This window comes from Pogoniulus pusillus, chromosome 9 (genome assembly GCF_015220805.1).
Source record: "Pogoniulus pusillus isolate bPogPus1 chromosome 9, bPogPus1.pri, whole genome shotgun sequence".
Taxonomy (NCBI): domain Eukaryota; kingdom Metazoa; phylum Chordata; class Aves; order Piciformes; family Lybiidae; genus Pogoniulus; species Pogoniulus pusillus.
Genome location: NC_087272.1, coordinates 16,728,758 through 16,800,846, shown reverse-complemented (window position 1 = coordinate 16,800,846; position 72,089 = coordinate 16,728,758). Strand labels below are relative to the sequence as shown.

Sequence of the window (72,089 nt, the reverse complement as noted above, 5' to 3'; positions counted from 1 at the left end):
ACCTGAAACTGAATTGCTTCTGGGAAAGTGCATTGTGCTAACTGCGAGAGACTCCTGGGACGATCCACTTTAAATAGCATTTATTTCTAAGTGCGATAGTTCATGTGAAAATGCATGCAGCACTAGTTCCTACAAACCTTCCACCTCAGCTTGTGCTCTGCACAAAGAACCGACTGAAGCAGTTGCTGCATTTGCAGAATGTGGGCAGGAAGAACACAGAAGGAGCAAAAGTTCAGCTGTTCTGATACATAGGTATAGAAGCTTGATTTTCATTGTCTTTCAATACTCATTCAGGGCTGTATAGGAGATGCATGGGAGAAAGCAAGGCTATAGCTTCCCAGAACACCACAGCTGAAGCTTGCCAGACACATGGTGACCATCAGAAGTTTGCAGTGATTAGCTATACAAATAAACATGGCTCAATTCCGTCTCGACAAAAAATTGTTTGCTCTGTGTGGCTCTGCAGCACACAGCATGCTTGGGTCAGTGCTACATAGAAGAGAAAGGGGACGAGCTTGGGTTGAAAACTCTCACACATTGCAAAAGTCAGGAACAGACTGTTTTTAGCTAGCTTCTATTTGACTATAGGAGGCAGAAAGAGTACAATGGACACATTCCCCGAGGGTCTGAGTTGAGGGTTTAATCCTTTTTGTGCTATATTGGGCTTTCGGATGCAGTGCTCACCGAATTACAGAATGGTAATGGTAGGGGTTGGAAGGGATCTCTGGAGATCACCTACTTGAATGTCTCCTGCTAATGCATGTATGCCTAGAGCAGGTTGTACAGGAATACTTTCAATCAGGTTTTTTAAACCTCCAGAGAAAGACTCCACAACCTCTCTGGGTAGCCTGTTCCAGTGCTCCAACACCCTGGAGATAACAGAGTAAACACTACAGTCAGTCCTTGTGGAGCAATGTGAGAGACCTGTCCTCTGAGTTGTTTTCAGCAGTGAGTAGGAGAAGAGTAGTAGTGAGTAGGAGAATCTCTGGGAACTGAATAAATATGTTGATTGAGTACTTCTGAGCCCCTCAATTTAAGAAAGATATTGAGGTGCTTGGACATGTCCAGAACAGGGCAACAAAGCACAACCCTATGAGGAGCGGCTAAGGGAGCTGGGGTTGTTCAGCCTGGAAAAGAGGAGGCTCAGGGGAGACCTTATGGCTCTCTTCAACTACCTGAAGGGAGGTTATAACCAGGTGGGTGTTGGTCTCTTCTCCCAGGCAATCAGACAAAATGAGGTGACACAGTCTCAAGCTGTGCCAGGACAGATTTAGGCTGGACATTAGAACAAAGTTCTTCAGACAAAGAGTGATTTGCCATGGGAATGGGCTGCCTGGGATGGTGGTGGAGTCACCCTCCCTGGAGCTGTTTAAAAGGAGACTGTATGAGGCACTTAGTGTCATGGTTTAGTTAATTAGATGGTGTTAAGTGATGGCTGGACACAATGATCTCAGAAGTATTTTCAAGTCTGGTTAATTCTGTGATTCTTGCAGATGTGGAACACAGGGAAGAAGCAATTTTGTACCTCAGTGGGAAAGACGCTGAAAAGTAAATCCTCAACCTTGACTGATGTTTTGTTCTCTACAACTCTTTTACATTAAATGACAGTCCAGTGCAGTCTGTTTTGCTATTGTGTGTTCAATACTGCTCTAAGGAATACTGTGAGACTGCCCAAGTGCCTGTATATACTGTTTTGTTTGCTAAAAGCAATAAAGCAATAGTGGCATCAAGCTGAGATTACTGCTGCTGGTGGTGCAGTCATACTTACACAGTTCTGCTCATTTCAGGACAGAAACCAGTATCTCAGAATGCATTAAAGCACTGAGCTCTACTTTGAATTATGACAAAGAGATTGGCCAACTAGAACAGCAGACAATATTTCTGAAAGCTGTGCAGATTTTATTACAGAAGTGCAGTTTTTGCACTATAAAAATGATCAGGCTTGTTCAGAACTAAGCTTATGTGCTTATGAGACATTCTGGTGCAAAACTGCAATGTCCTAAATCACATTTTCAGGCTGCCTGGTAATGTATTTGAGAAGTAGTCTACATCAGCAAATCCTAGGCTCTTCCATTCTGGAAGATGAATGTGCACCTCCTTTCACTTTGCTATCATATGAGGGAGCTTCAGCAATAGTGAATGGGCAGATAAATGTGTTCCAGCACAGGCGCCATGGCAACAATTGCTACAGTAAGGCTGGAAATATTTCTCTAATACAAGATATGAAATTTTATTCTAAAGCTATTGCAAGTTGCTGAATGGCAGGTTCAAAACAGCTCCAGGATGGCTGATTGCTTTTTATAGCAAATATTGGAAATGTTGGTGCTCTATTTAAATTCTGCCTCCTGGTAGAATCACTGAATGTCAGGGGCTGGAAGGGACCTCAAAAGCTCATCCAGTCCAACCCCACTGTCAGAGAGCAGGATCACCTATACAAAACACAGCAACATGTCCCGGCAGGTTTTGAGTATCTCCAAAGAGGGAGACTCCACCACTCCCCAGGGCAGCCTGGTCCAGTGTTCTGTCACCCCCACAATGAAAAAAAAATCCTCCTCATGTTTAAATGAAACTTCCTATGCCTCAGCCTCCACCCATTACCCCTTGTCCTGTCATCAGCCTCTCTTGACCTAATAGCCACATCTCTTCTAATACACCCCAGAATGACATTGCTCTTCCTGGCCACAAGAGCACATTGCTAGCTCACGGTCAACCTCCCATCCACTAGGACTCCCAAATCCTTTTCCCTTTCACCACCTTCCAACAGGTCAGTCCCCAACCTATATCTTGTAAGGTTGCCTCTAGACAGACATATTAGATGTTATTTTGAATACAGACTTCACTATGAAGACCTAGTTTATAATTATCTAGGGGTTCTCCTTGCTAGGCCTACAGTATCATTTTCTGTGTAGATCTTCATGAGTATAAGGTAGAGTCTAGAAAGAAGCCTAGAAAGGGTAGGGAACAGACAAAACACAAGTTCTGCTAGCACAGAAAGAATAGTATGTCAGATCGGTTCTGCTGCTTCCTGTGACCATGCTTCCCATGGCTCATTTAATAAGATCACTTACAAACTATGCCATATACTGACACTTATATATCTCTTCTGCAGCAGCACAAAGCAACCATACAGTTGGTTCAGGTTGTCAGAAGCTTCCTCTCCTCTGTGACAGAGAGCTTCTCTTCCCTTCCTCACACACATCCACAAAGGTCATACAATGCATCTAATGCAACTGCAGAATATCAGCTATGGTTGTGAAAATGCAAGGGTATTGAGGTGATGCCTTGACACTGGAATGTCCTCAGGCTGGTGCTTTTTACCTTGAGACTCCCAAGACTGTGCAATTGAAAAGTATGCCATGACCTCTGCTAGCTAATTTCAGTGGTCTCAACATCATTCTGAATGAATGATTCACATGGCACAGATTTTTAGCCTGACAATGTTACATCGCATGCAGTGTTGCTCATTATGTGTGAGGGCTTATCCTAAACCAAACACATTCTCAACAGAAACATCTCTGATGAAGTTAAATATTAATTTTATTTAAAAATTCCCTTTTCAATCTTGTACTGTGGTGCTTATTTTTTTTTACCATCATGCACACACATAGCTGCTACTGTGATCAATAAGTTACAAGTCTATTCATTGTTCATTAACTAGCCCTTTCCGGTACCCAGATAAACTGAAACAAAGAGGTTGTTTTACTCACAGCACCTTTTTCTCACGTTCTTACAGTAAATGAATAGATTGATAGAGGCTGAAAATCTCATATAAACCAACTCATCAGCTACTGCTCTGAATTGCACCCTCACAAGAGGAACTATACCTTCAACTTCCCACTACTTCTACTGTCAAGGTTAACACAGTCTTTGTTTTTTTGCCACCACATCATTTCCAATTTGCTGCAGTCACCAGAAGCTAGTGCTACCTTCATAATCTATCATTGTCCCAGGCTATTATTTATTATTTCTGTGCTTTAATAGGCTAAGCAGGTTTTTGTTCTCTTCAGAAGCTAACATAAATGAATTATTATCCAACACAGACAGCAGCAAAAGTGTTTATATCCTCAGAAATAAACCACTGCAAGCTTGTTGATTTATTTATGTTTCCACATAGTACCTCTGTTATTCAAATCACTTGTGTAAGGATTTAGAACTGTAAAAAATAAGGAGCTTAAAACCAAAATGTTTGCCTGGAGAAGTCTGCCTTATTAAACATTAATTAACGGGGATGCTAATCATTCACTTAACTCTGTTCATCTCCCTAAATGAAGAAAACAGAAAATGCAGTGAGAAGTAGCTGCTTATAGTTAGAAAAGCAGCACAGTAGCTGCTTATAGTTAGAAAATTCACATGTAAGTTTTAAACCCCTCTGCATCACTGAAATGCCAGTGAACTCTGATCCTCGAGATAGATGTAACAGTGACATTTAAGAGACTGTAAGCATGCAAAAGGTTTTATATAATCTGCAAATTTAAAATGATTGACAGGTTTTGTAAAGAGACACACTGTTCCTGAAGTCTAAACTTCTTCCACTCATTACTACCAGGAAGGGATGACTAATTACAGTAGTTTCTATGTGATATGATATACATAGCACATAAATACACTGAGGAGTTTTGATTTAGGTATCCTCCATTTGCTAGAAGGAGTTAACCTATTTTTGGAAAGTGACCTATTCGCCTGAAGGCTGTAGGCTGATGAAAGTCTTCACACTGTGCTTTGTAGAATCAAAACATTTTCTGATGCTGCTGCAAATCAAAGTCAAAGCTTTTGAATTCCATACAATGTGCACAATTACTCAAACTGCAATTCCATTATTGTGATTAAAATTGCCATGCCTTTAGTTCAGCACTGCGAATGCTTGACATGCAAAACAGCAGTCAAAGGTTCTCATAACCCAATAGATACTTAACTTTCAGCAAAAGGGAACATGGCAAGAGTGAGATTTCTGCTGCCTTTATACTTTCATTCTTGTAAACCAACATCTCTTTCCCAAGAATATTGACAATCTGGGAAAAAAATATGGAAGCATATTTCAAGGTCATAATTTTTGTGCTTACCTAAAACTGGGACAGAAATCTATTCATATCAATGTGGAAAGTGCTTTATTGACTCAGCTTTCCTTGGGAAATATTTTATGAATTAGTATCAGATTTTGTAAAGTAATGGAGTGACAAACAAGAGTGTAAACGTTGGTTTTTTTTAAAGGGGGCTGAAGAAGTTCAGACTCTTATCTGAAGAAAATCAACCTCCACTAAGCTGGGGAGGGACTACTTACAAGGCTGGGAAGGGACTATTTACAAGGTCTTGTAATGACAGGACAAGGAGTAATGAGTTTAAACTGGAAGGGGGAAGATTTAAACTAGATGTTAGGAAGTTGTTCTTTCCAGTGAGGATGGTGAAACACTGGAACAGGTTGCCCAGGGAGGCTGTGGCTGCTCCCTCCCTGAAGGTGTTCAAGGCCAGGCTGGGTGAGGCCTTGAGGAGCCTGTTCTAATGGGAGGTGTCCCTGCCTATGGTGGGGAATTTGAACTAGATGAGCTTTGAGGCCCCTTCCAAGGTAAACCATTCTATGATTCTATTCTATTTGGAAAGAATTGGCTAGAGTCTTTTCAGTGCAATAGAGTTTCCTGGGCTTCTAACAGATTTTTGTCCCAGAAAACAGACCTGACTGGTGCCACACATCAGAATAAGTGAGCTTGAAACCTCTCATCATCACATTTTGCCAATATAGAACTTAGGTTCCATATCAGAGCTCTGCAACAGACTCACCAGCAGACACAGCAGAGTCCATCAGTCAAACTGTTGGCACCTCTGTAAAAACATACTTAAGACTGGAAAACACAGGTGAGAGAAGGAACAGAGGAGAGAATGAGGAAGCAACAAAAAGAGTGTGGGGAAAAAAAGAATGAGAAACTGCAGAGGGGACAGCATATCTAAAGGAGAAGTTGTGGAGCAGGCACATCACCAAAGGGACTGCAGTCTGCTGAGGACCCATACTAGAGCACAGGAACAGCATGCAAAGGAAAAAGATGCAGAGAAAACAACTACATCTTTGACCACAATGCCCTGTGTTGCTTGGTTTTATAAGTGCTTACCCTTTTTTTTGTTGTTGTTGTAGCACTCCATTACAAAATAAATTACTTGGTGAGTTGCCTGTTGCTGCTTTGACCCATGAGTTTTTTCACCCCTGTTACACCTGTTCTATCACTCCTTCTGTTGCACAGCAGAGAGTGAGAAAACAGCTGATGCTTGGCCAGGGCCAGCCCACTGCATTGACATGGAGAGCTTTTAATGCAGCTTTGGGTTTAAAAAATACAGTTTCTTTGTAGTAGAAAACTCTACGAAAGCTCTAAAAGCCAGACTGAAAGGCCAATATATTTGAGTTGTCTTGGAGTAAATAAGGTGAGATAAGCTGATATTATTGGAAGAAACAGGATGAGAAAGGAGAGGAAAAGAGTCTGAAATGTCATTATGAATTCTTCATCTGCAATTGAGAAGAGCTTACAATAGTTACAACAACGTTAAGTAATTTATAGATTACAATAATGGCTTTAGAAGAAATTTTATACTGACAGCAAATTATATTTAACCTGCAAGCCTGTAAAGAATCACCAACATTCTGTCTTCTTTTGTAAAGACTGGTTTTCTTCTTGTATTCCTGCAGCTGAACAGGTTGTGCTTTGTGTTTTATTGCCCATTTGCTCTCCTACACTACTTACCTGCAAGTACCATTTGTTTCCCAGTGCTGAGAATGTTGTGTAATTGACAGTGGTTTAACCTATTGTTTCACAGAACTCCAACTGTAACAAATGCCCTCCTTTAGTCTCTACTGATGTCCTAGCAATGTTTCTGGCTTTCACAATATATTAAAGTTTCCTCTTTGCTTCATCAAGGATAAGAGAAGTACACTGACAATGAAGCTAGAATTCAAGTGTGCCCTTGTAATAGCGGCTTACTGAATTCTGCCTGTTACAATCCAGACAGGGTACAAAATTAGATTCCACTCTAGTGTATAAATCATTCTTCTCACTGATTCCTTGACATTTTCAACAACTGCTGCAGTCAAGTGATGAGTGATGGGTGCCCTATGCATTGTTGATACCTTCATAATATTTTTAATAGTAATTTCCTGTAGTAGGGAAACATGCCTGTCTTTAGTGGTGGTATCTGCAGGCAGTTCTGTTGGTAAGCCTGGCAAAGGTTTAGATACATTTTATATATCTCCATGTTTCTCCATTATTTTACTTTTTACTTTTTGTTGTTTTTGCTTGGAGGGCATTTTCAATATCTGTGTCTGTGACAGTTTGGGTGTGGCCTCCTCCCCCGCCCCCTATGAAATCACCCAGTCTAGACTCAGCCATCTGGAAACTAAGAAATGAAGCTTTATATTTACATCTTAGCACAATATACAAGGAGATATTTACAATATATACAGATATACACAGAAATATACAAGTTAAAAGTGATACAGAAACACAACTCCCCTGCCAGAAACCACAGTCCCCAGGAGGGGCTCCCAACCACCCTTCCACCTTCTTTTCACCCCTCTACTTTAGCCCAGACTTTGCCTTATGTGCAAGGTGAGTTTGGAGGATCGGACAGGGGGTTGGAAAGCAGAAGGATTAGTTACACAGAAAGCAGGGTAGGGAGAAACTTACAGACACCAGCTGCAACAGAGAGCCACTGCATGACTCTGTTAGCTATGTTTTGTGTTCTTGTTTTTATACATCTCAGCAAGCCTATGAGTGAAGTAGACATCATCACTGTTTCCTTTTCACAGCCTATAATCTAATTCTTCTCATCAAAATATTACAGCTAGTCTCAAACCAGCACAGTGCCTCTACAAGAAAAGGAGTAAGGAGGACTACTTTTTTTTCCTCATATCATAGATAATGCAGTGGTTTATCCTTTAAATTACTTACCATCCATATTTCTTGAGCACAGCCTGCACATTTCATAAGGACAATTTTGTTATTAAACATAACTTTCATAACTTTGTATTACACATGCACTCTTAATCCACTTTTATGTGACTATTGCACATATCAGATTTGTTCCTTCTGTCAGTTTTTTCTTTGGCACAGCTGCCCTATTATGGCAAACAATCAGCATTTTAACTATAACTTAAAGTTTAGATTGACCTAGGTCCTTTAGATAATGCTGTCCTTTATTCATAAGCTCATGTTTTCCCACACACTACTATTGGTTTTTCAGTTTCAGTGTAGTTTAGTGAGTGTTTGCACTGGCCACATTTAAATCACTCTAAATTGAAAACCTTCAGGAGGGTTTGGCTTCTGGCATGCCTGTGTGGACCAGTATGTCAGTGACATATTCAAACTACCTTACATATCTGGGTCAGCTGTTCTCAAGGATTTGCTTGCATTAGGAAAAAGTATTGCAGTACATTTCCAAAGGTTTTTGTCACCTGTAAACAGGTCTTTGGGACTTGCCTACTGATTAACCAATGCTGCTAACATGGAAAATTAATGTTTTTGCTAAACACAATAAATTAGACTATGACATATGCATATCTGTGGCTTGGCACCAGGTATCTCTGCTTCACATGCTTCTCCCTCATTTTAGTGGACATTGGGTTCTACCACTAGCTGTAACCACGTAAAATGGCTCTAGTACTTCAGAAACAGTTTGCACTTACCTCGTCTATTTGTGCCCTTGAGATGTAATCCTCCACAATAACTCAAAAGAGAAAAGCATTCCATGCATGTCTTGAGTGGCAGTTCATATGCCTCTGTGTATGACACCTCAGATTCTGCAAAGTATTTGGTAATATACAGACATTGAAACTACTGAATGCTTTATGAAGTCATTCTGATGAGACAAAACACACACAGTGTGAATATCCAAACTCTTATCTGTCCCTCTTCCAAATATTGACTATTTCAGTGGTACAGGAGAAGTAAAGACAGCAGAAAACTGGTGGAATAAATTAACCTATGTTATTAGATGAAGAACTTCTCCCCAGCTTTGCCATCAGCTGTCTCTAGCAAACAGCAGTGGGAGTTTCTGAGATTTTGCTTTTCTTTCACTCTGTCACTCTTTCACTCTGTTATTTTGGAGATATTTTAGACTGATGCAGTTGCCCTTCTGTCAAGCCTGAGAAACTGCACTGACTGCACTAAATTTCCTCAGGTGGGTGTTACCACAGCAGGAGAATTTGGCAGCACAGCCATGAAAAGGAACTAGCAAATGGGATTGCATACAACTTGGCTAACAGAATAAGGAGAGATGTGCGAGCCCCCTTGAGTTTGCTCCCCTCAACTACAGTTTTAATACTATATGTAAACCCATCATCCATTAGCACCTGGATGCCATGATTTCTGTTCATCTGGAGTCCTGTCCCTACCTACCTGGAAAGCTGCAGTAACTACTGTGGTTGCCACCCCTAGCCATAGCAAACACTTGAGTGTCGGAATTTGCTGCTGGGAGAGATCCTAAGGATAATTGCCAGGTTCTTTTTCCTAATTAGTTTCTCAACTCCAAAGAATTGGTGACATTCAACTTCCCTCCTTCTACATTCTTCCCACTAAATGTCCACCCACTGCTGTCACATTACTGGTCACCATATCAAAATCTCTGTTTACCTCTGGGTTCTGAGGTATTTTTAGTATGAACTTTAATCTGTTACCATTTAACTAGTGCAACTGTTCCCAGTGATACAGGTAAAGAACATGCTATTATTTGTACTATATAATTGATTTCCAGAGAATGAATCAGATCCTTTTATAAGTATCTATAAATAAAATGTTGCTTTTCTACAGATCCAAGAAATTAAAAACATTACACTTTGCCATTCTTTTGTAGCTATAGAGAAAACATTCCCTAAAAATTAAGACACTCATCCTAAAGCAAAAAACCTAAATAACACTTTAGAAATCTCCTTGCAAAATCACTTTAAATTGAATGCATTATTCATACTGTTGGCTTTACCATTCTTTTTGTGGCTACAGAGCGTGCAAGAGAAAGGACCAAATATGAGGCACAGTGTGTCTGGAAAAAGAAGCTTTAAAATAGCACTTGGCATTTTCCAGTTTATTGCACTGAATGTTAATGCACACTGGGAATTCATAAACACAGAGAAATGATTTAGTCTTCCCTTCCTGTATAACAAACACAGCAGGGCAGAGAAGTGCGAAACCTGATATTACATTGTTTACAGCTGGGATCCAATTATGTGAATACTATTTTAATCTCAGATATTTTTTTGGTCATACTCTAGGCTTGTACCTATGAGAAAAGATTGGGTGAAGCATATATGGGGCAGCTATCATGTAGCTCATTCTGGTACTAGAATGCATGGCCACCTGTATAGATATAACTTAGTGGAGATGAGTCCATGGGCCATGTCAGGAAGATGAAGCCAGTCTCTTTTCTGTGATATCCAGTGATAGGATGAAGGCCAGTGGACACAAACTCAATCACAGGAAATTCTGTTTTGACATGAGAAAAAAATTCTTTACTGTGAGGGTAAGGGAGCACTGAGACAGGCTACCCAGAGCGGTTGTGGAATCTCCTTCTCTACAGATCTCCAAAACCCACCTGGAGACGTTCCTGTGTGACCTGTCCTAAGTCGTGTTAGTTTTGCAGGGAGGGTTGGACTTGCTGATCTCTGGAGGGCTCTTCCAACCCATAGCATTTTGTGGTTCTGTCAGTCTGTGACCAGAACACTGGCATGTGGTTGCTTAGTATGGTCTCATCATGGTCATGTTCCCTCACCCAGTTTTAGCCAATGCCAGTTAGCACTTTCCTAGGGAATAGGCTCGGGATAGCAAAGGCCAGTGATGGCTCACAGTTGGTACTGCAGTCCAGACCTCTCTATTTTGGGAAACAATAGAGAATGTGGCTGTGCAGATGTGAGCTATGCTGTGACACTTGCCTTTGGGACCAGCATACAGGCACAGTTAGTTTACTCTTATTCCTAGCATAGGTGTAGTCCACACAACCTTGGTTTAGCCTCAAGCAAATTCACAGAGTCTCTGGTGGGCTTCCTTCACATCCTGTGCTCCCTGCTTTGGTAGCTGAAATACAGCTAGCTCGATTCAGGCAAGGTTGTGTGCTGTGGCCTGTCCAGTTAGTGCACAGCCTGCAGTAGTAGAATGAGAGACAATGACCTTGTTAATGAGGCTGCTGGCTGTTAGGAGCTCTATTCTGAGGTAAAGAGGGAAGGTGCTAAAACATACTTTGCTTTTCATCTGAACTGGCATCTTCATTTTCAAAAGATAAGAAGTGTGACTGATGTAGTACTCTACATATATTTGACAGTGCTAATCCCCAAGTTGTCTCTGCCAAAGCTACCTTGGATCATCTTGGTGGCACTTGTCAGCAAAATGCAAATACTCTTTGAAGAAAATAAATTCAATATGTCCACATGCATATATACATACACAAAAAGGCACTGATTACTCCTCAGCCCTTTTTGTTCTCTTTCTGTTACAAAGTCAGGCAACACTCCCTCTTGCTGCTTTTATCCACGTTTTTAAAGAAATGTCACCTCAAAACATTGTTGGAGCAGTTTATTTGTTAGGAGGGTAGTTGCTTTCCAGCTTCCTTCCCTTTTTGCTTGACTGAGAGTTTTTATGGGGGAAAAAAAACCCAAAACATATTTGACATACTAAAAAACTGTGGGTTTGCATAAGAAAAAATCTGTGTCTGTACACAGTTAATTGATTTAACATCTTTCTAGCTAACAAATGAATGATACCCAGGGAGGTGGTGGAGTCACTGGAGGTGTTCAAGAAAAGCCTGGATGAGGCACTTAGTGCCATGGTCTAGTTGACTGGCTAGGGCTGGATGATAGGTTGGCCTAGATGATCTTGGAGGTCTCTTCCAACCTGGTTGATTCTATGATTGTATGATATCTCTGGCAGTTAATGTTTAAGGAAAGGCAACCCTCATTCAAGTAAAAAAAATATCCTCTCTGCTATTCCTCTGGCAGGTTACATTAGTCCGGACCAGTGGGTGAAATTCCTAAGTGAAAGAATTATTCCACAAGTTTTGTTTCACTGAGCAGTGCAAAAATAACATTCTAGCACAGCTTAAGTTTTGTATCTTTGATCAAGTCTTCCCAGGTAATGCAAAGGACTTGCACAAGTTTTGTTACACAGATCTAACATTTCTTCCTGACCACGGCAGAACACTAGGAAGATATTGATTGTGAGTGTATGGGACATCTTGCAGTGCCACTGAAAGAGACTCAGCCTTGGGAGGTAAGGGTCTAAACTAACCAGCTCTGCCCAAAACCAAGATGTTAGCTGGTGCAAAAAGCCCCATTAAGATGACTATATGACTGTGCTGCTTCCCAATCTAAGCAGTTCTGCTTAGCACAATGAAGACATGTCCCGAGGATAAATATTCATCTTTGTATAAATTAACAAAGGATGGACTTATTCCAGTTGACATAATCTGAGGATCTGAATCATGTCTTGTAATTAGGAGACATGCCAGGATTTGAGAAAGGAACATAAGCACCCAATGAATTCTCTGCATTCCTGAACTGCTAACTTTACAAGGTCCATCTTGTTTGGATTTGTACCTGCACTGCCAAATTTTTTGTGGAAGAAAAGGAGATTTTATTTTCCTATAGCATTTACAGAGAGGCCTGGAGCACAGCCCTATGAGGAGAGGCTGAGGGAGCTGGGGTTGTGTAGCCTGGAGAAGAGGAGGCTCAGGGGGACCTCATGGCTGTCTACAACTACCTGAAGGGAGGCTGTAGCCAGGTGGAGGTCAGTCTCTTCTCCCAGGCAATCTGCAAGAGAAGAAGGGCTCAAAGTCTGAAGTTGTCCTGAGGGAAGTATAGGCTGGATGTTAGGAAGAATTTTTTCACAGAGAGAGTGATTTGTCATTGGAATGGGCTGCCCAGGGAGGTGGTGGAGTTGCTGTTCCTGGAAGTGTTCAAAAAAAGACTGGATGAGGCACTTAGTGCCATGGTCTAGTTGATTGGATAGGGCTGGGTGCTAGGTTGGGACTGGATGATCTTGGAGGTCTCTTCCAACCTGGTTGATTCTGATTTTATGACTCAGCATGGCTTTTTGTCATTCAGAAGGGTGAATGGATTAAAAGCATGAGACTGAAGATGAGTTTTCTGTTTAATCTTATTCTTCCATATAAAGTTTTAATGTATTTTTAAAGCATAAAATTTAGAGTCAAGTCATCCAGAAACATTGGTGCTATACTCAAACAATATCTAGAATTACATGTTTGAACTATTTTTTATACATGCTTTCTCTCATTTTAATTAAGCATCTAGTAGCAGTTATGAAAATGTCCACACTGTTTACTGGAGCAAAGCTTAGAAAGTAATAAAGAAGCTTTTGAAAACATATTTGAACTTCGAGACCTGTGAGAATTCAAATCCTTTCACTGATCTACATAAACACGAACCTAAGAACTGCAAACAGAGTTATGAAACGTGAAAATCCAAAAATGCCAATGCCACCTAAGCAACAGGGGTAGAAATGACAGATGATGCAGTGGACCCTGAAATTCCGTAGTGATTAAGTTAGGGTTAGGTATTACTATGAGTAGAAAATTAATCTGTATGCTTCCAGTGGGGGGGGGGGGGGGGGCAGAGTTCTTGACAAATTCACCAGTTAAGTAAAAATGCATTTTCTAAACAGTTTCCACCTGTGACATCCAGCACATTTTTGTTATTTCAGCATTAATAAATCCCAGAATCAGAAATATGAGAAATTCTCTCTCTTCTCAGTCTGTCACTGGTCAATTGAATATTTTTTTTCCTATTCTGTATGGTGGGATATGACATTTGAAGGGGTCATTAGAGCATACCTTGCTAGCTGTGTTATGTGCTCTTAGCACATGGAACTGTGCTTCCTACTAAGGTAGAGCTGTGAGAAATACAGTGTGCCGTCAGATGACCTTTTTGTTGTGGTTGTATCATCTTTCTTCTCTTTTCTCTACAGACGACTCTATTTGGGGTTTGGTGTAGCTTCTACTGCAATCTTACTATTTTCAACAAAAGAAGGGGATAATATTCTCAAAATGTAAAGTGTGATTCACGCCAATCACCACATATCTTATTCTCATGATCCTTCCCTCTCCCACCATGTTAGTAAAGGGATGACTTTTACTTCTTGCTGACTACCTACAGCATCCAATTTGTACCTTCATCTCAGATGAAGTTTTTAGTATTCATGATTAACATTACTCCTGGGAAAACAAACAAACCCAAACAACTTGCTGGTAATAATGATAATAGTAGCAATAATAGTAGCCACAGAAGCACATGTAGATAAAGGACTACATGTAGTCCAAGTGTCTTTATTTTTACTGTTATATATTCTGTTAGTTTTCCCTTTAGTTGGCGAAGTAGCAAACATATTCATAGAATCACAGAATCACCTGGGTTGGAAGGGACCTCTAAAGATCACCTAGTCCAACCGACCTGCAGTGAGCAGGGACATCCTCAACTAGATCAGGTTGCCCATTTCTGAGAGAGCAAAATTTTTTTATAGTCTGTATCTTTGTTCTGCAAGTTTGCTTCAGTACAGATCTCAAGCCTTTTTGCAACAGAGAGGCTTCTTGAAACCCAGGGAGCAGACCATCTGCTGTTACACGAACTCATACACATAAGAGAATATAAAGCCCTGTATCTCAAAAGGCATCACTAAACAGTAGTATTTCAATACTGGAGACTGTTGCAGCAAGTAGGAGGTCTCTGGCTGCAAAGAACCTCATCTCCAAATGTGCTTCTTTATCAACTTTACAGAGGCTGCTTCTGTAATATTCTTATGACAGCTACATTCATTGTGCTTATTTATGTATTCAAAGATCAAATAGCTTCTTAAGCTCCTAAATCTATAAAAAATATTGCTGTAGTTAATCTTGTCCATATGTTTGAGATGTCTGCCAAAAAGAAGCACATCAGAAGCACCACATAAATAGATTTGTTTGGAGCCAGCTGTTAAGCTTAACCAGCATCATCCTTTAAAACAATAGCACAGCAGGCAGTAGTTGATTGTTCAGCTGAATCTATAGATGGATTTTAGGTACCATAAGGGTAGCCAAAGGGAAGAATGCCATCCAGCAAGAGTGCTGTTGGAGAAAAGGAGAGGTAAAGAGATGCTTCATCTGTCTCTGGTAGGTTGCCCAGAAAGGCCCAGCCACGGGGATGGATGAGGCTCTGGCACCTGTTTGAGGCTTACATCTCACAGACCTTTCTTTGATCATAATCCCACTTCTGACCAGGAATGGCTAGGAATGATTTCTCAGCTTCACACTCTGTTCCTGTCTTTTGTCTGGAAACCTTAGCTGGGGACCAAGTCTGAACTCCATGATATGGTCACAATATTTTCAAACTCAGAGTACATCTGATGGCACTAAATTTATACTATATTACTCAATATTTTAAAGGTATTGTTATTATTATATAAAATTGTTATTATTGTTATCCATTCACGAGGAATTTTTAAATGAACTAAATACTGCTCTAGCAACTGTGAAAATATTATCTGTGTGAAACAAGATACAGATGAAGGCAATCCCACATCATGCCATACACTTACAAGGATTAGGAAAGATTTCACAACAGTCACATCCTTCTCTTGGTCCTGAAACTGATTTCTTGTGTAAACTGCCAGGGTTAGTATTGTATAACTGCCCACGTGGAGCAAATAAAAATGTGACAAGTTCATCATACTGTTCAATTTACTTTAAATATGAATTTTTGACTATACTACAAGAAGCAGTTTAACCACAAGGAAACTTACCTGCATTGATTCTTGCAAGTAGGTTGTTTTTCTTCTGATTTTACTTATTGCAAGAGGAAAGAAAATATGAATATTTTTTTAAACCAGCAAACCATATTTGTAGGGAATTCTTCAGGGGATTAAAGCTTTAGGTGAAGTCTCACTCTTTTTTTTATATATGACACCAAACTGCACAGAAAAGATTTCTGTCTAAACAGACTTAACTGTGTAAAACCCCAGTAACAGAATTTTCTGAGTATTCCATATTCACATATTCCTGATTTTATTTGCCATTTTAGTTTCCATTTGAATTTTCTTTTACCAAGCACTTCAAGAGATCTTAGGAGAGTATTTCAGCAAACCAAAAGTGAAAAATAAATCGGTCTGCTGGGGTATAGCAAGCCATAAACTTTGGAATTCCAAACTCAGTTTCCTTTTCAATTTTCTGAAGTAGAAGTTCCCAATTTTTAACAAGATGTGAGGTTTATGCTGTTTAGATACTTTGCACTCTAACTCAGAAAGGCTTTCAAAATTAAATTCAGTGATGACTTTCAATCATCTCTATTAAAAATAGTCTTAAGCTTTTCAGGAAAATAGAAAAGATGAGAAGGGTTGGAATTTTTTTACCACCTTTTGCCAATACTTATTAGTCTATGTCACTAGTATCCTACAGATTATATATAGAACTTTATTTAAGGAAAGAAGAACTCCAAATTGTTAAGTCACAGACATTTCTTTTCAAGTTTTGCACACTTTTCTGACGTGTGACTATTCTGTGATCTATTAAAGTGTAAGTCACTCCTCTTTTGCCTTTCTATAATTTAAATAATCACTTGAATAAAGCATGTGAATTATGGCTTTCATGTTTCCAATTCAATCATGCTAATTTATCTTCTGGCAGAGAATTTCAAACAGAATTACTGTCTTGTTATGAGCTGCAATGTTAATAAAAGATATTAATTACTTCTTAGAAGGCATATCTCATTATCCAGACCACAAATTCAAAAAGAGATTTGCTAGAACTGCTTTAGTTCTCCCTCCTCTGAGAAGCACAGCATTTCTCTCGCTAAGAATTACACACACACACAAATATAACGGCTCTTTTTCTGCTTCTCTTTGAAATCCTTTCTGTCTGTTTCTTCTCTTTCCTCACTGACCACTGGTGCCATCACTTTTATGCCATTTAGGATACCTTTACTTTGAAAACTCATCTTGCTAGCTTTGAAAACGTACATCAGACTCTCTGGTGTCTAATCAAAGCAAATGGAGAACACAGACTATAAACTACATTAGTTTGCTTTCTACACAAAAGGAAATCCTTTCTTGTTCGGTTTCATATACTACACCCAGCTGATAATTAAATTTAATTAAATTAAATTTAATTAAAACTGTAGTAGAAAAAAAGGCATGCAATAAAAAAATGAATAGAAGTGATAAATGCATGTCAAAGGTTGTACACAGTTTGAATCTCTCCAGACTTAGCTTTCTGTTTGTCATTACATCTGGGAAGGCATAGCTTGGATCAGTTTTAAAAAGCCAAATATAGACACAAAATACTTGATGAAGTCTTCAAATTGTTCCTACTTTTCTGTTGGGAGGTGTGGAAGAGAGCTGTGATTTTTTTAGGATTATTTAGCTTCACATGACAAAATGTTCTGCATGTTAACTTGGAATCTTAATCCAAAAATGTCCTCTCGTATGCTTTCTGAAGAGTGTTCCCTGCAGGCACAGAAAAGAATTTTGAAACTTGCAGATAGGAGAAGTGTCTACTTATGCATACCATGTGTAGCACCGTTCTAGCCAGAACTTTTAAGTCCCTAATTTCCATCTAAGCATCAAAGATCATTTTTCTGTTCTATTCTACCCCATGGGGAAAAAAACCACGGAATAAAAAGTGCAAGCTTTCAATGCAATACAGATTCACACATTCACAGGAGGCATCGGGCTGGAAGAGACCTCAAGGTCATTTTGTCCAACCCCCCTGCAGTCAGCAAGGACACCTCCAACTAGACCAGGTTGCCCAGGGTCACAACAAGCCTGATCTTGAATGTCTCCAGAGATGGGCTCTCAACCATATCCCGGGGCAATCTGTTCCAGTACTCCACCAATCTTATTGTAAAGAACTTCTTCCTCATGTCCAACCTAAAACTACCCTGCTCCAGTTTAAAACCATTACCCTTCATCATAGCTCTACATACCAGTATTCTTCACTAAAATAATATTTCATAATGGTGACAAAGGACCTATTTTAAATTGATATCGAGATAATAGTTGGCAGTGGAAAAGGAGGGCTAAAATATCTTGATACCTCTTCATTCAGTGCAACACAGACACCCACGTCTATTCTAGCCGCAGACAGTGCATCGATGCAAGAGGATTTATCATTGACTGCTTCTCTCACTATAAACCACAATTACAGAAGAAACCTAACTTACCTTTTCAGACAGTGTGGCCAGAGATGCAAAGAAACAAATACATTGTGTTTTCAAATGATGCTGGGGCAAGCTATATTAGAAAAGAAATATGCAAATAAAACCTAGAAGGACCAGATACAAACATAGCAATCTCTCATTTTCTCTCAACTGTTACCCAACATTGAAGCATGTTGTGTTGCACTCTTGTTTTCTTGTGTACCATTTATTCTCTTCTTTTTGCTTATTATATTCCATCCAAGAAAAGCAGGCACTGGACTGTACAGAAGCTGCCATTTATGTTTTCTATCTTTCTGTCAGTTTTGACCTTTCTTCATAGTCTACTGCCGTACTTCTATCCAAAAGTAGCAAAAGTTGATGTGTATCCTCCATTACCTTTGCTCTTTTAGAAGTTTTACCTAGTATTCTGCACGTAGGCTGAGTATGAATTCAGTTGTTCAGTCTAGGGAAGAGGCGGCTGAGGGGAGACCTTATTGGTCTCTACAACTACCTGAAGGAAAGTTGGAGTGAGGAGGGGGCAGCCCCTTCTCCTTGATAGCAAGCAACAGGACTAGATGAAATGATTACAAGCTGTATCAAGGGAGGTACAGATTAGATCCATCGTGACAGATTTGCTCCACGGATTTGCTCCATTAGCATTAAGTGTGGCAGCATACGTACAGGAACTTTATTTTCATACGTTCGTTTCCATTGCTGGTCAGCAAGACAAAATGTTATAACTCTGAAATCAGCCTGTCACTTAGATCATTTGAAAATCTACATACTATGAGCTTACAAGCATACTACTCCTACACACATGCACTCCTAGCCAAATTAACCTGCAAATGAAGGAGCATTTAATTTTTACATTACTTTCAGCATCTCATCTCTCTACAGAAAGTGTGTACTTGATAATAACATATGGTGCTACATTCTTTGAGGGCTGAAGTTATAAAGGCCACAGGCTAGCTAACTACTGTCTTGGATACAGAAAGCCCAAATTCAAAGATAAAAAGACTTTGACAAGTGGTGAAATGCAGGGAGGAGTTAAGGACAAAGAAATTGAGGGAAGATGTAAAGCATTATTTCCCACCTTGACAGCAGCATTAAAAGTAGGCTAGTAAGGAAATTAAAGTGCTGGAGGCCACTACAATATATTATAAGCAGATCAATAACATCAAATGTCACATGTCTCTTCTTTCCAGCATTTTCAATAACTAAACACTGACCTTTATAAAGAGATACAGAGCTGTGAGAAATAATCTGATTCATTTTGGCTAATGCTGTAAACCTAAAAGCTTCAAAGAGAAAAGTCAAGCCAGAAGACACTTCCTACCTTTTAAATAAGCTAAGGGCTTTCCTTTATTAAAAATGTTATTTTCAGAACAGTAGAGAAGACTCCTACAATCTACATCAAGCAGTTAAAATTTTCAACAGAATCATTATTTTGTGAAAAGAAAACAACTACCACCAAACAAACTCAAAACAAGCAAAGAAAAGCCCCAAACAAGCAAACAAAGCAAACCCAGGACAGATCTGTGTCACCAATATGAAAGGAGTTTATGAAACTCTATTCGAATGAGGGAAATTTCACTTGTACATTTGCTCACATACAGACTCAAATTTTGATGAGAGCACGTGCCAATCCCTAGAAGTAACCAGGTATGCTCCTATGAAGCTCAAATCATGTCTTTGTGTCAGGCAGAGGAGTGGTTTCAGACTGTCTCATTTCTCATCTGACTGGCCTACCCACCTCTTGCTTACATTGAACTGGGGCTCTCCCCTCTTCCTCCACGACCTCCAAATGAAGTGCCCCCCAAAATTTCAAAACCTCAGAACTTTCCCTTGATTAAACTGCTAATATCTAAGTAAGTCCATGGCTACTGTAAGGCATAGGCTTGAGTACCACAAGTAAACTGCTAGATTATATGTACACCAGTGTTTGATGTAAAAATCTGTTGGACGGACTTTAAACGCCAATAACTGTAGCAGAGAACAACAGAGCAACCCTGCATTGTCAGGATTAGCAGGATCTAATGTTAATTTCCCTACCAACAGTATTTGCTGTGTTTCTCTAAAAGATTATGACCCACAGTAGGCAAATGAGAAGAAAATAACAAAGAAATCTCTCTTAGCTTCCATCTGAGTGCAATGGCTGACTTACAAACCCATGCGGTTCTTTCCGAGAAGCATGTCTGGCAAATAACTTGGGTATTTAAAGGATTTCTGAAAGGATTTAGAAAACTAATTTTAATCAGCAGCATTCCAAATAGTTTTTGCATTTGTTTTTATGTCTGCTTGGGTAGGGAGGTTATTTATACTATTATTTTGAATATATTATTCATGTATTAGCTGTCCTTGTCATGAATAGCATCTCGGGGAAGAGCTGATCCTGGGTCTAAAGAAGATATACAAAGCTAGATATCCATCTGTGCAGAAATTGAATTGCTGGGATTTATGGTTATAGCATCTTTCTTTACTAAATGCTTTCTGTGAGACTGTAATTCCATGTCTTATTGCACAAGACAGCAAAAGAAAACCTTTAAAGTACAGAAATCAACATAGAGCAGCTGCAAAAAAACAGCAGTAACTCTAGCAAAATTGGTGGTTGGGTAAAGCAAGACTATGATTTTGTGCAGTTGCACATAACCCAAGACTGATACCTAGCTAAATTTACACCTAAACCTTAAGTCTACAGAAAAATAGTTGAGGGAATGTGTTTTAAACCAGAATACAATTTGTTCTCTGTTGTATTAATTTGAATTGGCTTATTTTTTTTCAGAGATGTAACATTACCTACCCATAAGGCAATAGTGAATATGCTGGGGAGGGTATTAGCCTGATGTTGCAGCTTACATGAAAGAAAAATGCTCTCTCCTGCCATTCCTTTTACCTAGCCAGCACAGCCACGTATTTTTTCCGTGATAAGCAGGACTACTGAAAGCATGATCGAGGCAGTGGCTCCTGAATTTCAACAGAAAATCTGTTCATTCAGGAAAACCAGCTTCCAGCACCACTCTAAATGAGCTATAGTAAGAAAGACCCAATATTATCTTAAGAGCCAATATGTTCCATTGAGTAGGGACATGTAAAGCCATCATTTTACACAAAATTGCCTAAATAGCCTTGCTGGTTATTTTTTTTTTTAAAGAGAGATTTCAGTTCTACATGCCAGAGGAGATGGGTTGCTGACTAAAGTTGTTTGATCATACACCAGCAAGCTAAAGTCCTCTTGCTGGCTGCTCTAACTGCTGCTGCACTTTCTCTAATTCATGTATATTATTTTTACTTCATCCATAGCCTTGTGTAATAAAAACTAAGTCATTGGTCTGGTATGTTTTTATATTGTTATGATATGAGTTCTCTGTTTTCACAAATTGGTTTTCAGTGTGCCATTTCCATGTACATTACCCTTCTGCACATTCCAAAGATACCCTAAACCAGTTATGGTGAGATGCTCATCCTCATATAGAGCTGCAACTATATTCCTACACATGAAGCTGCTTTTCAATATATATTCCATGGAACGGCTTTCTTTGAAAACAGTAACAGAGTAATTTATTTGGCTGGTACTTTACTAATGCTACATGCAACATCTGTCCAAAAGAAAATAAAAAACCACGTTGGAATAATTAATAACACATCATCACAACTCAGTATGATCAGCACATGAAACTATTGCTGTGGGCTACACAAGTGGCACAAGTCAGTTAGCAGCAAAGGCTTTCGATCTTTCTAACCACGGAAGAGTGAAGCATGAGATCTCTGCTGATCACAAAATACTCTCTGAGTTTAAACTTAGTATTCATGTTGATTAAAAGGCTTTCCACTTTAATCATACTTAACCAGATAAAAAGACTTGGTACCATGTGTACAAGGCAGCATGTAAGACTTCTGCTAAACTGCTGCTTAACTGAATAAATGCAGAATACAGTTTTCACTTCCTTCTCATGGGAGATTATGTTTGTAACTACAGCAGTCCTTGAAAACCAGGAAAGCTCAAAATAAGCTACATAATGAAGTAGCATCATGCCTTTTTAATTATACATCATAGAAGTTGTGCAAACATGTGGTACCTTTTTGTTAAACGGGCAGAATGTTACTACTGAAGGCAGACAAAAACTATCCCTCAACTGAGAAGAAAGATTATGAAAGAAATAAAGAGGGTAATGTGACTTCTTCCAAAAAGTCAAAATATTCTGTGCAAGAATGCGTGACTATGACTTGTGCAGTTTGATTATATTCTCTATTTGTGCACAGCTCTCAGGACTGTATGAACAGCCAGCTCACCATCTCATTGCTTATTGAATCTCACAGCTTGCACAAATATTAGCCTGGATTTCTTGCTGCAGAGGACTGAGGTCATGTCTACACCAGAAATTTCTGGCAGGACTATGGGCTGATTACAGCTTGTACACATTTCACTGGAAGGACACATATGTACTTATTGAACTTTCTTTGCCAGTGCTATGTGTCCTCCCCTTACATTCCATCTAGGCAAAGGACATGGTCTATACACTTTCTGTTGAGCTTAGCAACTCTGCTGAGCACACTTCCTCAGGAGATTTCAAGTGTATTTTGGGATATCCACAAGGAGCTCACAATTCCCTTTCTCACAGCCCACTATGTTTTTCCCATTCTTTGACATTCGCATTCCTGGTTTAGAATTTTTATGATGCCTTTTCATCTTCCTGTTCAATCTCAGTCAAGAACAGGTCCCCAGAGAGATTGGTAGTGTACCAGAGCCTGCTGCTCACAGACAAAATTTCCCTGCAGACTCTGCCCCCAAGGTAGCCAATGGAGCTGTGATAGACACCAGGCGCAGAGGCTGATGATGGCAGTGCATGAAAAGGGCAGCATATTCTAGACATTTGTTGATCAGTGCTGCACAATGCAGCAGCTGGAATCAAGTATTAAAGAATGTGCCATGTTACATTGCAGTACAAATCTAGGAACATCATCAGTGAACTCCAGTTTCACAAAGGCTGAAATGTCCTCTGGCGCAGTGGCCCTGGTGACAACAGATGGAGACTGTTCATTTGACAACTCACAGCCCAGATGCTGATTCACTGAGGGCAAGAAGGGCCAGAGAGTATACAGTGCATATAATCCCTCTCTTAGCACTGTTATGTGGGCTCAATCTGCTCTGGCATAGCACAGTACCTTCACAGCCATATGGATGCACATTTTCCCTCTTTTTTATTTTAATCCAAAATTTGGCTCTGTTTGATCAAGATAGTTTCCAAAAGTTAATGAGGTTGAGGGTGGAAAGCCCAGCATTGCATCAGATTGTCAGTCAAGTAAGCCAGGACTGTGTGAACTGGAATAGGCATATTTGTAATAACAGGGCACACAAATTTTGGAAGATGTAAAAGTGTAGTGCATAAAACAGTTTGACTCATCACCCTGTGCCTCCTCTGAGTACACAGGAGGCACAATGCGAGGAGCACATAGGAACAGAGGAACAGCTACACTGGCTCAGAGAAAAGTTCTAGTTAGCCTTGCACTTCTCTGAGAGCGTCTAACAACAACTGCTGAGAGAAAAGACCAGGCAAGTGATGGCATTTCTTCACGTCACGGTTTGAGGGGTTCCAGGTTACCCCAGATTCCCTAAAAATATTACAGAGACCAATATGTGTCCCAGAGGACAAACCAGCCACCTCCAGTGTGGCCATCTGAGCTGATTTTCTAGCTCAGACATAGGGGAGAGGTGAACACCCCAGGGATAGGCCATATAATGGCAACAATGGATAAGTTAATATAATTTCATTGGAGCATCAAGAGCTTAATGTCTAGAAGCACAGCTTGTTCTCCCCTTTTGCTGGCTTCTGCTGCTTGAGCTGTGCCTGCCTGCTATCTTCCCCTGCTGTTGTTTTGGCTGTTTTCCAACAAAACCAATAGCATACAGCTCTGGGACCTACACCTGCAGATTTCAAGAGCCACTGCTGATCTTAGATGTTTGCTTCCTTGGTTTACACTGACTAGCAATAGAGAACTGCTTGCCTTTTTTCTGAACAGGGACAACAAAGCTGTTGAATGCTTACTAAACAGACTGACAAATCCTGGCAGTGACTCATGGCTAGCCTGAAGTGTAACGAGTAAGTATTCTTATTGCTGCTACCCTAATTTACATTTTCCATAATATTTGTGGAGTTAAAACTAACATAACGGAGAAGTGAAGTGTAAGGACTGTGGGTTTTGAATAACCTAATGCTATCAGAAGAACTCAAGACTGCAAAGATGCCTTTAACAGTCAGACAAAACTGCACAGCATGCTGCTTTTTTTCTAGTTGTTTGCATAGCTAGCTTGGATTTTTCCTAACTTGTAAATGCCTGTTATGAATAGGGTGGAAGGGATGTTAGAGCCTGGAAATAGAAATAGAAATGTCACACTCATTAGCTAGCTCATGATTTGTGAATAAATTTATATCAAATTGTGACAAACAGCGAGTAAATACACTTTAGAGCTTATGAACTTGAATACTAATACTTCTCCTCCACTCTCCCCAAAAACTTAGACACACTAAGGTGCCTGTGAAGTGTTTTATGACACATCCTGTACTTTTTCACACAGGCCAGGATATGTGTCCTTCTAGTTATTTGTCTTATCCATGAGAGTTCTGTTATACACTTCCTAGCCTCTCCACAGCTTTCACCATTCTTCAAATATTTGTCTTGCACCTTCTGCTTTCCTTCAGCCATGTTGTGCATTAACCCTTCATGCTCCTCCTTGGATGCAAGCATGCTCAGCTATTGTACTCACACTGATCCCTACTGGAGAAGCACTGGGGATTTAGGGTGCTTGCATTTTCTCATTTTCTTATCCAGATCAAGGCCATTTAGTAAGGAGCTCTGACTTTGAAAAAGGCAGAGGAAGCACTGAATAAAATGTCAAGTGAGGAAAAATAAAGAACACCTCAGTGAAAAACTGAGAAGCACTAGATTTGTTTCAGGGCTGTTCCACGGTTCAAGCCATCACAAACATGAAGGCACTCCTGAAAGCTTTCATGAGAGGTGTTTAAGGCAAGAGAAAGGACTCCCAGGGTCTCTGGAGACACACTGGCACCAGACTACTAAAACAGAAGTAGGTGGAGATAAGCACTGACTGCTGCTTGTATTTAAGCTATTCATAACCTGAGCGTGGGGTTTTGCCCATTCTGTACAGTATTGTCCAACATATATCTACATGTTTTGAAGTCCTCCTGCTTATCTGAAGAGTTAACATCCCCTTCCCTGGCTGCATAAATTGATTATTACTGGGTGCTTCCCAGAGTCATACCTTGAGGTCAGAAAGGGTTTCCTCTCTCACTTGTGGCAGTGGTAGTGGCAATCCAAACCCAGCTGGGAGGTTTTTGGCAGCCGGAAATGTTACATTTTGGAGAGAAGGACCAGACCTTTCTTCACGTTTCTTCATCTCATAGTACAGCTGAAACAGCTGATACTGTTTCTCATCCTTGCTGGCTGAAGAATTCATGGTACTTGCAGACTTAATTTTATTTTGGAGATGGAAAGATGGTTTAAGCAGCATGACCTTTAGACAAAAACTTTACATGCAAGCTGTTTGAGAAATTTCTGTTAAAACTACTGCAAAAGCCCAGAGTCCTAAAGTACAAGCACAAATTGGGAGTGTGTACCCTGCTGCAGATCATGACCTGATGCTCCAATGCTGTGCTTTGTATTAGAAAGATATTTTATTCTATTTTATGAAGACATGAAGATTTCAAGTGTTTCTTGATTTTCTTTTTTGTGAAAACTAGATTTAACAGAAAAACCATCAACACAGGTCTCACCTGGTTTAGGAGCTGTGCTGTAGCTACTGTAAGCAATTAGCAAATCAACATTTTTGTTTGTTTTACATGGTAATGCCCACAACAAAATGTGCCAGTTTGAGAATACTGATCAGAAAAATGTTGAAGAGAGGAGTCTCAGCAGTGACAGCTGCATCAGCAAATAGAACAATAACACATATGCTTTTAAATAATTAGGATAGTTTGCTTTATTTTTTAAAGAACTGTTTTGTTCTACAGATTAATTGAAAGAGTAAACATTCAGGTTACCTTAAATTACTCAACCCTTGTAAACCTGAGTGTATCTTCTTGGTATGCCCATAATATATACATGTTCAACGCGACCTCGGGGCCTACCGAGGCCTGCTCGGGGCCTGCTCCGCCAGCGCCGGGCCCGGGGGGGGGCGTCCACGGCCATGCTGCGCCCCAAGGCCCTGACGCAGGTCCTGAGCCAGGCCAACACCGGCGGCGTGCAGAGCACCCTGCTCCTGAACAATGAGGGCTCCCTGCTTGCCTACTCAGGCTATGGTGACACCGATGCCAGGGTGACTGCTGCCATAGCCAGCAACATCTGGGTGGCCTATGACAAGAATGGGCACCAGGCCTTCAACGAGGACAACCTCAAATTCATCCTCATGGACTGCATGGAGGGGAGAGTTGCCATCACACGGGTGGCAAACCTGCTGCTCTGCATGTATGCCAAGGAGACAGTTGGCTTTGGGATGCTGAAGGCCAAGGCACAGGCACTGGTCCAGTACCTGGAGGAGCCTCTCACACAGGTGGCTGCATCCTGAGCGTGGAAGCTGAAGGGGCTCAGAGGTGCCACCTGTGCAAAGGCTGTCACTGGCATGGGTGAGGGAGTGCCCAGCCCTGTGGGCATCCCCAAGCTTGGTCCTGTCTTCATCATCATCATCACCTTGAAAACTATGGTGGGGAGGGGGTGAAAATAAGGGGGGGAGGGAGGAATAAAACCATGCCTGCTGAATATAAAATTTAAAAAAAAAAAAAAAATAAATGGGGGCAGATGTGACTGAGCTGGAGGGCAGAAGGGCTCTGCAGCGGGACCTTGACCGCCTGGACAGATGGGCAGAGGCCAATGGGATGGGGTTCAATAGCTCCAAGTGCAGGGTGCTGCACTTTGGCCACAACAACCCCATGCAGAGATACAGGCTGGGGTCGGAGTGGCTGGAGAGCAGCCAGACAGAGAGGGATCTGGGAGTACTGATTGATACCCGCCTGAACATGAGCCAGCAGTGTGCCCAGGTGGCCAAGAGAGCCAGTGGCATCCTGGCCTGCATCAGGAATGGTGTGGTCAGCAGGAGCAGGGAGGTCATTCTGCCCCTGTACTCTGCACTGGTTAGACCACACCTCGAGTACTGTGTTCAGTTCTGGGCCCCCCAGTTTAGGAGGGACATTGAGATGCTTGAGCGTGTCCAGAGAAGGGCGACGAGGCTGGGGAGAGGCCTTGAGCACAAGCCCTACGAGGAGAGGCTGAGGGAGCTGGGGTTGTTTAGCCTGGAGAAGAGGAGGCTCAGGGGTGATCTTATTGCTGTCTACAACTACCTGAAGGGTGGTTGTGGCCAGGGGGAGGTTGCTCTCTTCTCTCAGGTGGCCAGCACCAGAACGAGAGGACACAGCCTCAGGCTGCGCCAGGGGAAATTTAGGCTGGAGGTGAGGAGAAAGTTCTTCACTGAGAGAGTCATTGGGCACTGGAATGGGCTGCCTGGGGAGGTGGTGGAGTCGTCGTCCCTGGGGCAGTTCAAGGCAAGGTTGGATGTGGCACTTGGTGCCATGGTCTAGCCTTGGGCACTGTGGTAAAGGGTTGGACTTGATGATCTGTGAGGTCTCTTCCAACCTTGGTGATACTGTGATACTGTAAATGGAGCTTTTGATAACCTGAAAGTGCTACGCAGCTTCAGCTCTTCTATATCTCCTCCACTCAGTTTCCCATTGTACCCCATAGCTTTTCTGCCTCTTCCTAGCAAACATCCATTGCTTGGCCTTCTATTCTGCTTCCTGCTTGCTGATGCAGTGATTCACTACCTGCTCCAATCCCTGGCTTACAAGACTGCCCACTGTCAAGGAAATGGAGCAGTGAGAAGGACCACCAGACTAAATGAAATAAAACTTGTCATTTATCTTTAGAATCTAAAGCACAAAAAGTTTCTTCATCCCTATTAACCAAAAGAAATTTTATGGTGCCATTTCATCCTTCTATGTGTGTTGTTTGAAATAAACCTGTAAAAATCAATACAAGTTAAACAAACTTCCCAGAAAAAGAAGGATACCACCTAACTTCAAGCAGAAATGGACACTGAGAAAGAAGAGAAACTAATGAGTATCTTTGCAATTAAGACTTGATTTTACACAGAGAGTGGCTTCACAGTGTAACAGGGTGTCAGAGAGAGGCGGATGCATGAACATGAGATCTGAAAGGAGAACCAAGACAGCTGGCAGCCAGAAGAAAAGATATCAACATTTTCTGTAACTATTCTGGCCTTGACATAGGTGTCAGAGCAAATCTGTCTCAGTCCCTTGAATTGAGTGGAACTATATTCTTTACACCAGCTCAGTACAAACCCATCTGCCCCTTCTGCTGTAATAGGGTGGCTAAGGAAGGAATAATTGGGTTGTTTAGTGATAAACATGAGCCAAATTTTCTAGGAAAAGTCGTACAGGACAATGCATGTATCATTTCCCTGTGTGACTATAGGCCAAGCTTTCTTTGGCCAGTAAGTGGCACCTCAGGCTTTGCAAAGGTGATTCTGCTAGAGCACCAAGCTGTAATGAGATTTTACCACAGCAAAAAGAAAGGCTAATTAGTACTCTTTTAAAACTGCTGGATTGCACCCACCTATAAACCAACTCCAACAAATCATTGTACGTTTTACTTCTGGATCAAAACATGCCCAGGCTTTACTAATAAGGCTCTATTAAGGCTCTATCTTCAGGAGTGCTTGCACTCTATTTTCATTCCTACCACGTTTTACTTTTCCATTCTTGTGAAGCATTGGGCTGTGACAAGAAGGTATGGCATCCAACAGAGCTTATTTTTGTTTCCTTTCAAATTTTATATTTGGAACTTTATTAGGAAGAAGGACTTGGTTTTACTTGTTAGCTTTGTAATTTTGACTGAAAACTGGGGTGACTTTATGATCCTCAGCATGCCCGTGCGTATCTCCTGCTATGCCTCAGTACTCTCTGGGGACAGAACTGCATATTAAAAGTCTTGTGGAGTCACTCCTTCCCCCCATACACAAAATACTACTTGTATAAATGCTGTCCCACTCTTACAGCAAGATAAAGAGGCTTAATCTTCTCCTGGGCTCTGCATAATCTTCTTTCATCTCCTTAGCTCCGTTCCATATGATGAAAGTGACATCACAGGGTGGCTTTTTGCCTCTTTCCACATTACTTTCGGATTAATTAATGTCCTAAGTTTAGAATGTTTAGAAGGATTTTAATTTTTACTTGGCAATTTTAGTTTGCATACATCATTCATATCTTTTTCTTGGGATTTATATTTTTAGACCAGTGACCTTTTGGATGTATGATTCATGCTGATTTAATTTTTCCAGCTGGTACATTTTTACTTCAGCTAATACGAACGTGGCAAAGCTGATACTTTTGCAATGAAACCAGCTATTACACACCTGTGCTCTCCATTTTTTTGTTGGAAATAAATATATCTTCTTTTCTTCTACTCTCTGCTTTTCCCCAACAAGTCTGTAACAACCTTTGAGGAAAAAAGCACCTCTACAAAAGTGCCGCCTGTCACAGACCAGAAGCTATTCCATATCAGATAATGCCATTTAATTTATCATGGAACTATTAAAGCACCCCTTCTGCTTATTAATGTGAGTAACTAAGTGAATTGAATCTAATGTGCATCCATCAGACTGCAATATGCTCTGAAAACAATGATTTTGTGATTCCTGGGGTTGTAATCTACACACAGGTGGTTCTTAAACCCACTCTGAATATTATCAAGTATGCCCAAGCAGCTGAGCATTCAAAAAGATCAGTATCATAGCATGTTATTTGTCCTCTGAAGAGCAGACCTGAGCTTTTAATGGGTTTCTTTCACAATAGCTGTATGTATAGAGTGTGGGAGCAAAGAGCTCTCCATGCTTACACTATCAGGCTTGTTACCTCCCTGCACTCTTACTTTGTCATGAAAAAAAAAGTTGCCTTACCACCTTCAGCCCTGGTCCCCTCTCTGAAAATTTCCACTTCTCCTACGAAATCCACACAGACACATAGACTCACTCATCGTTTGAGAATTTGACTCACCCCTGACTTTTGGAGGAGAGGCAGGCTTCACTTCCACTTTACTTCAGTACTCAGAAAAAACCCAAACCAAACAAAAAACCTCCTTGCTCCCATATTTTTCTGCATAAAATGGATAATTGTAAATAGTAGCATGAAAAGAAAACAAACAAACAAACCCCCTCTAATCTGAAAATTAAGGTCTTAGAGGGAAAAATAGAGCCTCTTGGTTCAAGTACAAAGGCAACATCAAACTTCACAACCACATTACAAGCAAAATGTTAAGAGTGAAAAGCAGCCAAGAAAGTTTTTAAACTTTGACCTTCACTGCCACCTTAGTGGAATCTGCAGCAAGTAGCAAAATCCCTAAGTAGCAGTCAATAAAAGACAGAGGTACTGATATAAACAGATCTTGGAAACTGAAATTTAAATGCACTTTAAACATTTCTGTTTTCAATTATATTAACAACATTATTAACAACATACACTGGATTTTACTTTTTATTAAATGTTCTCTCAGATGAGTGCAGTGTTCTTAATGGGTTTGTTGTTGTTTGATGTACTTAAATTTGTCCATCACTTATTCCACATGATCCACAAACCCAAATAGAAGCCTAAGACGCAGACATACACTGCAGCCATGATGTAAATTGTGTGTCTTTCTGGAGGACAGTGGTATTAAATAGTTTTACTATACAGAGTTTCAGATATTTAACTCATGGGAATGAATTTAAGTGCACAAAGAAGTGTTGGTATTATTTTTTGTGAAAGGTTACTTGGAATGCTTAAGGAACCTGCTATACAAAACAACAAGTTATCAAGCAATACTCTGTAAATGCAGAGACATCAGTTGGCTCTTATTTGGGAGGACACTGATATTTGTTGTCAGTTGCTGCAATGTTTCTGAAAAGATAAACCACTCAGATTTTATATGCATTATCAAAATAATGTTAATTCTGGTCGTATTTATCTACTAGTTAATATCTAACTTCCACTACTAGCTACAGTCCCAGAGAATACAGATGCATTCTTTTAAGAAATAGAATCTGTCTCCTCTTATTTGAGAGACCACTCACATGCTATAAATACTATTTACAGGGTCTTGTAATGACAGGACAAGGGGTAATGAGCTTAAACTGGAAGAGGGGAGATTTAAGCTAGATGTTAGGAAGTTCTTTACAGTGAGGGTGGTGAGGCACTGGAACAGGTTGCCTATGGAGGTTGTGGATGCTCCCTTCTTGGAGGTGTTCAAGATCAGGCTGAGTGAGGCCTTGAGCGACCTGTTCTAGTGGGAGGTGTCCCTGGCTATGGCAGGGGATCGGAACTGAATGATCTTTGAGGTCACTTCCAACCTAAACCATTCTACAATTCTATGATTCTGTGATTTGAGAGGTTTTGGGGGGTTTTTGCCTCTTTGATTAATAGAAGAGGGATTTGATTTAAAAATAAAATACCAGTTCAAAAGTTGTCTTGAATTTGAAAAAGCAGCAGCATCTAGTCAAATGTCTCTGGTTAATTCTATAAAAGTATGACCTCTTCAACATCTCTGACAAGTTCAGTTCCCAGAAGAAAAGCAAAGCCTCGTGGCTCTTCATAAGAAAAAATCTTGGGAAGGATATGGTTGGCTGAAAGATCTAAAAACCTGCGTGGAAGAATAAGGCAGCAACAGTGGAAAAAGTTGTTTGCAAAGTCAAATGCTCTGTTCCTAGGCTCACACTCTGACATCCTGTGCTGTAGAGACAAATGCCTTAGCTTGCCAAAGGCAGGGTAAAACAACACAGTTCCCAACTCTGCTGATTAGTAAGAACATTCTTATTATTTAATGCAGGTAGAGTTCCTGCATATCAGCTGCACCTTGTCTTCTGGAAGAAATGCAGTTCTGATCCACAGTTTCCATTTGAAACAGAAATCACTGAAGCAACTATGACTTTATAAACGTGGTTTCTCTGTGGACCACAGCCATGTACCTGTCAGTGTCTTCCTTTATTACAGGTTGTTTGAAAACCTGACAAAACCATCCCCCATTTTAAGTGCTCACCACTTCCAAAACTTAGTTTTCTTTATAATGCCTTTGCTAAATCTCACAGGAAACTGACAAAACACTGTTTGGTGCTTAGAGGTTCCTTCCAGTAACTGTGGTCCTGCTTTTTTGGAAATAACTGAAAACACTCTGTTGCCACAGTTAATGAACAAAGGAATGTTTGCTTAGACCCTGGGTATGTTTTCACAGCAGTTATAGAACATTAAGTTGTCTCTTTCACGTGGAACACCAAAGTTTAACACTTCAGTTCCTTTCTGATTACCATTTATAACCTAGAAAACTAAAGTATTACACTTTATTCTAAGACTTCATCCCAGATGTTTACCTAGGTATTTGCCATTAGTCTAAGCACAGCAGAATCCAGATACTTTAAATATAATTATCCTCAGCCCATGACAGCATTAACATCTTCCAAAAACTTGGATCTTAGAAGTATGTATATTCCACCAGTCCTCCTTAATAGACTGTACCTTTCTCACCACCTCAACATAACTTTAGGAACTTCGGACATCACAAGAACCTTTAGCACATCATTAGATCTTTTCACACCCCATTAAAAGGAAGGAGAAAGAATCTGGACATCTGAAGCCTCATCTCTACCCTTCAAAAGTATATTCTACCCTTTTTAAGTAAGTGAGAGTTGCAAAACAAGAAACCCTAGATGAGAGAAATTAAATTAAAAGGAATTTAAGTACTACATCTGAGTTCAACACACTTGGATGATTCCCCATGGAATATGTTATGTTTTTTGTCCCACGTGAAAGGAAGCCAAAGATAATTATAGAACATAGCACTGGGCAAGCAAATAAATCAAGCTTTGCACTGCTGCATTCTCACATTGCAAATTAACAGCTATGGGTCTGCTAGTGTTCTGTTGCAACAAAATTATACCAAATGTAAGTATAGCTGCTTATCCTAGGATAAGAAGATGTGTTCCAAAAGGAAATGTCCCCTTCACAAGAATTCATATCCATGAGCTAAACCACCACACACAATACTGTGCATTAGAAGGAGAGCCCAGTATATAACACTACAAAATTCCACTTCCAGCATCTCTGTTAAATCTGTGTATACAGCACATGATTTCAACACTGGAAATATAATCTCAGATACTGAGGCTGACACAGTATTATGCCCTGTATATTACACATAGAGTATAATGTGCATTCAGTAATCTATGTATGCATGTAGGGATTATGGGGGTGGGGAGAGGGGGGTGTGCATAAAAGAGAGAGAAACAAAGGCAGAGCGAAAAACATGCAAACAGTCTTCCAAGGAAAAACTCCCATAGCAGATAACACTAAAATTTCCATCTATCTGAAACTGTGAACTCCTATACATCCATGGTACACCCGAGAACCTGTAGCACAGAAATGGTGCAGCCATCTCCATATTCACAGGCCAGGTTGATTAGTAGACTATTTGAAGCTTAGTGCCATGATCTAGTTGATTGGATAGGGATGGGTGATACCTTGGACTGGATGATCTTGGAGGTCTCTTCCCACCTGATTGATTCTATGCTTGTAAGTTATCACATTGGGCACTAGCTTGTAAAAATGCATCCACTTGGAAAAACTGCTGGCAAACTGATTTTTTTTTTTCCTGTTTGCCAGCAGCAAGAATTTCTAGTCAAAAGCAGGGAAACTCTACATATAAAAAATCCAAATCTGGTACAGACTGTTTTTGAGGCTAAATACTGTATTCTGCAGCATATATATTCATGTACTTTCCTAACTTAAAAGCCAGGTAAGATTTACTTGCTCCTAACTAATTTGTCTGCTTGCAAGGCATACGACATGCTCTATAATGTCACCAGCACTGCTATTATGAGCAGGGAAAGTCACCAGACAAAATTGACTTTGGACCAGTTACTTTTTTTTCTCCCCATTTTGAAGAACAGGGACTCGCATATAATTTTAACTCTGTTTTGTTACTTAGCTTTGTTTCTTTCCACTTGGTTACCATCTGCTTGGCTACTGCCTCTCAAAGGTAAGTCGGGTGGCACCATAGCCTTGACAGATGATTCTCATTGCAAGACATGGCAGGATTACTCCAGCTTTTTTTTCAAACTAATGCATTTAGCTCCAAGCCGAAAGAACAAACTGCAACTCCCTCACTGCCACTCACAATCATACTCAGATGCTTTACTCCATTCATTTAAATGTCTAAATACCTTCCTGGATTTTTTCCCCTACTTGTTACATTTGACTGCAACACAGGATAGGTTGCTCTAGCCAGCCAGCATCTAGTACAGCTGAGGTTAGCTGCTAAATACATATGCAGAGTTATCAACATGATTTGTACAACATTGGGACTGTCTCTGCAGTCCCAATGCCATTAGACTTTTTATCCGCATTAGGCAGGATTAAAGCTAGCTAAGACAGCTAGCAGAGGAGGTGCTGAATTGTGTAAGGGCACCAGTTGACTCAGAAGCACCTTTTGGTGCTCACTTAACGACTTTGCTGTGCTAAATCCAGATCTGCTTGAAACTATTCATTACACAGTATTAAGTATCAGATAAAAGAGAAAGGACCCCAGAACTTGAAGAACTTCTTTTTATTGAGATAATATAGCAGTAAAGAATTAGGGAAGCTGTGATGGTTTGGGTGTTCCCTGCCCCCCCACAGACTAGACTCAGCCAGCTCTGGAAACATGAATGAAGCTTGTATTTACAGCTAGCACAATATACAAGCAGGTATTTACAGTACTACAGTTATAGACAGAAATATACAAGGTTAAAAAGGTAATACAGAAACACAACTCCCCTCCCAGAAACCTGAGTCCCCAGGAGGGGCTCTCTACCACCCCTTCACCTTCCCCCTACCCCTCTCAACCTTACCCCAGTCCCAAGGAAGAATGGAGGTTCGACCAGGGGGTTAGGAAGCAAAGTGGGTTAGTCCAAAATGGAGGGTGAGGTTAGAGAGTAAGATGCAGCTCAGCCAGCAGCCCCAGTGAGAGTGGTTATCTATGTTTTTATTTCTTGTTCCTATACATCTCAGCAGGCCTATGAGGGAAGTAGACATCACCATTGTTTTCCTTTCAGAGCCTGCAATCTAGTTCTTCTCACCAAAACATTCTAGCCTGCTTCAAACTAGCACAGAACCTCTCACCATTGCCCAAGCTCTGCCTCTTCAAGCTTAAGTCCTGTAGCTAAAACCAGTAGTGCAGAATTAGGCCAACACTCAACTTTTTATTGCACTGAACAGAGTTTTCTTATGTACATATAACAGATGTTGGATTGCCAGAGATATTTTTTTTTCCCAACGAGCTAGACACTGACTGGATTGTACAAAAAAGAGGAACAGGATTTTTATAAAGGCTCTCAGCAGCTGGCTACTCTAATCAGAACAAATATTGATAAAGAAATAGATTGGGCTTGGTAGATCCCCACTTACTTCCAAAGACCCCTCAGTGATTTCAGAGAGAAAATGAAATCTGTAAGAGGTGTTCTTACGCAGCAAGCCATCAGCATCTGTCAGCACTGCCTCTACTCAAGACTGTAAAGTGAATTGTACTTTTTGTCTGCAGTGCCTGAGTTGCATGGTGTTTCCTAAGGCAATCAGAAAATCAGCTGGCATGGTTTATTTAATTATGAAGTAAATTATCAAGAAAGGCTGAGGGACTTGGGTCTTTTAAGCCTGGGGGGGGGGTGTGGGGTGTGTGTGCTTATCAATGCTTATAAATACTTAAAAGGTGGGCGTCAAGAGGAGGATGGGGTCAGTCTTTTTTTTCAGTGTTGCCCAGCAACAGGACAAGAGGGCAGTGATGGCACAAACTTCAACACAGGAAGTTCCACTGAAGCTTATATACTGGATAGGGCTGGGGGATAGGTGGGACAGGATGATCTTGGAGGTCTCTTCCAACCTGGTTGATTTTATGTTTCTACTGGAGCAGCCTGCCCAGAGAGAGGGTGGAGTCTCCCTCCATGGATTCTTTCAAAACCCACCTGGATGCCATCCTGTGCAATCTGCTCTGGTGGTGGGGAGTGCACTAGATGATCTCCAGAGCTGCCTTATGTCTCTATTATTCAATTATTCCATGATTCTGTGAAATAACTGTGTGTTTCAACAAACAAACCAACCAAAACAGACAAGAAAAAGAGGCAACAATCTTGCCTAAGAAAAAGACTGCACAATCCATTTAGCAATTTACTGCAATGCAAACGGATCTCACATCATTAGCAAAAAGAGTTTTAATGAAACATTTCAACTTTAAAACACTGCATAAAAAGATCAGCAAGTAATCACTACCTCATCTTGATCTGCTTTCCATCATTGTTCCAGAGGAAAAAAAATGTTTTCATACAAGACAAAACACAATTCCCAGCTGTATTTTGTCATGAAACGGCTTTCACAGCTCTACCATCAGGAAAAGATACTCAGCAGCTGAGTAAACACATTCTGCTTTGTTGATGTTGTCTGTTAATTGTGCATCCAAATCTTGCCAGTGTTATAGAACTAGAAAGCTTCAGAAAATAACCACTGGTGAGAAGCGCAGTTGCTATAATATGGATAATTCATAGGCAACAGATGAAAAGGATCATGCTGGTTCCTCTCATGAAGTATTTCAGGATGTTTTTTCAACAGAGAGACAGTGATTAAGTAGATGGGTAGCAGTTCAGTGCATAGTTATTGTAGTATAAATGTGCATGTGTCTATATATATAGACACATGCTATATATATGTGTCTATACATATATATACACATGCTATATACATGTCTATATACTAACAAGTTGCAATTAATTTTTAAGCCTGGGTTTAAATAATACACTTTAACCTCAGGAAAGAGTGGTTTCAGCATCAGCCAGTGTCCCATTAAAGGTCCAAGTATTGAAACTAAGAAACTAAAATCAGTTATGAAAGTTCACATTACAAATGGTATTCCACATATGGGTTTAAAATACGATTCTCAAGTATTAATCTTTCTTTGTAATGCTTCAGTGTGTGGGGTTTGTACCTAGAAAGGCTTGCCCTGCATGTCAGACATTCAGAACCTATCTTCCCAGCATAAGGTACTGCTGGCAGGAGGTACCAGCACTACTGCTGACTGAATTTACTTCAGAAATGGGAACCGCGCAGTGATTAGCAGGCTCCAACAGTACTGAAGCTAAATGGCTTCTCCTTCACACTTCCCCAGATAGCCTAGATAACTGAAAATGCAGTTTACATCAGCTAATCTGAACCTATGCATGCATGAAAATACAGAGGAGGCACCATCCCTTTCCTGGAGAGCACACAGTAAAAACTACTCTGACACAAAGAACTCAGTTGTCCCTGCCACTCCTGTGTGCTGTCTCCTCCTTGCTGTGCCCAGCCCAGCTCCCCTCTGCATTGAGATGCCACTTCTTTACTCTCTCCTGCACTCTGAAGAGGCACTTCTGAGAGGTTTGGCACTCAGACCACCTCCCACTCTCCATGTGTTTATGGTACACCCATTTGCTTCTGTTCAGGATTTTCCTCTGACAAAACCGGCTGAAGAGCCCTGGCACAGAGGAACAGTCTTAGGATAGCTTTAGATAATCCCCTAAACCAATGACTAATCAATTTGAACATGAAATAGTAAACGGGAAGACAGACCACTCAAAGTGTGGATTTAGGCTGATGACGTTTGCTGTTAAACTGAAGCTAAGTAATCTCAACAGCTGAAAACTTTCCAATCAGTTGCAGGGGCTATAAACTAAGCCAGAAGACGGAAGGAAGGAAGCATGAACAGCAAGAAAAGATGAACTGTTAAGCTCCTTTTGCAAATACAGAGTCTGATTTAATGCTCCAGATTACTAACTTGGATTATTTGATTACAAATGCTGAGGTAAATAAACGCTTTTCCTTAAGAAGTCTGAATAAAATGTTCTTTCCATAACCCTTGCAAAGATGACATAAAAAGGACACAGCAGTCTCAATAATAGGGAATGTCAACATAACCCTTAATCCACAAGAAAAGAAGCATGGCCACCATAGGAACCACATAAAATCAGGACCTTCATTTTGCAGGTCCCTCTGTGTTACCACTGCAGAGCTCAGCCTGCAGCCCCAGATGTGACCAGTGGATGTGTGCTGGCTGGCCTAGGAAGAGGAAAAGAGCATGTAAGTGTCCTCCCTTAAAATGGCTATTTCTTAAAAGAGCAGTTAAGTACAATGTAGCTGAAACTAAGTATACCAGGCCCCCAATCTACAATGTCATCGCTGATCTACGCATTAATATGCTAAACAGAAAACATGAAATGCCCAACTAGATGTTAGTCATCTATTTATTTCTCATGAAGTGGGTTTGATGTAGCTTTCTCTGCCATGTTATCATAAATACATTCCTCATGTGTTGAGTATGCAGAAAAAAATGTCTTTCAACAGTTCTTTCACTAAAAAAAAAAAAAAACAAAAACAAAAACAGGAAAACAACAGGCAGCTGGAGCAAGTGCTTAAATATTTTATTAAGCAGAGAAATACCACGGAAGTTCTGCAGATTCTTCTGCTTCTTGTGCAGCACTGCATCTGAGCACAAGCCCTATGAGGAGAGGCTGAGGGAGCTGGGATTGTTTAGCCTGGAGAAGAGGAGGCTCAGGGGTGACCTTATTGCTGTCTACAACTACCTGAGGGGTGGTTGTGGCCAGGAGGAGGTTGCTCTCTTCTCTCAGGTGGCCAGCGCCAGAACAAGAGGACACAGCCTCAGGCTGCGCCAGGGGAGATTTAGGCTTGAGGTGAGGAGAAAGTTCTTCACTGAGAGAGTCATTGGACACTGGAATGGGCTGCCTGGGGAGGTGGTGGAGTCGCCATCCCTGGGGCAGTTCAAGGCAAGATTGGACGTGGCACTTGGTGCCATGCTCTAGCCTTGAGCTCTGTGGTAAAGGGTTGGACTTAATGATCTGTGAGGTCTCTTCCAACCCTGATGATACTGTGATATTGTGATAATTTTCTTCACTTATTAAGGGCAGAAGTTAGTGAAAAACAGACACTAGAAGTTTTCCAAAGTTACAACACCACAGAATTTTTGCATGCCTATATATCACTAGCGCAGCTCCTGAGTTTTATCTCTCTATATATTAAATGGGAATAATAATTCCTGCTCCCAGAAGGATAGCAGGAAAAACTGATAACCCCTTTGAAGACTTGGATATTGTATCAGTGAGCTTCCTACAGGTATAATGATAGACAACATAATACATTTTGAAGAATATAGAAAAAAATAGCTTATATGGTCAATTATAAATAAAAAAAGATCAAGCAAAGCAGTCAGTGTGCTGTCAATGGGCATTACTTTTGCCAGATTTACTCAACTGAAGTAGTCATACATCTTTCCTTGCTGCAGTTACTTGCACCATAAAGCTCTGTGTTAGGGTAGCGGTAGTAACATCAGACCTGGCAGGTATATTTTCCCTTAAGTCTTCCTGCTTGAGTGCAACTAGAAAAGCACTGAAAATTAAAAGGAGGCAAGGGAGGAATACAGATGTAAAGTGCAGGAGCAGACATTACTATTGTCAGTGAGAATTAGCCGATCAATCTTTCTGACCACAAAACAATTTAGTTTGGCCTCCTCCTGCATCCATTGTTCTCTGATTAATTTTAATTATATCAGACTTCTTGTTCCCCGGGGCTAGAAGTCTGTGGGACATCGTCCAAGTCTTTACTCCAAGGCTCTATGTTCGTCTCTGTGATGATCCTGCCAGTGGAAGCAGCTGGCAACCTGACACTTTCCAAATGCACAGGTGAAAATCTGACAGGAGTTCTTCCTCTTGCTATGAAGTGTGCCATAACACTAAAGGCCTGCACTGCTGCTCAGTGCTTAGCAGCTGTTGGCTTTTTCTGACAGCACTATTACAGGATTAGACACAGAGATGTTTTGGAGTGAGACATGTTTAATGAATTGCAGGTCTGCGAGGTTTCTATCAAATGTGTTTATTCAACATCTGCAAAACTTTGAAAGAATGTACATATATACAAAAGCCATTGTAAGGCTACTGCCTTAGTCATTTGCACACAAAATGACTCCACTTGATGTGAAAAGTTTGCATCTTCTGACTCCCCTTACAGGAAGTCTAACCTGCTGTCACCAACACACACAAGCTCTGTGTTTGAAAACTCACTGTCTGTTACCATGGCCAAGCACAACACTGAGGCAGCTGGGTCTCATTCCTGCATGTTCCAATGCTTTTTCTTAAAATTAAGTACTATTAGCATAAAAAGGGCAGCTTAAAAAACAAAGCTTACAATAACTTTAACAAACAAAGAAGCCTTCTTTGTTTCCTTTTTTTTTTTTTCCCCTCCCCTTTTTGGATCTCTACCTCCACCTGCTGCTTCTAAGTCTAACACTTGGAAATAACCAGTCAAGAATATCTGTATTCTCCATACACTGCTATATAAATTAAGTAGCTGTGAATTTATTCATCTAAGTCTCTCCTTCATTTTGCCTCAATTTGTCAGTTTGTTCCTTCAAATTCTATGTTTACTTCTACAACTATTAATTTTATCAAATTTGAGTTCCCTGGTAATATGTCTGAGGGCAAGAATCAACTACATGAAGCTTGCATACCTCATTATCCTGACAGTATCTTCTTTAACTATTGACATATCAGGATCAAGGTTTATAACTGAGAGGCTAATTTGATGCCAACATGGATTTCTCTCTGATTTTCACGACAGCACATTTTACAAGTACATCATTATGTTAAATGCATCATTGAAAATTTAGCTGCTTTCTTCTGGAAAGATGTTAGAAAACCACCCTCCAGTAAAGTAAGAAATATTTGGGTTTCATATCATTAGGCTGACGTTCTACAGCAATGAATGATGAAGAAGAGATCAATCTAAATGCTAAGCTGATACTTCAATTTGACAGTTCCTAGTCCCAGATGTGGTTAAAAACATAGTTATTTTACAGTCTATTGGAATACAACCCCTTTTCTTTAGGTAGTGGGAATCAAGATGCCACATTAATCACTGAATAATGACAGCTTCTTTTAGGAAAAACAAGGAAGAAATGTACACTTTTACCCTGAAAGAGGGGTTTGCCATGTAAATAAATTAATAAATACTTAATCAGTTAAAGACCACCTTACACTACAAATATTCAAGGAAAGGAGGGACAGATACATTAGCATCCTCAATGTTGGTATTTTCTTACTCTTATGTACTTAGCTGTTCAAACTGAGCATTAGTTTAACCAATGGTTTTTATTTAGAAAAATTAAATCAGATAGTCAAGAAATAACACCTAAATCTGTCTTTTCAGAACTGACTCAGAGGTACAAAAAGATATTTTTAGATGGAGCAACCCAGATCCTTCAGCTCTTGCAGGAGCAGCTGAGGAATAATCCAGGGATACTGGTAGAGGACTGCCAATATGAATTAAGTTAACTAAGGTGAGCTGTCAAATCTTTCCCAGTTAGAATGGCAGTGTTGTAATTTGAACAGGATCTCTGAGAAAGAGTGTAATTTACTCCAAATAATGTAAGTGAGGGGAACAAAAGGCTGAAGTCCTGTTGTGGTGGTGGGTGGCTGTTTCTTCAGCTACACCAGAGTAATTTTACACTGGTTCAAGTACCTTTGGGCCACTGAATAGGTGAGGTAGGACAGGACATACTGCCAGCTCCAAACTCACTAAGAAACCCACACAGCTTTTTCAGTGCTTAGACAATGCTGACAATTTCCCCAGGACAGTGGTAGTGAGGTAGCAGAAGGCAAGCCCAGCTCAGACAAGCCTATACTGGATGACTTGCAATGAAGGCATGTGATGACTTCCCCAGCATACCTAACCCTGAAGGCATAAAGTAAATTATAGTTCTCATTTTATTTCGAGACAAGCAAAGAACAGAACAGCATCTTCTGGTAGGACTGGCCTGCAGGATAGCCCTGCAAATTATGGTACATTGTAACAAATTACTTCATTTGAACTGCAAACTAGATTTTAACGTTTGTACTTTAAAATGTCTGGGAAAGTGACCCAGTGGTAGATCTCACTGCCATTTAAAACTGAAGAAACCTCTTGAGCCATTGACTATGTTACTCTCCTAAACCAACACAAACCCAAGAGCCAGATGCACATGTAGCTAGATGTCTAATTCCCACTAATGTCAGGAACAGATGTAGACATTAGGGAGTGAAGACCATTGAAACCAACACAAATTATCACTTTCTAGAGGAGTATACACCAACTCAGGCATTTAGTCATGCCATTAATTCTCTTCTCAAGCATAACTACTGACTTTAGGAAGGAAAGAAAGCAGAACACCATTTCTGTCCAGTAAGCAGGTTTATATATTTTGTCTTAAGATGACTTACGGTATATAACTTGATAATTTTTTATCTATGTGTCATTTATTTTGAGGAAATCCTGAATGCAGCTGTACAAACTCTAGACATGTGAATAAAGTAAACCACTTCTAGAAGTTATTTAGATGCATAGGAGCTAGCCATCTGATAAACTCATACCTGGCTTCTTTCTGAGTGCAACGTTGTTCTTGCAGGTTGGAATCACATTGCATCATGCTAGACAGTTATCTCTAAGTTTATTTTAGCCAAACTAATATAATTGCTGGGAGTCTTTCGAGCACTTTTCTCAGCGCTCTATATGTACTTGAGAGAGAACAAGCAACTTCATGGTCAAGCCCATCCAGTTCATACTTATAAAATATTCACGAGTTAGTACTCAAAAAGCAGATGTTAGGGGTCCTTCTCATGCTGTAGAATCTTCTGCTTTTTATCCTCCTTTCTCTTTTTTTTTTTTTTTTTTTTTTTTTTTTTTTTGTAATCAAACCTCTTAAAATCCTTTATATTTCTACTCAGAGCCCTACATTCATATTTAGAGATAAACCCCATTCACCCCAGTGGCTGCCCGAGGTAAGACTAGAAGATGCAGATCTGATGTTCATGTGTTCTGATGAAAATATCTTCACACATTTTGAGTGCTTCAGTGCTGACAGTATTGATCTTTTTTTTCTTTTCCCCATATCCTACCAATTCAGCACACTGAATATTTAATAATACAGGTGATATGACACCCCAGTGTCTGACTTATATAAATAACGTCATAACTGAACCCAAACCTTCTTCCTTCTGTACAGCTTATGCAAGGCTTGAAAACCGATCTGAATGAACCCAATGCCTTTCCCAAAAAAATCCCATACAGATCAGCAGTAATGTAAAATAAGCTGGAATAAAGTGAACATAAACAAACAAACAAAACACTCCAACAAACCCCAACAACAAAAAGAAACCCAAAACCAAACCAAACCAGAAACAAGAAAAAACCCCACCCACACCTTCTAAAATGTAAAAGATTTTGCTGCCACCTGCTGGACCGTAATGAAATGTGCGTTTGAGTCGCTACTGACCTAATTTAGCCTTCAACAGCAACTGATACCATTAGACAGACGTAAGACATATGCTTCCTCTTTATTACTTTTCAAATGCTAAACAAATCTGTCCAAACGCACCTGCCAGGGAGAGATAGAATAGCACAGATTAAAATTTAAGGCTTTCTTAAGTGAATAAAATAAAAAGTATTGTGCATCAAGTGGAACTTGTCATAAATTATCGATAAAGAAAGCAAGGAGTCACTCAGAGACAACAATTCACGATTAACTGTTACTTTAAATCCAAGGTTACTCGTTAGAACTTGGGGAGTCTTCTTTCCCTCAGGTGTGCTGTGGTCTTTGTGTAACAGCACTGCTTTTCAAATATAACTCTACACAAATAAGTAACAGGCAAAAAAAGCTCTGGGTCTGTCTTATGTATTCTCTGTTTCTGTGAGAGAGCCTTCCTTCTGCATTGCATGTGAAAATGTCACACATTTGGGAAGCATTAATGTGTGCAAATGTAACACCAGTACAGAAAGCATGTGAGAAACTATTTATCATCACTAAGACAACTAGAGCACTAGTCTCATTTTAGAAAAGGAGTGATTAGAAGCATTTAAACTGGGGAAAGAATAAGAATGTCCCTATCTGTACGTGATCCTGAAGTCAGCAGTATTCCCTTGATGTACAAGATCAGTATTTCCAGAGCACCCCAGGGTTTGCCTGCCTCCACCACATCACTTCATACAGCAGGCAGATGACGCCTAGGACAGCCAGCCCTGCAGGGCTGTGAGTTGCTTGGCAAAGCATCTGCTCAGCTGGGGTTGTTGCTTGCCAGGTGTGTTACACAACTGCCTTTCAGAGACATACAAAACAGGAGGTGCAAGCTCCAGGTGGTTTACCCCTATGGTACTGAAATTCCTACATCTCTAAAAGCGCACTTAAATTAATGCACAAATGTTAGGAGATTTCCTTTTCCCCAGAAAGCATGAGCGTATTCCTTATGTCAATACTCCGATCTCAACTTCAGCTGGTTTCTGCCGGGCACATCAAGCCTGACTTTGTCGCTCGGCAGTGGCAGAAGGCCTCACTTTTGGCGCACAGATGTATCTGTCCCTGCTGTCTGTGCATGGAACTGCGGAAACAGAGAGCCTCGAAGTTAGAGGCGAAAGCTCAGCGGCGCAAACCCCAAGGTCAGGGTGCCACGGCTGCTCGCTGCCCGCTGCCTGCAGGCGGAAACGGTGCGGCGGTCGTTTCCGTCATCCGGTGCCCGCGGCGCGTTGCCAGGCACCGGGCAGCGCCGCGCCGGGCGAGCCTGCCGGAGGGTGGCCGGCGGCGCTGCGGGCAGAGCGAGCGGCTGCCGCCATGCCGCGGGAAGGTGCCGGCAGGCGGGCGGGCAGGCGGCGCAGCACGGCGCAGGTGAGCGGCAGCTGCGGGCGGTGGGCGTTCGCTGTGGGGCCGGGAAGCCGCGTCGGTGGGGGTTGTCTTCCAACGGGCTTCCGCGACCGCAAATGCTGTGATGTGCTGTTAAAGGCAACACGCACGAAAAAGCCACTTTGCTGTAAGAATAAAATCTGCGAGGCAGGTTTCCTTCTGTGTGGACATGGGGAGCTGTAACGGTGCATGCTCTGGGAAACAATCCGTGCAAGAGAAGGGACCCCTGACTGCCCTGTTCCTAGCCCTGCCAAAGTAGCTCTGGCTGAAGCACCAGCTGTGGCCAGCAGCAGGTGTCTCGGGATACGCGTAAAGACCCATGGCAAACAACCTGCTCTCAAGCCTTGAGCCGTTTGTGGCTCAGGGTTTTGCAATCTAGAGATGCTGCTGTCTTTCTTAAGGTATTATTAGTGTGTAAGGCCAGTTAAATTCTGAACCCATGTAAACATGGTGTGTCCGTGATGTGCTGCAGCAGAGTCCAACATAGCAGTGGTTTATATGAAGTTCTTCTACTCTTTTGGACCTGCAACCTGCTTTATGTTCGTATACTGCAGATGTCAGTGAAGAGATCTTCCTGCGCACCTTCCTTGTCACCTGTGGGTGTACAGATGTTTCATTGATCAGAACATAAAAAGGGGTGAAACGTTTATTGACAAAAATCGAGCAGGGATCCTCAAGATATGCATCTTATGAAGGGGAACTGCTGATTAATACTACATGGATTTCAGGAGTTTTTACACCACAAAACCAAGGGGTTTATGATAGAGTGAAAACATAGTATTTTACTTTGCTTCGCAGTGCTTTTCAGTTAAAGAGGTTAATCTCTGTTGCTCAGTTTTATTTGTGTTTGTGTGGGAGGGGGGAATTAGTGCTGAACTTGGAGAAGCAAATTTTCCCGTCTGTGTAAAAGTTATTTGCTAAACCATTTCAGGATGAGCTACAAGAAGCAATTTGTGCTCATGCCACAAAGGAGCAAACAGCTGAATATTCAGATGACTTTGAGAGTGATGAAGATGGCATCTTAAATGGTAAGGCAGAATAAAATATTTTTGTGTTCTTCCCTTTCTTAATTCATTACTAGGTCACAGACTGAGTCTGTATGTTTAGTGTTTCAAGATTTCATACTTTACCCTTCTAAGTTAGGAGCAGAATTCCCAGTGAAATTGGTTCTGGTGCCAACTTGGTAGACCAAATGCAGCCTGTACAGTTCCCTTCAGTTGTGGTACCCAGTTTTCCACCTTAGCCATATTGCTTACAACGTAAGTGGATGTGGGCAGAGGGAAGGCCATGCTATTGTCTTAACTGTTTTTTTTATTCTGGACAATCAGCAAATAAAGGCTGCAGAACACAACTGCAGTGTACTAAAACCAGGAAGAGGTTTGATCTGTCCATTTATCTTGAGCCAGGATGCCTTTGATATTTGGTAATGTTTCTGTTTGATGCAATTGGCCAAATGGCTTTTCTTCCTCCTGACGTGGTGATACATGTTAAGGGAGATATGAATCTTAAATATAATAACGTGTTTTAAAATGGACTTCTTCTGAGTTGCTTTTCATCCACGTCTGAAACACCTTTTAGATGTTTGTGGGACACTATGAATTCCCTTTACTGGCAACATTTTAAACAGCTGCTCCTGGGCCCCTCTTCCCTCTAGAGCTTTGTCCCATGATACTTTGGCCAGCAGATCCTTGAAGCCATCAAAGTCTGCACACCTAAAATGTAGAGTCATAAGCTTAGAATACCTCCTCCTGGTTGCCCTGAGGATCTTGAATTCACCTGCGTCATGGTCACTGCAGCCAAGACTGTCCCTGAGCCTCACATCAGTCACCAGCCCTCTCCTGTTGGCCAGAACAAGGTCTAGCATAGCACTTTTTTCTTGTAGAAAATTCTTGTAGCATAGTTTGGTTGCTTTGCAGAGTTCAGTGGTGCAGGTCAGAGACTTCAGTCAGAGAGCATTACATGAAATATACTTCTGAATTACAGAAGATAGAGGTTTTATGTCAGGCATTTTTTTACTTGTCTCAAATGGAGCTTGATAATGTGCTACTCTTCAGGTGCTGGGAAGAACTTAATGAAAACAGTTCAGGTGTTGAAAACATGAAGAAATGAGTTGTGTTTGAGAGTCCTCTTTTAGATGATGATTCTTCACAAAAGGCAGATTTGGAAAAGGTAGCTAATGCTGACTTGACTTTATCTTTTCCTGAAGAAAAGGTTCAGCAAATGATGCTTTCAGAAAGTGAAAACATACAGGATGACAGAGAAGATGATGAGGAATGTTTGGAAAGTCAAAATGGGAGTGATGACAGAAAAAATAATGACAGATGTTCAGCTGCTGAAGTTCCATGTGACAATGGTGAAAGTGACCACTGCTTGGAGTTACCTACTCATGAACTACAGAAAAAAAGCAATCAAGAGGAACACAAACCAATACCAAAACCACGAGTGCACAAACCAAGAAATGCTTCAGCATCAGGTGAAAAGAAAGCATTTGAATGTTGTCACTGCTACTTGCTTAGCCATATTACAATATTTTAAGGTGTTGTAATATGGGTCATTTTGTGTCTTAAGTGCCATCTGATTTGATTTGAAGAGGGTTATTCTTCTAAAAATATATGGGGTTTATAACCTCCAGCTGCCAGGGGATAAACAACCTGTGTGGGTGTCCTGGTTTCAGCTGGGATGGGGCTAGTTTTCACAATAATTTGGGAGGGCACACAGCCAGTACAGCTGACCTGAGCTAGCCAGAGGGATATTGGATACCTTATGACATCATGTGCAGCATGGAATTGGGGTAACTGGCTGGGAGGAGGAGGGAATCATGGCTGAGGAACAGGCTGTTAACTTCTAGGTGATGAGCAGTTGCACTGTGCATCATTCTTTTATATAGCCTTTTGTTCATTGTTACTTTGTTCACATGGTGATGTAATTGTAAATCCTATGTGCATTATGCTGTTTGTCACCTCCTGAGAGAGAGGTCAGGAGTCCTGCTGTACAGTCTAGTGTCATCTTGTGATTATGTCACTGGTTGTGAGGTTGAGCTGGTGTTTGTATGAGCTGTTGTTGCTCATTCCTCAGGCACCTTGTCTTGACATTTTTCAGTAATTCTATCCAATCTGCAATTTGATCTCCCCTTTCTCCTTCAAAGTAATTGCAGCAGCTTTTGGGAATTTTTAATATCCTTAGGACATTGCAGCCACCATGCTCTTACTGTCCCCTGAATGTGTCCTAGTTCTTGTTCAGGGTTACAAAAAGTCTTTTTAGGAATACCACCCAAAGATCTGCCCTAAGGCTGGACACTTGTGAGTGGGAAAGGATGGGTGGGTATCTAGAGAACATCTCGCCTCAGTGGTTTGGGACATCACTTCCAAACAGCTACAGGACCTGTATAAAGAGACAGCCTATTTGAAATGAAGACACTGTGGCTATTCCACTGCGGCACAACTTGCCCCATTGTGCTGGGCCCTGGCCAGTATTGACCAAACACTGCTCGATTAGTAAGCTGCACCCTCAGGAGGGGAAGGAAAACAGACTGACAGGCTCTGTGGCCATCCAAACCCATGTGTCAAGCACTGCACGAGCTTAAACCATGACAGTGGGCCAAGTAGCAGAAGGTTCCTATTTGCCTTTTCCTTTCAGCAAATTAAAAACAGCAATTTGGGTACTTAAAGTCCAGCTCTCCGTGAGTACATGCCCATAGAGGAGAGTGAGCTACAGATTTTCCCCCTCTGCATCTGCATAGCACAGAGAACCATAATCACACATTGTCCATAGAATCCATGCACCCTTTTATGGAAAGGTCCTTAAAGAGGCATCCCTTCTGCTTAACTAGTGAAACTGGACCACACTGTTCACAAATACAATGTTGAAGTTGTGATACTGACACGTCACAATGCTGTAATGTAACAGAATGTAAGAAAATGAGCTGTAAGCAAAACATCCTACCCAGGTTCACTCTGTTGAGAAGTAATCTTCCCTTTGTATCTTCACCACTAGATGTCTGAACAACAAAAGGGATAAAAAAAATCTTGCAAGTGCTGTGTTAGATACGTGCTTTCTTCTATATGTATGAAACCCAACTTTCTAATTGCAGCTAAGTCCTTGAGTGCAGTTTCAATATAGAGAGAGATAATGATAAAATGCAAGGAATTCATCTGTAGGTTGCCTGTGTAGAGATTGTATTAGAGGCTTTATAACTTCCATTAAACTTTTCTGACAAAGTATCTGAAATTGTATAGCTGTTTGTGTGTGGCCTCACTGTAGTAAGAAAGCTGTAGTTATTTAAATGGCTTCTTTAACTGAAAATAGTTGACAGAATAGTGTTCCAGACTCAAATGTCTTTACGTAGATGTCAGAAGAGCTGTTGCTGTGATTGTAGCAGTTTCTGCCCTGCAATTATGTTTGGGTGGTAAGACATCTAGGAAGTTTTGCCTTTGTCATGATCTCAGATTTGCTGAAACTCCAGCTGCTATAACCCAAGTGATTACTGTTCTTACTAGTTCTGTATACTGCCTTCTAAGAGCTACACGAAATTACATTATATCAGATTCAGTAATATCACACACACACACACAGTATCACCAAGGAAGAGATGTTTCATAAACAGAAGTTTTTAGTACAGAAACAGTGAAATTCTTGTTAATGTCCCCTCAATCTTTCTTCTCCCATTAAAGATCAGAGCAAGAGTAGCACCAGTGGCTTCAAACTGGAGGACGACAGTAGAAAGTCCCCTTCTGCAACAGAAGTAGTGACAAGCACAGAACATGAGAAAACAAAGAAACTGGAGCTGTCGATAGGTGAAAATTCGTGTGAAGCTCTGAAAATAGCGGAAGGGCAAATAGTGACTGATACAATGCAGGAGGTATCAGTGAATGACCAGCCTGAACACGGGGAGGCAAAAAACACTTCAGAAGACTCTGTAAAGGTATTATCCATGTGGGTTTTTTTACCCTGTTTAGAACAATGTCTTAGAAGCACAGTAAAAGTTTTGCGTACTGTTGGCGTCTTGAATAGGTAGAACTCTGTAAAGTTAACAATTTGTCTCTGGTTTCTAGAGCTGAGGCTTTTTTACAAATTCTGTATAGTTTTATGGAAGAAGTAGACAACACCTTTTACACAAGTCATTTATAGCAGATAAGGGTATTGAAAAGTGTGTTTTCCAGCCTTAAGGAAATGCCCTTGTCTACGCTCAGGTGTCAGATGTGAGGCTCGGTGAATTGGAATAAGCAATGCATGTTGGTAGAGGATGGAATCAGTGGTGTGACTTGAATAATGGATGAGATGCAAAGCACTTCATGCTTTATCACAAGAAAGCTTTAACAACTACATACAGCTATGTAGTTTCTAAATATAAATAATAGTTAAAAGAATGTTGACATAATAACAGGCAAACCCACCATCAAGATGGGGCTTTTTGGTTTTCATAGAATCATAGAATCAATCAGGTTGGCAGAGACCTCGAAGATCATCCAATCCAACCTATTACCCAGCCCTATCCAATCAACTAGACCATGACACTAAATGCCCCATCCAGTCTTTTCTTGAACACCTCCAGGGTGTTCTTCTTCATTCCTTTGTGTATCTAAACTATAGACTATTTTTACATAATACAAAGAAACATTTCTAGGTACCAGTCCAAAAAGGTAGAGGCATTCTGGAAGTTTGGTTGGTTTGATTTGGGATTTTTTTACTCTTTCAGCCTTTACTGTATCCTTTCTGTATTATAGTGGCTTTTTTGCATATTTTTCTATCATAGAATCATAGAATATCCGGAGTTGGAAGGGGCCTATAGGGATCATGAAGTCCAGCTCCCAACATCACTTTTGGCTTGTAGAAATCTTTCATCTTGATCTAGTTCTGTTGCTTGAAAGACTCTATAATTTTATTTTCCTTCATGTTTCTTAGAAATTAAGCGAAATAAAGGAAAGAGTTCTGCAAACCCCCAAACCTTCTTTATGTGGCAGGTAAGAGAAGAATGCTATCTATCATAGTTTGTAGTGTCACTGACATTACAATGCTTTTTCACTCCTGTTTGCTGTTAGTGTTGTCTTCACTGCTGAGAATCTCTGACCATCTATGAAATAACATGTGGTATGTTATTATAACCTTTGCTCAGGGTTAGACCAGATCAGAGTTCCAGCCTTTTGCCAGCGTCTGTGATGAGTGTGCACTACTGGATCCACCAGTGAATTCAGTGCATGATGTCTTTAGAGGTTTTACGCTGTTTTGTAGATGAAAATGTAAGGAATTTGTAAACTTTTTTTTGTCTGGGCATGTTCAGAAGTGGTAGTAATAAAGCCCTCTGAAGGAAACAGGCTTCTTTTCTCACTCTGGTTTTCCCTGTTCCCAGTCAAGTGCATGTAAAACCTGGAGCACATAACTTTTGGTATGCGCTGTAATAACAGGAGCACTACTTGGTGTCATTTACAATAAATGGAATGGGTTTGAATGTATTTTTTCCTTGGTATTTTTGAATGTATTTTTTCCTTGGTATTTTTATAGGTCTCTGTCTTCTGCACCATTAAAGAAAAAGGCAAAGGCTGTTCCTTCAGCTACACCTGTTTCATCTCAGTATCTGGGCACGTTAAAGGTGTTGGAGGGTACGTGTGTGCAGAACAACACAGAACTTAACAAAGCAGATAGTCTACGAGCAGCTGTTTTCCAGGTACATCTTAAAAAGAAACAAAACAACCAACCAACAAAACTATGCATATGAAAGTCTCCTTAGAGGAGTCAGCATCTCTTTGTATTTTTTTTTCTTGAAATCAGTGTTTCTGAGTATGTTCCATACATATGCTTAATCTTTTTATTCTGTTAGCTATGCCTTTTCATCAAATTATGAACTAGAAAGGTAGATGACAGGGACGTACTATGATTCATAATTTGTTATGTCATTCTGTTCTTAGACAAATACAGTATTTTCCCTTATTTCTGCCTTTTCCTTACATGTTTCTTTCCCTATTATGTTATTAAGTAGTGCATGAAATAATTAAGACTAATATTAGTGTTCATTATATTGATGCTGCTTTAATAGTTTTTGGTTGTTCTAACAGAACTTTCAAAGTTACACTTTAAAAGGACTTCAAAAGTCTTCTGCTGATTCTTGCAGAATTGGTTGGAGAAGAAAAGGGCTCATCTGCTGCAGTTAAAGAGAATTGAGAAGAAGAAAGCTGAAAATCTAAGAAACACTACCGAAAAGGTTTGTTCTTATTTAAAAAGATGACAAATGATAATTCTTTGAAGCATGCTTATCTCTGCCTTCTGCCCAATTTCATCACTCTGCTATGCAAGGCATCTGGCTTTTTTCTAAACAGCACAAGGTGAGTTGAAACAGTTAAGTGGTCCCACTTACTAGGTTGCTGTGTAGTGTGTGTGGCTGATACTTCCCTACACATTTACATAAGGTATATTACAAGTGTGTTTCTTAGGTTAATTTCCATGTTTGTTTACATAGACCTTGAGATACTCAACTCTTCAGGAGTTAATTTTAGTTTGTTTTGTTAGAAATGAGTTTGCTCCCTGTCTCAAGAGATGCTTCTCCACAGAGGATTGTATTTTGAGTAGTGCCATTCGGAATTCTTAGATTTGGATGTGTTTCACTTTGAAGTGCTCTGTGTTCTTCTACATAAGTTCTGCAGGAGTGGTTTGTCTCACTCAATTAAATTAAAACTGAGTATGGAAAAAAATGCTCTATGGAGTTATATTGGAATTACTTGGAATATTGTCTGCAAATCAGTTTCCATTTTATTGCTTTGTCTAATCCTACATTTGACAATGAGTTTAGCACATAGTATTTCAGTTATGGTTTTAGATTTAAGTGTAAGCTGTTCTTTTCAATCTAGAAGGAAGCTGTTAAAAGAGAGGAAGCAATTGCATCTTTTGAAGCCTGGAAAAAACAGAAAGGCAGAGAAGCAAAGAAGTTAAGTAAACAAAAGAAGCTTGAGGAACTTCAGAAAAAGAAAGCAGCAGAGCAGAATGAGGAGAAGACAGAAGCAGCACAGAAGGTGATGTGAAATATGTACATAGATATATATTGGATGTGGTTCAGGGGCATGAGAATAATTTTGATTAAACCAATAGGAGGTGGAAATGAACTTAGGTTCTAAATCTAAGCACAGTTATTTTTTGAAGAACTCTTGCATTAGGTTCTGTTCTGTTGGAAGTGTGTAATGTTTACATTTGCACACAAAGAGGCATTTTCCCATATCTGGCTTCTATTAACTGAATGTAAAATAAACTCCATGTAAATACATTGGCAAGCAACTACTACTTACTGGGAAAAATACTGTATTCTTTTTTTAGGTGTAGTGATACTCACTTCTGAGCAATGCCACAAAGAAACATTCTGAAACTGGGATGTATAGAAAGCACAAAAAATTAATAATACAGAATAAGTAAATAGAGTATTGTCAAAAAGGTGAGGGATAAAATTTCTAATGAATCAGTGCTTTTCTTTAGGCCTTTGAAAAATGGAAAGAAAAAAAAATGGAATATTTAAGAGAGCAAAGCAGAAAGGAAAAACAGTCTGAAAGAATCAGAAAGAAGAAAGAAGAGGAACTGATTGCAGAGAAGAGGAAGGACAGCATGTCAGCAGTTGAAAAATGGTACTAGAGTTTCCCAAATATTTGCTTATAAGTACAGTAGGTCTTCTGTGAGTGCTTGATATGCTTTTATCTGGAAGACAGCAGCGTGCTTGGGACCAGGCTCTTAACTTGCAAAGAAAGACAGGTATATCAATGAGAGCAAGCTGTACAGCTTCTTCCAGTTTATGATCTTCAATGATTACCTCTTCAAAAGGCTTCTAAGCCTAGGCAGATACTGCAACTGAGAAGTAAGATTGAGTAGTGTAGTATCTTATGTGATGAGTATTGTGCTTCAGTATTAAGCCGTAGGAAGGTGAATCTTTAAAGTTTTGTGCAATACAGTGTGCATGTAAAACTAAGAATTTCTCCAACAGACCCAGCTCATTTGCTTCTGAATGCAAGTCAAGATTTTTGACAGACCATGTGCAAATTACTACCACAGAATTTTTGAAGATAATTTTTTTCTGTTATGCTAAATGTAGGGAGAAGTAGTACAGAATAAAGTGAATAAAGAGAAGCATGGCCAGCAGGGCAAGGGAGGTGATTCTTTCCCTTTACTCTGCTCTTGTCAAGCCCCACCTGGAGTACTGTGTGCAGTTCTGGAGGCCTCAACACAAGAAGGACATCAGACTGTTAGAGCGAGTCCAGAGGGCTACAAAGATAATCTGAGGGCTGCAGCACCTCTGCTATGAGGACAGGCTATGAGAGTTGGGGCTCTTCAGCCTGGAGAAGAGAAGGATTTGAGGAGACCTTGTAGCAGCCTGTCAGTGCCTGAAGGTGGGGAGGGACTATTTACAAAGTCCTGTAATGACAGGACAAGGAGTAATGGGTTTCAAGTGGCAGAGAGGAGATTCAAACTAGATGTTAGGAGAGGGTTCTTTAGAGTGAGACGCTGAAACAGGTTGCCCAGGGAGGTTGTGGCTGCTCCCTCCCTGGAGGTGTTCAAGGCCAGGTTGGATGAGGCCTTGAGTGACCTGTTCTACTGGGAGGTGTCCCTGCCTATGGCGTGGGGTTAGAATTGGATGATCTTTGAGGTCCCTTCCAACCTAGGCCATTCTATGATTATAAGTACAGAAAGGGTACTAGCATAGTAGGTGGAATAGTAGGCTCATTTATACCTTGACAGTATAATATGTAAAGGCAGACTTTGGAAATTTTAAATACACATGGTAAATCTTTAAATAAGTGTGTGAAATACCTGGTTTCATCCATTGCAGATGTAGTATTTTGTCATTAAATAATGATCTCCTGTTCTTTCTTCTCACTATGCAGGAATGAAAAAAAGGAGAACTATACAAAACAGAAAAAAGCAGAAAAAGTCCTAGAGAGAAGAAAGCAAAAATTGCAACAGGCAAAGAAGGAAGAAAAAGATAAAAAGGCTATGGAGGAATATGAAAAATGGCTGGTATTTTCTTTTAGCTTTTTTTCCATTTTATCAAAACCAAAATGATTATTGTAGTAATGTGTGGGATTGCTCTTACATTATAATCCTCATGTGGTTCTCATCCTGTTACAAAAGAGGCCAGGTGATGGCAGTACTACATAGCTAGCCCCTCAAAATTCCTGAGAAAACGATGACAGAATACAGTGGGCTTCATATTTAGCATACCTGGGCAGATATATTCACCATATCTACCTGATGTAGAGTTTTGAATTTCATAGTTAGTCTTCGTTTTTTGAGATGCCATGAAAGGAGCAACCATCTCTGAAGGACAAACTCACCAGAGCACAAAACCTGCAAAGCCAAGCAGCATCACCAACTGCAACAGTGACTGCATACACATTGAAGGAAGCATTCAAAGTGGAGACTTGTACATGCTAAAATGTATAACATCACTTACAATGATGTTTAATGTTATTTTCATTTACTAGAAACGGTGGAACGCTGATGGTCCCCATTATACTTTTTCTACAACAGTGTATTTTAGTCATCAGTGTTAAGCAGTAAACTGATCTAGGTTACTCTGGTCCAGCAGTAAGGCTTTTTGGTTTTGTTTTTTTCTGTGCTATAGAAAGAGAAACTGGAAGAAAAACCACTAATATTCTTAGCATATATTGTTTCTTTAAAGGTAAGTGACTTGCTACTAAAATCCTCCAATGATGTAGTCATTCATCATACTGACTTTCAGTCTTCCTAGTTTGAATCTATTTCTTCTGTTGTCTCTTTTCTTGTGACTTCTGGCATGGATCCTGCGCGTATGTTCTCTTGCCGTTTATAAGAGTGGGATCTGGCTATTACCTGGGTTAAGGTCCTTACCCAGGGATTGATTTGTATTGTCAACAGCTTAACAAAAGGTTTTCCAGGGTCTTGATTGGCCTTTCTCTTTTCTGTGGGGAGGGGATAGATGAGAATTGAAGCAAGCAGACATACAAATGTCAAACATTTTAAAAGGATGCTTGTCCTTTACTTGGCTAACTCAGAAGTATGCAGTTACATAAAACAGCAAGAGACTCCTCTGTGTTTTCAAAATTTTAGTCTTAAAGTAAGAATTTTAAGATCTTCTCTGACCTGGTCTTCTGTTGGAATACCTCTGATTTCTGTAGTCATTGGTAAGAAGTGTTTTTCACATTGGTAAGAAGTGTTTTCCCTGTTTCTCTTTGTCAAGTGACTTCCAGCTCAGTTTTGTCAAATGATTAATGTCTAGTTTTAGATTACTTTATGCTTAGTCAATATTTCTGGTTCCTAACGATGGAAGTATTATGCTTTTACTACTATCTGGTGTTCTGTCCCAGTATGCTTTACCTGCTGAGACTATCCTTGGTTACTGTAGGTGTATTGAAGCATGAACGTTACCCCCCTACACACACATTCTGCTCTTGTAAGACCTCACCTGAAGAACTGTGTTCAGCTCTGGGGCCCCCAGCTTTAAGAAAGACATAAATCTGTTTAGCAAGACCAGAGGAAGGCCAAGCACATGATCAGGGAGCTGGAGCAACTTCCCCATGAGGACAGACAGAGAATTGGGGTTGTTCAGTCTGGAGAAGAGAAGGTTCTGGGGAGACCCAATAGCAGCCTTCTAATACTTGAAACAGGGGTATGGAAAAGATAAAGAGGGACTTTTGGCAAGAGTGTCTAGTGAATACGACACGGGGTAGTGGCTTCAAAATGAAAGGTGGGTGTAGATCAGTTATCAGAAAGAATGGTGCCACACTATAACAAGTTGCCCAGGGAAGTTGTGGAGGTCCCCTACCTGGAAGTGTTCAAGCCAGGATGAAAAGGGCTTGAAGCAGCCTGGTCTAGCAGAAGGTGTCCCTTCCCATGCAGGAAAGTTGGAACTAGATGATCTTTTAAGATCTGTTCCAGCCTAAACCGTTCTGTGATGGCAGTGTCTGACATTTGTCACTGAGACACACGTGTTCTGGTGAGTAGAATATGGAGGAGAATCATGCAGAAAGTTTTTAACAGACCAGCTGAGTTTCAGTTATTCTTGAGGCAGCAATCACAGCCTCACAGTGAGTATCCTAGGTATGTTATGTTCTTCACTTTACGTGGTAAACATTAATCTAGTGTGAGTTGATGAGAAGTAAAGCTGCTCTCAAGTCTCAAAGATCAGCGTAGTGAGGTTAAATGGACTAGAAGAGTTTTCAAATTTTGCATGCTCAACATCTGTCTTTTGGCATTCTATAGCCATTTATACACATTAGGAAATGATGTACTGGATGAGTCTTGTGGGTTTGTTGCTTTACTGGGTTAAAAAAACAGCTATCCTGGGTTATCCATTTTAGGTAGTTTAATATGATCTATCTGAAAAAAAAAACCTTACTATACTGGAATTTTAATCTGTTATTGCAATATGTTAGAAATAAGACTGTTACTCTTTCTGAATGTTGTAAAGGTTCTGTAGCATTTAAAATTCAATTATTATGTGACAGTCATACTGCTAAAGAATGTGATCTTCTTAGAACGTGAAAAATGTATTAATCTTACAAGGCTGTTAAGTGGGAAACTTCCACAGAGAAATCAAGCCATACAATTGAGTTGATCTAAGGTATGACAAACTACAGTTGTAGATTTCATCTTTCACTATTTCTGTTACTCTTCTCCTGTTAATACAAATATCTTGTTTGTTATTTTTGGAAATATTTGTATCTGTTAGGTCTTGTGAGAATGTTCATGGTGGTTAGGACTAAGAAAGTTAAAAACTCTGTGTGTTGAAGCCAAGGAAGAAGCCAATAAGTCTTCATGTCAAACTGATTCTGTCAAAAAGCAGTTAATTTAACTCAGGACTCTTGGCTCTGGCATTCATTCTTGAATGTTGGTTCTTCAAACTCCAACATTCAAAACTGAGACATGATTTAAAACTCCAAAGCAACTTTCATTTGCTTTCTGGGTGTATGTTTATATGGTTATGTTTGATTTGGATTTTTCGTACCTGAGTCCGTTGTGTGAAGAGTGCTTTGGGACACAAACCCTATGAGGAGAGACTGAGGGAGCTGGGATTGTTTAGCCTGGAGAAAAGGAGGCTCAGGGCAGACCTCACTGCTGTCTACAACTACCTGAATGGAGGATGTAGCCAGGTGGGGGTTGGTCTCTTCTCCCAGACAACCAGCAACAGAACAAGGGGACACAGTCTCAAGTTGTGCCGGGGAAAGTATAGGCTGGATGTTAGGAGGAAGTTCTTCCCAGAGAGAGTGATTGGCATTGGAATGGGCTGCACAGGGAGGTGGTGGAGTCACCGTCCCTGGAGGTGTTCAAGAAAAGCCTGTCTGAGGCACTTAGTGCCATGGTCTAGTTGACTGGATAGGGCTGGGTGCTAGGTTGGACTGGATGATCTTGGAGGTCTCTTCCAACCTGGTTGATTCTGTGATTCTATGAACATGATTTCTCAAATAGATGCCAATTCCTCCACAATAAATCCTAGGTTTAATGAGTTTTCAGTTACCAGTCCTGATTTGTCATTGACTGTCAAGTACAGATTCGGATTCTAAAATTTGTAGAGTATGATTAAACTCTACTGAAAATAAATGATCTGGCTATGTGCAAATGGTGCAAAATAAGAACATGGATTATGCATGTGTTCCTTTATAGAGCACATTACCAAGCTTGTCTGTGCTGCTTGCACATATCTTGTATTTTTTTTTTATATGCTTAATAATGCAGACTCCTTTCCCTTTGGGATACTAATCAGTTCCCTTTAAAAGCAGTTCCCTGATAAAAAAATAAAAGATCTCTGAAGTTGTTCTAAAGACCTAAAGCCACCAGTTCTGTTCATCTGAGGAAGATCTCTATGGAAGGAAAAACAAAGCAAAAGTGTAGGATGACAGAAAACAGTCAGAATCTTACAGGGCTACAAAACCAGTTTGTCTCATTGACCCATTAAGATAGGGTTTGCCCAGAGAGACATTTTCTATTGTACTGCGATGAACTTTTGTATCACTTGTTTTAGTGTAAAGGGCATTACTTCCCTGTGCAAGCCTTGCCTTGTTTTTAATCAGCTTTACTAGTAACAACCTCAAATAATTGTGTTTATTTGGCCAGACCAGACATTTCTAATTTAATTGGATCTTCAGATTTATGTTAAGAGAGACCTAAAGGGCCCAGATTAAAATCATATTGATAGAGTTGATGTTTCAGTGCATGATACACATTTTCATACATCACACATAGAGCTAGCATTGGTACAGTTTAACTGCTGCTTACATGTAAAGCCAGAGAAAATTCCTGCTCAAGCTCTCTTTTTTGCAATAATTACCAGTCTACTCCCTTATCTATTTTTACCTCATTCTCTTCTCACTTATCCATGACAGGCAAGCACTGCTAAGATCTCGGGAATCTGAGGACATAGTGACCCTCAAAGGGATGGGATCATGGATTAGCTGAGAGTGCCAATGACCTTACCAGTATCTTGAAGGAGCGATACTTCCACTGCAATGTAGTTCAGACATGTGAAAATATGACACTTTTATGGTCCTTCAAAATACTGCTTGAAAGGCTGCAATAGAGGAAAGGACCAAGGTTAAATTTTACATAATTGATGGTGAGCTTAAGTCTACACATCCACATTGCATCTTTGCCACCAGCGATGTATATGCCAGTTGTTGATTCTAGGCACGAGTGCAGTGTTCATGTGCCAGAAAGCCAGCTGCTCAAGGATCCTTTATTCACCTCTCAGGTGGGGCACTGTGCAGTATGCCCTACTCCATAATGTCGACCTTAATTCTACCAAGACAGAAACTACTTTAGATCAGTGATGGTCTCAGATAAGTGCCACAAACCTAAAGTGTGACATTGGAATAATTTTCACCCATGAAGAACTTTTTTAGTGTACTGACTTGCTAGTGCAGGTGCACCTTTAGATTATGATTTTCACAGTGGTGAAATGGCAGTCATCTTAGCGAAGAAGAATGCTTGTTTTATACAGAACAGAACAATATAAAAAATAGACTATTTCAGATTATTTTTGAATGACAGATCTCTTGAAAATTATTCATTAATCAGGCACATAAAGGACATTGCAAGTGTCTGGCTTTTCATTCCTCTTTGCAATTGCCCATTGCTGTTTAAAACAATAGAAAATATCATCAGAATTTTGCAGATATGGATATTGTTATAATTAAATTACTTTCCAATTTGTTCCATTGCAAGGCAAGTGTGATTTAATAAGTACAAAAGATTGCAAAGGTTGGTCTATGTTTTCATGTAATGAGAACGTGATATTTAGCATTGTGATTTGTGTATCCTCTTAAAAAGGAATTAAGATGAGACTGATTGTATACAAGAGAAATACAGTACCTAGTCCAGTAGGCCTTCTGTTGGGCTTTTCAAAGGAATACACTAAGCTCCAAAAGGGAAACCTCCATTGCATGTTGACTTTTCATTTTGCAGTAAAGAGGCATAGCAATAGTTGTAACTTTTCTGTGGGTGGAGTTGGGGGGTTGTAGGTTTTGATTGTTTCTTTGTTGACTTTTTTTTTTATCCTCCAAACACATTTTTACTCCAGGAAAAGAAAGAGAGGAGAGAGCAGCTTGAGAAGAAGCAAAGAAAGTTGCAGGCTGTCCATGGAAGTGAAGTGCCTCCTCCGTGGAGTCCACCTGGCAAAGTCACGTATTCAATCAACTCCTGAGAAGTCCATTGCCTTCTGTAAGAAAAGGTGATCCACAAAGTTCTGACAATTATGAAATATGAAATCAGCTTTTAAACTGCATCAAGCAGAAACAGGATTTCATGGGGCCAAACCCGTGTGATGGTACAGAAGAACCCATATGATTTAAAATGATCCAAGACTAAGTAAGTCTGTAGATGTTAATTTCATTTTAGGGGTCTGGCTCTGACTTAACCTCATGGTAGGTGAGGCATTTTTTTCTAGCAGTGCTGGTATCACAACAGTATTGGTATCCACTCCCAACACAAACTTCTGAGGTATCAAGAAGATACCCAACAGTGGGTTTCTGCATTTAGCCCATATCTGGGGATAAACTATAGCAGTTACTCTTATCACCTGATGATCCCTCCCTCCCAGTAGGGGAGGGAAATCAGGAAAAGAAGGGAAGACCCGTGGGTTGAAGTAAAAATGGATTTAATGAAAGAGCCAAAGTAACATCAACATCAGTATAAAGTACACAAACTTATATCCAACCCACTGAATGTTCAGAGGTCACAGAAAGGAAAGCAGTCTGCAGGAAGAGAATGGTAAGAAGCCCTTCCAGCAATGTCGGGCAGCAGGAGGAAAAGAAAGAGAAGGAGCCAGACCAGGAGTGGTATGAGTTACACCTGTGAGCCACTTTGGGTCTGCTGCCCTGGTTGATTGCAAACTTGCTGATGGCCTGCGAACCATGGCTAACCTGTGATTATATCCCAGAAAAATCAGAACCTTGGGCAGTCTAAGAGATAGCTATCAGCAGAAGTAGCCCACTTACAACACAGGCAGAATGCCATGGAACTGCCAACTCAAAACTTAACCCACTTCAGTTTTATGGAAAAGGTACTGAATAAATTCACGCATGCAGGCTGCAAAGATGATGTGCGGCATTAGTCCTCTAGGGTTCTAGGACTTGGAACCTTGATTTCAGGTTTAGTCTGTTAAGAAACTATAGCTATAGGATCATGGGAAGATGAGGTGTTTAGTAGACAGCAGAATTTTCTGTGCAGCTGTCATGATCTCAGGTCAGGAGAGTCTGAGGCAAAGCATGGAGCCTGTGAGGCACAAATTGTCTGTTTTGTTATTTTTGCAGTGTCCAGTTAGAGTAAGTAAGGAATTTTCTGCCCTGACAGACCCACCACTGAGAATTGCAAATGAAAACTATGACAGAGCAGTGCAGTGACAGAGTTAGAAAAGGGTTTGTCATATGCCTGTGCTGAAACTGTATACTGCATCCTTAATGGCTTTAAGCCTTTAGATGATTGGGTGGAAGTCTTGTGATAAAAGATGTACGTGGGAAGATGTTGCTGACATCTTTCAGAGGAGTGATCTACCCAGCACTTGCATAAATTCACAACATTACAATTAGAAAAAGATGTAGAAGGTCTGAAGAGATGGAGAAAAATGTTGATGCAACTGTCTGCTTAACTTGTATAAAAAAAATTTGGGAGCCTTCATCAAATTTTGCTTTGTAAAAACTTGGGCATGCACAATGCAAGTGTCAAAAGAAACAGCTGAGAAATTCAAGCATATGTCCGTTAATTTGTAAAACCTTGTGCCTATATAAATCCTGTTCATGTATTTATTGATGAGAGCAAGTATTTTGTGTTTAATAAAGTATATTTTAGTCTAATGTCCTCAATGTTTTGCTTGGATCCTAGAATACAGATCTTTATTTAATGCATGCAGGTGAGCTAGCTGGTGTCCCTACGCACAAGGTTTTCTTTCATCACTGATAATGTGGCAGGTAGACAGGAAACTCTACCCTGCTTCTGCCAGTACAGTGCTCTCATCCAGATCACTCACTTTGGCATGCTGCCACACCAATGCAAACAAACATTGAAGGAAGCAGGGGTTTCCAAGTCATAACCTAGAAGATGATCAGTATCCCTCATTTTTTCCCAAAGTATTTAGTTCAGACATTTAAGTTACGGCATTGGTGGACCAAAGGGGCAGCTTTTTTTTCTATTCCAGTTCTCTCAGTCTGGGTAAGAACAATTTTACGCTGTTATCCATCATATCTTATTTTTTCTTTCATGTTTACAAGATACTAGATCACTTTACTGGCTCTGAATGTCATGGACTGCTGCATTTCACTTGGTTAATTTTGTGTTGAGTGACTTGAGTCTGACTGACAAGGATGAATTAATTGGAAATGTGAACAGTGGTGGCTGCCTTGGCTGAGAGAGCTGGACTTGCTCCAGTATTTCTGTCTTTCCTGCTCTGGTGAGCCCAAAACTGAACATGATGCCCCAGATGTAGTCTCATACCCAGCTGCCATCTCAGCCATGCCAAAAGGGGAACAATCATTTCCATCAACAAGCTGAATACACTGTTGTTAATACAACCCACAGTGCTGTTGGCATTCTTTTGTGTAAGAGCCGGTGGCTGACTTAACATTCCACTTCCTGTCCTCTAGTACCCCTAGGTCTTCTGCAAAGCTGCTTTCTACTCTGTTGGGGCTCAGTCCATATTGTTTTATGGGGTTATTTAATCCTAGATGCAAAGACATTGTTGAACTTACAGGTTCTCACCAGCCCACTCCTCCAGGTCCTTCAGAAACACCCATCTTGACTCCATGGACTTGGCTGTGTCCACTTTGCTGAAGTGCTCCCCTATTCCATCATTGTCTTCAATACTTCAAAACCTGAGGGCACACCTAACCCATACAAAACAAAACAAAACAGACAAAAAAGGCATCAATTACCTCAGCCTTTTCCATGTCCTGTGTCACCTGTGCAACATGGCAGCGGGACCACATCTTTCTTTCATGTCAGTGTACTTTTAGAAGCCTTTCTTACTGTCTTTCAAATCCTGTGTGAGTTTTAGCTGCAATAATTCCCTCCATGCTTACTTAGGTAATGTCTCTATATAACTCTTGTGTTTTCTGAACTCAGGCAGGAACCCCCTTCTCACACAGTGGCTGCCTGCCACACTTGCTCAGCTAGCTGCATGTCAGAATGGACTGTTCTTGTGTCAGCTAACTCTCCTGGGTCACTTTGCTACAAGGCAATCTCCTGCAAGATTCTTCCAAACAAATCCCTGAACAAGTCATCATCTTCACTCCTGAAGGCCAAGGTTATGGTTCTGTTATCTATCTTGCTTAGTTCTTAAAATGCCCTTCACAAACTGAGTTAGGGCAGCCAAGCCTCAGCTTTCTCATCCCCTACTAGATCATCCCTGTAACCATGCAATAACTAAGCTGAAGTCCCAAAAGCACATCAGGTCATCAGCACTTCCACCTTCAGTTTTCTACTAAACCACTGGCTTTTAGATTTTCTAAAGGATAATAAAGTAATTGCAAAACTTGTCATTTCAACCTGGGACATGGAGAAGTCTGCTCAGCACTCGGGCAGGTAAGCTAAGTTTTCAACATATGAGATCATTTTAGCACTCAGGCTCAAAACATAAGTGTTCATAAAAGCTCTTGCAAAGTGTTTTCCTTCTGTACTACTATTTCATTTATGAACAGTCTTCCTGTGATGCTTTTATTTCTGAGTAGAGTCAGACTAGGACAGTTCAAAGTTTTTTTCCATTAATTCTTCATTTTAAAGAAGCCAGAACTCCCATTATAGGTTAATCATTTTTCATTAGTAGAAATGTAAAATGAATATATATATCCCTTTTCATTAATAAAAACTAGGATGTCGGGTCAATGATGGTAACAAATGACAGGAGGATAACGTCATTTTCAAGCATCATTAACTCTCAACAAGTAGAACGTTCCACTGTTTTACTGCCCAAATGTAGCATAGATAAGAACTTAATATCCTAATTAATTTATATTTTCCCTTGCACCTCTTAACATAGTGTAATACACTGGGGAGCCATCCCAGACATCCTCAATCTGTTTCATTTTCTTGAAGAAGCATCCACAGAATTATGGAGAGCAAATGACTTTTTTAGCTACTCTGAATTCCTGTACATTTCATAATATTTCAAATCCTGAAGTATAGTGGAGATGTGCAGAGGAAATTTAGCTCCTAGCCTAGCAGGCTGACCATGAGACCCTGCTCCCATCCTGAAGGGCTTCTAGGAAATGTTCTGCTCCATGACACAGACAGGATGGTATCTACTCTTACCTCCACACTCCAGAAAATATTTTCCACTGACAGCTGTAGGCAAAGTATGAACAGCAGTAATCTCAGCCGATGATTAACCATCAACGATAACATTCTAAACTTTCCAGATTTTATTTTGTCTAAGTAGACCTGAATTGTAATTTTGATTGCTTGGCTCACCTACCACTGAAAGAAAATCATAGAATCAGCCAGGTTGGCAGAGACCTCCAAGATCATCCAGGCCAACCTAGCACCCAGCCCTGTCCAGTCAACCAGACCATGGAACTAAGTGCCTCATCCAGGCTTTTCTTGAACACCTTCAGGGATGGCAATTCCTCCACCTCCCTGGGCAGCCCATTCCAATGGTAAATCAATGCTGTACTTGGTTGAAATGGGAGCAGTAAAGATTGATACTGCAAAACTCAGGAAGCAACATGAAGATATTTAAGCTTTTATGCAAACTTTTTTTTTTTTTTTTGCTGTCACGGTGAAAGGATATCAGTGAGAAAATAGAAAGTAATCAGTACCATCATTATCAACTTTAACATTTGTAGAAGCCTTAGTGGTTATGAACATGATGCTGGACACTGCACAAGCAAGATGTAAAGATGACTTGCCACACATAATAGAGATTTAGTCAAAACCACAAGAGAGGATGGTCTTGGGATGGCAGCTTCAATTTCAGAACAGCAGCCAGAGTACAGTACAGCTCCAGGCAGTTTGATTTCACAGTCCACCAGCCACTGTATTTGTTTGCTCTGTTGGCTTTGGCAGATGAATCCAAAGTACTCGTTTTCCCCTTCACTCTTCTACTGACCATGTTGTCAAGCAGTTAGGTTTCCTTTCTTCTAATGTACCAAATTTCCTGTCTTTCCTATGTAAGACACCAAGTAATTCTGTCCATCATTGCAGTCATACAGCACCTCCAAAAGAGATAAATCTACTCAAAGAATTAATTTGCTGTCAGTATTGCTGTACAATTTGAGGTATTATAGCATTAAACCCTAGTATCAGCTTGATACTTGTTTTTGCTTAAACAGATGGTAGTGGATCAAGCTGTTAAATTTCACTGCAGCAAAAAATGACATTCTGCTTAAAGTTTCTATTCCTTATGTGAATCAATGAAATGTAGGAACACTGCACTAGGGAAACGCTCTTTACAAACAGCCATGCATTTCTAACCTATCCAAAGAAAGGACTCATGGCAATGACTCCTATTTTCAAGAGCAAACAATGTTTTCTTGCTCACCAGGTAATCAGTAGAAAGAAAGGTTATCAAGGAAATGGTAGGTGGAAACAACAGGATTAATAGCTCAAGGCTCAAAGTAGCAAGTGCACATTAAATCTTTCACAATGCCTGTCTACTGATTTGCAATTCAAATATCATTTATGCTGTTCTCTTTGTGATTCACCTTCACTTTTTCTCATGCAGATGTTTGTTTTAAATAATCATGTAACTGGTTAAAGCAGTCATAAGAGAAAGAGCAGAGAGAGTTTGCCTCTACATGCAATCCTTGCTGTCAATCTACAAGGTATATGTAGAAGTAAAATGGGCATGGATCCAAAACATAAATCCCTAAAAAAATGTAACTGTCAAGAGTGTATGACTTGAAATTACAGCCATGAGGGAGGGAAATTAAATGTGCCATCCAACAACCCATGCTTAGAGCCTCTGCATTGGGGGCCACTGAGCCTGGTTTTCTGGGTTCATATAAAGATGTGCCAATGAGCCATGCCACAGAGCTGCAATGACATCTGAAGCTCGTGCATGGATGGGGTAAAACAAAGCAAAGTGAAGTCTGGCCAGTGAGGTTTTGTATAGGTTTCACTTTTTGTTACAGGATGAATTGCTTTTCTGACCTTCCAAAATTGGAGAAAATGCCTCTGAAAAATCTGCTACAGATGCCAAAAGAAGAATTAGTGGGCAGGTTGTATTATACTAATGGCTAGCAAGGGTCCATTTTCATCAATTTAAACATTTATTGCTTGAAAAAATATTCTGTTGCCACAGTGAAACACTCCATGGGTAGCAGCTGAGTCTTACTTATCTTTAGCAAAACAGGCAACCAAGAATTATGACATGTCATAAAGGCCTCAGCTTCTATGTCCTAGGTCAAGTTAAGGTTCAATTATTTTACTTTTCAGTTTGGTCCCTTCCGAGTCACTGCACTTTCTGCAGCTGGCAACATGTTTTTGCAGACAATATCTGCTTGAAGCAGTGATAATCCTTGAGACCTGCATCTTGGAAAAAAACAGTCCTGTGTATCAGTATAGGCTGGGGACTGACCTCTTGGAGAGCAGTGCAGAGTGGGACCTGAGGGTCCTGTTGGATAGAAGGATGACCATGAGACAGTAATGGGCTCTAGTGGCCAAGAAGGCCAATGATATGCTATGGTGAATTAGAAGGGGTTCTCCTCTCCCTCTATTCTGCCCTGGTGAGGCCACATCTGGAATATTGTGTCCAGTCTTGGGCCCCCCAGTGTAAGAAGGACCTCAGGGAACTGCTTGAAAGAGTCCAGCACAGAGTCACAAAGATGCTGAGGTGAGTGGAACATTTCCCTGAGGAAAGGCTGAGGGGGCTGGAGCTCTTTAGCTTATGACCTCATTAATGTTTAGAAATATGGGGAGGGCAAGTGTCAGGAGGATGGAACCAGGCTTTTCTCAGTGATGTCCAGCAATAGGACAAGGACTACTGAGTGCAAGCTGGAGCATATGAGGGGAAAGAGCAGGAGGGAAGGTGTTTGACTTTTTTGGAGAGAAAGTAACTTCACTGGTTTGATCCTTTAATTGGTTTTTGGTCAGATCTCAAACCCAAAGGCCTGAAACACAGCAAATAATGATAGGAAATGCAAATTAGGACAAGAATGGAGATTAAATCCTGATCACTGAGGTTTCTGCCTGTCCCCTGCCACACACATCACTCTTACCCATCATAGCCCTCTCCTCTCTCTCCATTAGTCTACCAGCATTTTGCCTCAGTCATGGCATCACTGTCCTGGCTCACAGGTGGCACAAGTCCTGCCTGCTGGGGATCCTTGAAAGAAATCGTTGTACATTTATAGCTAACCATTACTCTTTCTGAATGGCAGCATGCAGCTGCCACTGCAGTGGTGCCTCAGGGGTGGGCATGGAGTAAATAAGAAGACAGCAGGGAGTGGCAGCCCTGGGCTTGGCAGAGCCTGCTGCAGAGAGCCTTTTTTGCTTATAAATGCTGCTTCTGCTCAGGTACTTTTTTTCCTGATTCTCACCAGAAATATTTGAGTATTTCTTGTGGCCACTGATCCCAAGAACAGGGATTTTGTTTGGCTCCAAACTTTTTGAATGCAATTGGAAAAAAAAAATCCCAACAAAGTACACTACATTTTTTTTCTAATATGGTGTATATATATTTCAGTCTCTTCTGGGAGCCAGACACCTTATCAATATAATTACAGTAAATCTTTCCCTTGTATTGCATGCAGTCCTTTACACAAACCCTGCCATGACCTGAGACCTGCACAGGGGCACCAGGGTCAGCAGTTTTCCCACGCAACTGCTCCAACAGGGCTAAGTGCTGCTGCTGGCTGGCGTTCAATGAAGAACAGTGCACTTTGGGCCCTTTGGTAAACCCAAATGCAATATTCAGTTATGGATGAGGAATGACTGTTTCAACTGAAATGCTCCAAATAACTTGATTTAGTACTTCTAAGAGGGAAAGCTTTGTAAATGTATATATGAATTGTTTTTTGTTGCCATGCAACCTGTAATAAATGTGGCTGCCTTCCCTTCGCTGACCTTGGGAACCAGATTTTTAGCTCAGATTCACTTTACAATCTAATGAGAGAGACTACATTAAATGGCAGTAACAAGGACAGGCCATGGATTACCAGCCCTTGAAAAGCAGCTAGAAAGGATCTCACTCAGCTGTGCCTGTACCTGGGATGTGGAGAGTCAATCTTTGCCCTGAAGGCTTCCTTACACTGGTGTGATCCTCCAGGTACCTCCTGTTCACTAGGGTTTAACACTCAGGCTTAACAGTTACAATGCACAAAGCAGTTAGCATCAATGTTTTACTTAAAGGAGTGTCAACATGGCTAGACCTTGGAAACCTAAACTTCCTTGAAGAGGGTTGCCTGGCCATATTTGTTAATGAGTGTGCACAGGGCACCAGGAACTGCTTATTATGGTTTCATTCATGCTTTCTATTGATTCACTGGAAAAATAGGTGTTTCTGCAGGCAAATAGCAAAGAAACTTTATGAAAACAATAGGGAAAGTAGAGACTTTTTTTTTTTCATTACTGCACTGAAAATATTCTAGGTATGTGACCAAAATGTAGACTCTTGCATCTAATGGGAGTTGCACTATAGTTTAACTCAGCTCTGGTATTCATGTGTCCTGTTTAGTATGCTTGCTCAAATGCTTGAAACACAAAGTTTGTTGAAACTGCTTTTTAAAGAGAGGGGTGTGTGGGTGGATGTGACCCAAGTCTGTATGTAATTTACAGTACAACAGTTGGAAACTCTAAAGCTGCATTCAGCCTACTGCTGAGAAGCCTGGTGAAAGAGTTGGCACACTGATGCTTGCTATCACCGTGGTGAATCTCTCTGGCTGAGCTTGAAGGCGCTCTGTCAGCTGCCTTGCCTCTGAGGGACACTTGCACCCCAAGAGCAGGAATAGAGGCATGAGTGAGATTGCCTACACGTGTTTTACAGGGTCATTTGTATTTGGTAGTAGCTGGATGATTAACACATGTAAGTGAGGGAGAGGAACTTGAGGAGGAGGAGGAGGCTATTCCTAGAAAGCATATTCAGATGATGGGGAACAGCTGTGGTAGCTTCTTGAGAGCATCCTAGCTGTGGATCTGAGGAGTTCCAAGAATTTTTCAGCTGTATGTTCAGGTTTCACTCTTTGTGCTGGGAGTTTCATGATGTGGATCCTGATCACTCCTGACCTGCTTCCTCTTTCAGATTTTTTTTTCTTGCTGGCTTAGGACACTAGTGTGTTGCCTGACTTGAGTGGTATGGGAGTCCTAGGAACAAGAGGGAATCTGATGGGTGATGTCCAGGGAACATGGATGATGCCAGTGTTGCATAAAGGAGATGTGAGATGGAGTCAAATAGAAGGGGTCATTGAGGGGTAGGATAAGCAGCACCAGTGAAAAGTATGCAGTGGAAGTCACAAGTCTTTTCTATTCATTCCCATCTATTTTTTTTCTGCTATACACATCTGCCAGCATTAAAGCTGTATAGCTGGCCACTGTAGGGAACAAGAGTTTTGTGTTTCTACATGAGTTTCATTGATGGGAAATAGGTATTTAATATTGCAGAAAGGCAATCAGTTTAGGATTGGTGTGGTGACCCTCCTGAATACACACTATTGCTATTCAGTCATTGCACTCCCAGTGGCATTCCTCTATTACAAAAAAAGGAAACCTACAGATGGAAAGGGGACAGACAATCCCTATTAAAAACCTGGGAAATGCTGAGAAGGTATTATGGTGAAGTAAATGTCACAGTGAGCCTTGCCAAGGGGAGTACCTGCTATGAAAGTACACAAGTTAAAAGGACAAACCAATGTAGTGACAAATTTTAATTAAAGGATAGAAAAGGTGAAAAGATTCATTCTGGTACCAAAAAGAAAGCATGAAGAAAATATTAAGATTGAATTGTTGCTATAATTTAAAAAGTGGGTGACAGAAAATGGATTAAACATGACTAAGGAAAGATTGTGGAGCTACCTACTCAACAACAAAACGTCTGAGGGAAAGCTTGGCCTTCCTGTGCTTGGTGGAGAAGCTATAGTGGCTCTGAATGTTTATGTCTGTTTTCCAGGAACAGTATGATTTTAAGATAATTTCTGCTACTTATATGACGTTTCATAATCTATTTTTTGCTAACTGTGATGATAACACATGGTCATGATTTGACTGTGATGTCCACATGTTCTCAAAAGTGTGCTTCTTTGACTGCATAAAATATGCAGTGAAATAGTCTTGCAGTAAATGCAGTTCAAACTGCTAAAAGCAGGCTTTAAAATACAAGCTAGTACATGGCACTGTTAAATTACAGCACAGCACCCTGGAAGCTGGCACAGGCACTGGAAAGTAAGATTCCCACTTACTGAAGTGTTATTTAATAGAAAACTTTAAAATAAGAAAGGTTAGAAAATCCTCACAGCCAGGGGAAGTTGTGTGCATGTTTGTAAAGCATTTGGTAAAACATGACCCAAGAGACAGTGTTTTCTTTTAAAGTCATTTTGACTCCAGTGGGTAACTTATGAAGCAGGATTATCCTGTGAGGAAGTGAGAACTCTCAGGATCTTCACTGGAGATGTCCTTGGTCTTAGTTCCAAAATGAGCCTAGCTACTAAAGTGTGAGTCCAGACCACACTAGTGAAAACGACTGAGCAGAGCTGCGAGGAGAAGAGCATCTTAAGTAACATCTGCTTTATCCTTTAGCTATTCCAAGAAACTTGGAAGCTGCACACTAATCTTTAAATAGAGTCATATAATCATTAAGGTTGGAAAAGACCTCTAAGATCATCAAGTTTGACCACCAGCCCAACAATACTATAAGCATGAAACCATGTCTCAAAGTGGGCATTACAATTAAGTCTTTAATTGTGTCAGTCATAATTGCATGGGCCATTTCCTCTGTGCAGCTCATGCACATAGTGTTGCCACATAGAGATGCTTTGGTATGGAGTGACAATAGACACGATGCCTTATAAACCTTGGAATCCAAACTGAGAAATTGTATTATTCTGAGTGTGCCTCTCCCTCCCTCCTCACCTATTTTTGGAGCTATCTAGTGCTAAAAAGTGAGCAGGCCAGGTTTCAGGAAGCCAGCAGGACTCAGTGCACCTTAGCACATCCCTTTTTGGCATTAAAGGCGTCAATTTAGGTGATGCTTTTCATTTAGAGCAATTGAAGCAAATTATTTGCCAGTCTCTGCAAGCATCTTCAAGTCAGCTCAATTCGTGTTGTTCTTGACTTTGTCATCATCTTCTCTGCCTTACAGCCTCCAACAGAAAAATTGTCACTGGTCACCATGCTGAACATAAAATAACATTACCTATTTGAATATGGCTGCACAACAGCTTCTTGATACTTGCTCTATATGATAAAGTGGTAGGAAACTAAATTAATGCAAGTATCAGTTCTCAACACAGCACAGGTGGATATGTGATGTTGCTGTCCAAGGGAACAAAGGTACACTTCTTATACCTTCCTACTTGTTATGCTTGCTGTCCTGTTGAAATTGGAGGCACTGATAATATGTGAGCAAAACACTACAGATATTTTGAATCTGGGTGAACTGAAGGCAATGAATATACAAGGTAATGGGAAAGTTCAGGGCACCTGACTTGTCTGTGTTCCTCTATTCCAGTTAACCTTTAGAAAGATGCCCAAAGTTAGTACCAAAACGATAGAA

The 72,089-nt window shown here is 40.6% G+C and overlaps 2 protein-coding genes across 2 annotated transcripts; both read left to right on the top strand.

Annotated features, from left to right (window-relative positions):
- Positions 1-26,274: 26,274 nt before the first annotated feature.
- Positions 26,275-26,873, top strand: LAMTOR2 (late endosomal/lysosomal adaptor, MAPK and MTOR activator 2). Its single transcript, XM_064149382.1, has one exon. It carries the CDS (start codon positions 26,340-26,342, stop codon positions 26,715-26,717), a length of 378 nt encoding a protein of 125 aa, XP_064005452.1. The 5' UTR covers positions 26,275-26,339; the 3' UTR covers positions 26,718-26,873.
- A 17,962-nt stretch (positions 26,874-44,835) lies between these two features.
- MAP9 (microtubule associated protein 9) lies at positions 44,836-62,247 on the top strand. Its single transcript, XM_064148699.1, has 11 exons — positions 44,836-44,941; positions 45,888-45,984; positions 47,163-47,429; positions 49,627-49,877; positions 50,858-50,916; positions 51,455-51,617; positions 52,062-52,151; positions 52,795-52,956; positions 53,411-53,556; positions 54,808-54,940; positions 60,477-62,247. The coding sequence occupies exons 1-11, from the start codon at positions 44,888-44,890 to the stop codon at positions 60,597-60,599; spliced, it is 1,545 nt and encodes a 514-aa protein (XP_064004769.1). The 5' UTR covers positions 44,836-44,887; the 3' UTR covers positions 60,600-62,247.
- Positions 62,248-72,089: the final 9,842 nt, after the last annotated feature.

Coding starts and splice junctions, on each gene's coding strand:
- LAMTOR2 (XM_064149382.1), top strand. CDS start 26,340: ATGCTGCGCCCCAAGGCCCTGACGCAGGTCCTGAGCCAGGCCAACACC.
- MAP9 (XM_064148699.1), top strand. CDS start 44,888: ATGCCGCGGGAAGGTGCCGGCAGGCGGGCGGGCAGGCGGCGCAGCACG. Junction 47,430..49,626: donor AAGAAATGCTTCAGCATCAG/GTGAAAAGAAAG, acceptor CTCCCATTAAAG/ATCAGAGCAAGAGTAGCACC. Junction 54,941..60,476: donor AGGAATATGAAAAATGGCTG/GTATTTTCTTTT, acceptor TTTTTACTCCAG/GAAAAGAAAGAGAGGAGAGA.